General features: G+C 34.8%; 2 protein-coding genes and 3 non-coding genes across 6 annotated transcripts; 4 read left to right on the top strand and 1 right to left on the bottom strand.

Moving 5' to 3' along the window:
* The first annotated feature begins 28,790 nt into the window (after positions 1–28,790).
* Positions 28,791–28,880, top strand: LOC141702754 (small nucleolar RNA snoR27). The gene has a single exon (XR_012567249.1). It is a non-coding gene; the product is annotated as a small nucleolar RNA snoR27 (small nucleolar RNA).
* A 49-nt stretch (positions 28,881–28,929) lies between these two features.
* LOC141702753 (small nucleolar RNA snoR26) lies at positions 28,930–29,027 on the top strand. Its single transcript, XR_012567248.1, has one exon. It is a non-coding gene; the product is annotated as a small nucleolar RNA snoR26 (small nucleolar RNA).
* Positions 29,028–29,115: 88 nt separating this feature from the next.
* On the top strand, positions 29,116–29,242 carry LOC141702752 (small nucleolar RNA snoR86). The gene has a single exon (XR_012567247.1). It is a non-coding gene; the product is annotated as a small nucleolar RNA snoR86 (small nucleolar RNA).
* Positions 29,243–35,646: 6,404 nt separating this feature from the next.
* LOC141702748 (protein FAR1-RELATED SEQUENCE 5-like) lies at positions 35,647–36,435 on the top strand. The gene has a single exon (XM_074506373.1). It carries the CDS (start codon positions 35,647–35,649, stop codon positions 36,433–36,435), a length of 789 nt encoding a protein of 262 aa, XP_074362474.1.
* A 10,603-nt stretch (positions 36,436–47,038) lies between these two features.
* LOC141702749 (vacuolar fusion protein MON1 homolog) lies at positions 47,039–61,047 on the bottom strand. Of its 2 annotated transcripts, XM_074506376.1 has the most exons (15): positions 60,241–61,047; positions 57,131–57,210; positions 56,946–57,017; positions 56,812–56,851; positions 56,194–56,295; positions 55,465–55,586; positions 53,307–53,439; positions 53,130–53,221; positions 52,238–52,319; positions 52,006–52,070; positions 51,538–51,831; positions 51,367–51,458; positions 48,865–48,929; positions 48,045–48,136; positions 47,039–47,401 (listed from the first exon to the last, which is right to left on the bottom strand). In XM_074506376.1, coding segments are annotated over exons 1-15 (2,019 nt in total). In that variant the 5' UTR covers positions 60,928–61,047; the 3' UTR covers positions 47,039–47,400. The 2 variants fall into 2 exon arrangements, with proteins under 2 accessions (XP_074362477.1, XP_074362476.1); XM_074506375.1 differs by lacking the exon at positions 47,039–47,401 and having other exon boundaries at positions 47,796–48,136.
* Between the last annotated feature and the right edge of the window lie 11,042 nt (positions 61,048–72,089).

The raw sequence follows: 72,089 nt of genomic DNA, 5'->3' as shown, positions 1-72,089 counted from the left end.
TTTGGACTTAATTACTTTCTCCCCTTTTTGGCATCAGCAGGTAAGAGAAGAGAGATAAGCAATTCCACTGAGGCTTGGATTTCATTAAGTTGAGATTGCTGAGAAGCTTGATTTTTCAAAATATCATTAATCTAAGATTGTTGTTTCTCTTGAGTCCTCAATATAAGTAACTCTGTCAAAGGTAGGTTGGAAGAATTTTTTCTTGTCAAGTTTCTGAACTTGTTCTTACTGATCAATTCTTCCTGAACTTGTTCTTACTTGATCAATTCTTCCTGAACTTTATGTATCTCGGCATGAGTAGTTGAATGAAGACCTTGTAGATGTTTAGTACTCAATACAGTGACTCGAAGCTGTGTTTTGAAATCATCAGTAATTAACATCTCATCAGCTTTTGTCAAGTGCTCAGCAAGATTCTTTGCAGATGGAATACAGGTAACTGCGTTCCATTCCTTAGTCCACTCCTGTCCTGCAGGAGTTTCACTCCACGGCACTGGTGCTTCTCTTGTACCAAACTTCTTAACTAGTTCAGATTTAGGAACAGTTTGTTGAGGTGCATGTCCTGAAGGACCTGCTTCATCAGCATCTGCAGTTAGAGCAGCATCACCAGTATTATCAGCATTTGTAGCATCAGAACTTACAGAATCAGCATCTTCTGATAAACAACAGTATGAGAAACAATTGAGGCTTCAACATCATCCTCTAAGTGCTGATCTGGTTCCAAGTTCTGATCAACAGCCATATCCTGATACTCACCTATATTCTGATCATCATCATCTAGATGCAGAGAAGGGTAGTAGATAATTCTGGAGTTTGAGTTGCATCAGTAACATATGTTGTGGATGGATTAATTGTGTTGGAGCTTCTAAGTAAAGTACCTCAGGCACAACTAGGTTCTAAATATCAATTTCAGCACTTGTGCCTGGATCAACATGAGATACAGTCTTTTGAACAGGAGACACGGATGGTGTGTTTTCCATTTCAGTAGCAGCTTCCTGAGGTGGAGTTAATGGAAAGTCATTCTTCTAAGCCTTTTGAGAAGCTTAGATCCCCCAATTCCAGAATCCTTCTGAGAAGGAACTTTCTCAGCTTCTTTGACAACAGGTTCTGATGTAGAAACTTGTTCCTCACTATCAGACTCATCTCTCAAAATAATCTCCTCTTCTGAGGTGTTTGAGGAACAGTCTTTGTCCTCTATGGCTTGGAAGATGAAGGCTTCACAGTAGGTGTTGAGGATGAAGGTTGAACTGTCTGTGAAGTTGAGAGATATGATTTGAGATATGTTCTGAGGGATGGTTGAGGTATAGATGGATGAGTGGTATGTTCTGATGGTTGCTGTGGTGTTTGAGAGGTGGTGGTAGGTTGGACATCAGGATAAACAGATCTATAGGTTTGAGGATCAGCATTTACCAAGATCTGTTTTACAGACTGAGGAATCTGTAAAGGTCTAACCACCTTTTTCTTAGTGTCAGCATTTACCAGGTCATAAAGGCTCATTTTGCAATTTTGAATGGTGGAGTTAAGGTACTGGCTAGTTGAGGGGGATCAGTACAGCAAAAGTTATATATAAGCTGACAGAATCTAGCAAAATAAACTACATTTTATCTTCTGTCATCCTATCCCCTATGAAACCTATCACAGCACTTGCAAAATCAAAATGAGTTTGGTTAATGATAGCATACCCGATGTGCTGACTCATTATAGGAATGGCATCAAAGTTGGAGCACTTATTCCCAAAAGCTTTAGTGATGCAGTCGAAGAAGAAGCTCCATTCCTTTCTGATATGAGCCTGTTTCAATTGCCCAAGCTTAGCCAAACTGCTCATACCCCAAACTGGCCATTAACTCTTGAAGAGCTGATTCCTCCGGGGTTGAAAAAGTACATCCTTCTGGTAAATGTAGGGCCTTATGAATTGTACCAGGAGTTACCACATGTGTAGAATCATCCACTTCGAAAACAATACTGGGAGTACCATGTGTACCACCATTATCAAAGTGCCCAGTCCGCCAAAACGTCAGAACTTGTTCGCTTGAAAAGACTGAAGGCTGGGTCAATGTATACCCAATTTCACTTTGTGCAAGAAGATCTTGCACAAAATGTAACTCAGACGGAGCTTCAGCATGATCGAGAATTGCAGCATAGTTATTTGGAACGAACTTAGCTCCATCAATGATCAAATCCTTAGGTGCCATGAAAAAAATCGAAAATTAAGAGTTGCCTGTTAGGTGTTTGAGAAAATGTCTGTATGAAAAACCAACGTCAGGAGATGAAAGAGAGTAAAAGCAAAGAAAGAGAGATAAAGTGTAAAAGTAAATAAAAGATTGGAAAATCTTTCTCTGTACTTATTATACTTGGAAAAAAAATATAACCGTTGGACACCTGTCAGACATGCAGTAATAATGAATAGTTAATGGGCACGGGAAAACAGTAATCATTACTTACCCACTTGCAGTTTTTCAAGGAAAAAACTGTTCCACTTACCCAGTAATTCCATTAATCGAGGTAAATCAGTTTTAATTCAAAATGAAATGTTCTCATATTCAATTATTTTTCAATGCAACACCAATATTCTGAGAAGAAATTCAAGTATGAGAATAACCAAAATTAAATCAAGTAATAAGTACTGATATTGTAAGATCAGAACTTAATTAAATCAAAATTAAATGGTCATCAGAATATGGATATATCAGGATTTATCAGTTCATTTAAATTACAAACATCTCAGAGACAAAAACTTGCAAAAAGTAGAGATTCCATTAATATATTAAGAGAATACATTCATGAAATGTAAATTACATCAGAACTTTACAATATTGTCCTAAGCTTCTAAACCTAACATCAACAGCCTTTGTCCTAGCTCAAGAAGCAGGGCAAGGCTGACGATGAAGAAAACAGGAAGGAAGAGAAAATAAATTATTTCTTCTTCTACTCTCTACAAAAAGAATAGCGAGTCTGATGATTCGCTCTTACTGGCGGAGAACTTCCAGCCTTTCTTCCTCCAATCGCTCCAGATGGCGATGGTAGTCCATGTAAAAGAACAGGAGGTGGGTGAGAACCTCTGGGGAACCGAGTCCAAATTCATCAGGAATGGCAGGTGACGTGCCATTCCTGCTGCCAGGCTTCACAGCTCATCTCCATGTTGAATGTTTCATAGTTCAAAAACATGTTGTAGTTGACCATGGTTTTTGTGGTATGAAGAAAATGAAGGTGACTTTGTGAGAAAAGAATTAATGTGTAGGTTGTTGTGAAGTGTTTGTTTATATAGGCAAGAGAATGCCAGGAGACGCAAGGAAATTTAATACTGACAGGTAGAATTAATTCTACCTCGTCTCCCTAGACTGGGAAGACGAAAAACAGTCATTGGAAGTGTAAGACAGGGTTTAATGCGCACAAGTAACAAGTAAAAATTATTGTGCATGTACATGTTGTACTAACCCTAATTAGATTGATGTTAATATTCTACCCAAACATATTCTGATTTAAAATGAGACGTTTTTAGATTTATCCACAAATAAGTCAAGTAAAGGATCAGAATTTAATATCAGAACTTAGACTTATATCAGAACTTAACAGTTATCAGAACATGATTCTTAACTCGAAAAATAAATGCCTATTTTTGTAATTCTTCACACAAATTCTGATATTGATTCTTCAGAACTTAATTCACAGAACGTTCAACAGAATTGTCCTCAGAATTTATGCAAGTGACACATAAACTGTTCATCTAAAATAACATAGATCACCACAGTAATTTTCATCATTCATATAGAGTGTTTAGTGTGTGCATTAAATATGTTAGATATTTGATAATGTCATGGCTAATATGTTTATGTTTAGCTTTCAATCTTACGTGAACAGGATAAATCAGTACTTAACTGTTGATCAGTACTTATACTGGAAGTCAGGACTTAAGGATATCAGTACTTATATTATCAGGAGATAATCATCAGAAGATAGATATCAGAACTTAAGTGCTGAAGGACAATCAGATAAGGACAGTAGCTGATTAAAGGAAAGAAGATCGAGATAAACATAAGAAGAGATATGCATGAAGAAGGAATTCCGTGAAGAATGGAATACTTGGAAGAAAAGATATCTGATTGATATATTTTAGGAAGCAGAATTATATTCCATATCAATTAGCGATTATCTTGTAACTGTGTAGTATATAAACACAGACATAGGGTTTACACTATAAGTGTTATCATTATTAGAAAAGATTATTCATTGTAACCCTTGCAGCTCTCGTGATATTTGTTCATCACTGAGAGGTAACAGTTCCATACTGTAACAGAGTTTATTGTTTCAATAAAGTTTGTTTTCTGTTACTTAAGTTCTTAAAGTTCGATTTGAGTGTACTATACACTGTATTCACCCCCTCTACAGTGTGTGTGTGACCTAACAATTGGTATCAGAGCCTATCTGTTAACATACATACAGTTAAAGATCCAAACACAATCATGTCGGACACAGAAACTCCAACTAAGCCTACCACAACTGAGGAACCACCAAAGACACAAATTCAGAGTCGGTATGAGACCATCAGAGTCCCCATACTGAGACCATCTGAATATCCCATATGGAAGGTAAGGATGACCATGTTCCTGGAAGCAACAGATCCAGAATACCTGATAGAATCAAGGAAGGTCCTCACAAACCAACCAAACTCGCTGTTGCAGTTGCAGGTGAAGCAGCAAAGACCGTACCAAAGGAGAAGAGTGATTATACTACTGAGGACATAGCATCAATTGCTAAGGATGCTAAGGTACGACACTTACTGCATAGTGCCATTGATAATGTAATGTCAAACAGGGTAATCAACTGCAAGACTGCTAAGGAGATATGGGATGCTCTGGAAACAAGGTGTCAGGGAACTGACACAATTAAGAAGAACAGGAAGACAATACTCACTCAAGAGTATGAACACTTTGACTCAAAGACTAATGAGTCATTGAATGATTTATATGATAGATTTGTCAAACTTTTGAATGATTTGTCATTGGTTGATAAAGAGTATGATCTTGAAGATTCAAACCTTAAGTTCCTGTTAGCTCTTCCTGAATGCTGGGATTTGAAGGCAACGACAATAAGAGACAACTACAATCTTGATGAAACAACTCTTGACGAAATCTATGGAATGCTCAAGACTCATGAGCTGGAGATGGAACAAAGAAGCAAGAGGAAAGGAGGAAAGTCAAGGACAGTTGCTCTTAAGGCTGAAGAAGAATTCCCCAAAGCAGCTTCCTCAAAGAAAGACAAGGGTAAAGCTCTTTTCATAAAGTCTGATACTGAGTCATCAAGTTCTGAGAGTGATGATGACTCAGATTCTGAAAGCTTGCCTGAGACTGATGCTGATGAGGAGATGATGAAGCTGTGTGCTCTTATGGTGAAAGGAATCACAAAGATTGCATACAGGAAGTTCAGGAAGGGAAAGAAGTTTTCCAGGAAAAGCATAAGTTCTGATAAGAAGAATTTCAGAAGATCTGAAGGCAGAGGAGGAAAGTCTGACAGAGGAGATTACACCAATGTTAAATGCTATAACTGTGGTGAGAAAGGCCACATATCTCCTGACTGCAAGAAGGTAAAGGGTGACAAAGGCAAGGCTCTTGTCACAAAGCAGAAAAGCTGGACAGACACCTCAGACTCTGAAAGTGAGGAGAACTATGCATTGATGGCAAATGCTGATAAAGAAAGTGCTGAGAGCAGTTCTGAAGCTGCTGAAACAAAGGTACCTCAGACTACTTATGCTTTTCATACTGATGATATTAATGAGTTGAGAAGATATCTTAAAACCATGTTTGTTAGCTATAGAGATCAAACTTTAACATGTGAAAGATTAACTTCTGAAAATCTTGCATTTAAGAAAAGGAATGATTTCTTAGAAAAAGAGTTAGTCATGTTCCATCAAACTCAGAAGGATAGAGATGATGCTTTTTATGTTAGGAATGAAGTGCTAAAATTAAATGAATCTCTAAAAACTGAGTTAGAAAAGGAAAGAGAGATTATCAGGACTTGGACTAACTCTGGCAAAACAACTCAAAATTTGCTAAGTAGTGGAAACTGGAAAGAGGGCTTAGGTTATGGAGAAGATAAGAATGATAAAGGAACTGAAGAAATTAAGCCTGTTGTTAAGCAAAAGCCAAAGTTTAAACCTGTTAAGTTTGTAACTGTAAAGTCTGAAAATGAGAAATCAGAAGTTAAAGAGGAATTAACTTCTGACAAACTAAAACAGGAAAAGACAGCTGAAGTGAACATAGGCTTAATGACAAAGAAGCAGCTTAAGCATAAGCTGAAAGATGTCAAGAATGCAAACAAGGTAAAATCACCTAGGAAAAATAGGAATGGAAAGGAAGGTGTGAATAAAAGCAATGATTATAAACCTGTTCCTGATGCTCCTAGGAAAACATGTCATAACTGTGGAAGTTCTAACCATCTGGCTTCTTTTTGCAGGAAGAATAAGAATATTAACTCCTTACCTTCAAAATCAGGAGTTAAGAGTCAGTCTGTTAGATACAAACCACAAAATCCTTGTTTTCATTGTGGTAGTTTATGGCATTCCATTTATACTTGTAAGGAATATCATAGTTTGTACTATGATTATTATCAAATAAAACCTTCTTTGAAGAAAGTTTCCATTGTTCCTTCTAGTGTAAATTCTGATTCAAAGTCTGATAGTGTAAGTTCTGATAAGAAAAATGTTAACATAAACTCTGATGCTAAATCCGCTGCAAATGTTAACAAACTTAATAAGGCCAAAGGATCCAAGCAAGTCTGGGTCCTTAAAACTAATAATTAGTGGTCTTTGTGATTGCAGGGCAACAGGAAAAATATTCTAGTTCTGGACAGTGGATGTTCAGGACATATGACTGGAAATAAGGCCCTGCTATCAGACTTTGTGGAGAAAGCTGGCCCAAGTGTTTCTTATGGAGATGGCAACATTGGAAAAACATTGGGATATGGCAATATCAATCTTGGAAATGTCATAATTAAACAAGTAGCTCTGGTCTCAGGACTTAAACACAACCTACTGAGTATAAGTCAAATCTGTGACAGAGGTTATCATGTTGATTTCTTTGAAGAACACTGTGAAATTGTGAGTAAATCTAAAGGCAAAGTTATTCTGAAAGGATACAGACGTGGTAACATTTATGAAGCTAAGCTTTCAACAAGTACTGATGGTTCTGTAAATCTGTCTTTTAAGTAGAGCATCAATTGAAGAAAGCTGGGAATTGGCATAAGAAACTCTCTCATTTAAATTTCAACAATATAAATGAACTGGTCAAGAAAGATCTTGTGAGGAGATTGCCAAACACAGTATTTGCTCCTGGATGGTCTTTTGTGATTCATGTCAGAAAGCCAAACAAAGAAATCTTCATTCAAGAGCAAGACTGAATCATCAATTCTTGAGCCTTATCATCTTATACATATTGATCTATTTGGTCCAGTTAAATATCATGTCTATTGCAAAGAAGAAGTATGCGTTGGTCATTAGTGGATGAGTTTCACCAGATACACATGGGTGTATTTCTTGCACACAAAAAGTGAAACTGCATATATCTTGATGATCATGTCAAACAGCTGGATTAAAATGGTCAAAAATCGTGAAATTTTAAGGAGTTGATAATGGCACTGAGTTCAAGAATTTGATAATGAAGAGTTCTGCAAAAGCCATGGAATAAAGCAGGAATTTTCTGCTCCGGGAACTTCACAGCAAAATGGAGTTGTGAAAGGAAGAATAGAAACTCTCATTGAAGCTGCACGTACAATGCTTGAAGAAGCAAAGCTTCCAACCTATTTTAGGCTGAAGCTGTGCAGACTGCTTGTTTTACTCAAAATGCAACACTCATTAACAAGCATGGAAAAACACATATGAGATGGTGAAGAAAAAGTGGCCAAATCTGAAATATTTTCATGTATTTGGATGCAAGTGTTTTTGTTCTCAAGACTCACTCCTGACCAGTATCAAAGTTTAATCTAAAAGCTGATGAAGGATCTTTGTTGGATATCCACTTTCCACAAAAGCCTTCAGAGTCTATAATTTGAGAAACAAAAGTGGTCATGGAATCTATCAATGTCTCTTTTGATGACAAGAAGATCACTGGTCTTAAAGATTTCATTGACCAATGATCAGCTGAGATTTGAAAATGAAGACTCATATTCTGATACTGAAAATCCTGACAGTCTAAGTCCTGATACTGCACACTCTGATGGATTAAACTCTGATGTTATTGAAACTGTGGTGACTACGTTAAAGGAAGATGCACCTATGCAGGGGGAGCATACTCAAGATCCTACCACATCTCAAGAAACATCAGAACGTGCATCTGGCTCTTCAAGTTCTGATTCGTCCAGTTCTGATAAGCCAAGTTCTGATAGTGCTGAAAATCTAAATACTGAAAAATCCAACTCAGAGAGCATAGTTTCAGGGGGAGTATCAGAAAATGAAAATGAAGATAGCATGGATCATGGGGGGAGCATCCAGTTCTAGAGAAAACCTTCCATCTGCAAGGAAGTGGACAAAATCACATACACCTGATTTGATAATTGGAAATCCTGATGCAGGTGTCAGAACTAGAACGGGTACTTCAAATGAGTGTCTTTACAATTTTTTTCTCTCTCAGACTGAGCCAAAAAAAGTGGAAGAAGCTCTTCAAGATGCTGATTGGGTGCAAGCAATGCAGGAAGAGTTGAATGAATTTGAAAGAAACAAAGTCTGGACCCTAGTGCCAAGACCAAAGAATAGATCTGTTGTTGGTACAAAGTGGGTATTCAGAAACAAAACTGACAGTAATGGCATAATTATAAGGAATAAGGCAAGGTTGGTTGCAAAAGGATATTCTCAACAGGAGGGAATTGATTATGATGAAACATTTGCACCAGTTGCTAGGTTAGAAGCCATAAGGATATTTTTGGCTTATGTTGCTCACAAAAAGTTTACTGTCTTTCAAATGGATGTGAAAAGTGCTTTTCTCAATGGAGAATTGGAGGAAGAGGTATATGTTGAACAACCTCCAGGTTTTGTAGATACCAAACATCCAGATTATGTCTACAGGCTTGATAAAGCACTTTATGGACTTAAGCAAGCTCCTAGAGCATGGTATGAGACTTTAGCTCAGTTTCTTCTGGAAAGTGGATTCAACAGAGGGACAATAGACAAAACACTGTTCTACCTCAACCATGGAAAGGACTTACTTCTGGTCCAGATTTATGTTGATGATATCATTTTTGGATCTACAAATGACAAACTTTGCAAGAAGTTTGCCAAACTAATGCAGTCAAGATATCAGATGAGTATGATGGGGGAACTTAGCTATTTTCTGGGCCTTCAAGTCAAGAAGAATGAGGAAGGCACTTTTATTTGTCAAACCAAGTACACCAGAAACTTGCTAAAGAAATTTGGAATGCAAGATTGTTCAAGTGCATCCACTCCAATGGCCACTGCGACAAAACTGGATAAGAATACCGGTAAATCAGTAGATATTACTGACTACAGAGGTATGATTGGCTCTCTACTCTATCTAACTGCTAGAAGACCTGATATCATGTATGCTACCTGTCTTTGTGCAAGATTTCAAGCAGATCCAAGAGAACCTCACTTAACAGCTGTAAAAAGAATCTTTAAGTATCTTAAAGGAACAGCTACTCTGGGATTATGGTATCCTAGAGAATCAGATTTTAAACTAATAGGTTACTCAAATGCAGATTTTGCAGGTTGCAAAATTGACAGGAAAAGCACAAGTGGAAGCTGCCAATTTCTTGGAGACAGATTGGTTTCTTGGTACAGCAAGAAACAAAAGCCAATTTCCACATCAACTGCAGAAGCAGAGTATATTGCTGCAGGAAGCTGTTGTGCACAGATTCTTTGGATGAAGAATCAGTTACTGGATTATGGGTTAACATATTTCAAAATCCCTATTTACTGTGATAATCAAAGTGCTATTGCTATGACAGGTAATCCAGTTCAACACTCAATGATAAAGCACATCAGCATCAGGTACCACTTCATCAGGGAACATGTGGATGAAGGTACAGTAGAATTGCATTTTGTTCCCACAGATCAACAATTGGCAGATATCTTCACAAAACCATTATGTGAAGCTACTTTTACAAGATTGGTAAATGAACTTGGAATGGTTTCAGGTTCTTTCTCTAAATCTGCTTAGACTTGTTCTGTGTTATCAGACTTTATGCTCAGTATTTACAGAATTAATCTCATTGTATATTCTGTGCTAATTGATAAATGTCTTTAAGTACTGACTGTTGTCTGATATATGTTTCTAAACTCTGATAAGTGATATGTTTGTTCTAGTACCTATTCAATCCTATGAGGATAACTGTGCTAGATAACTGACCTATTAGTCTTCAATAAACAAATGATTCCATGTAAGAAGTAATTATTTCGGTGGAAATCTTATGACACTAGCAAATTCTGATAATTGAGCTTAGTTAAGTTTACTTTGTATATCTTATTACTAAGTCACAAATTAGAATAAGGCTACTCATCTGTTAAGTTCTGATACTAGTAAAACTGCTGAATATACTAAGTGCTGATAAACCTCTCTTATCAAAAGCAAAAGCAAAAAGATCAAAGAATAAAATCAGGTACTCCTTTGAGATCTAGAGTAAAAATGTGGAAGGGACGACCCAAGTGCATTGCTGGTATTAAGTAAATATGCATTAGAAAAGCAAAATATTTTCTTGGTGACTTTTCACACTCTATGATTACTGGAGAAATACTCTGAAAATAGCATAAATTCTGATAAACAGTCGTGACTCACTTACACTGAGAAGCCACTGTAAAATAGAATTGCAAAAGATGCATAAAATTAGCACAAAACAGTTGAGATGGACTCAAGCATGAACTCATTCATCAGTAGGTTTCAGGACAATGACAGATCTTTAGCAAAAATTTTGGTTATGCCTTATTTCTAAGATGTACTGAAGTGAATCAGACTTTACTCTTTGTCTGTTTTTAGCTTAATGCACACACTAATCACTCCATCTGAATGATGAAAATTTATGTGGTGGTCTATGTTATTTTAGATAAACAGTCATTGTGTCATTATTGCACAAATTCTGAGGATAAGTTCTAAGTTACACGTTCTGATGATTAAGTTCTGACGTCCATAACTCAGAACTTGTATGAGGATTTACTAAGATGGGCATTCCTTTTTCGAGTTAAGAAATTATGTTCTGATGACTGTTAAGTTCTGGTATAGGTCTAAGTTCTTATTTCTCAGTCTAATCCTTTACTTGGCTTATATGTGAATAAAATTTGATAACAGTCTCAGTTCGACCTAGAATATGTTGAAGTGGAAGATTAATAGTCACTATGATTAGGATTAATGGTATTCGTACTTGAACAGTCCACTGTTTCTTGTGTCTTGTGCGGTCTAGACCATGATTCCTCTTTACAATGACTGTTATTCTTTTTCAAAGTCTAGGGCGACGAGGTAGAATTAATTCTACCTGTCAGCATTAAATATCTTTGCGTCTCTTGGCATTCTCTTGCCTATATAAGCAACCACTTCACATCAGTCTTTCCATCACATTCTTCTCACACACTTATCCTCCTTTTTCTGTCAAAAACACAATGGTTCGATACAACATGTTTTTGAACTACCAAACCTTCAATATGGAGCTAAGTTCTGCCGAGTGGCAGCAGGAGTGGCATGTAACAGCCATTCCTGAGGAGATCTGGGATTTTGTCCCACAGGAGGTGCTGACTCACCTTCTATTCTTCTATATGGATTACCATCGCCATCTGGAGCGATTGGAGGAGGAAAGGCGGGAAGCTATCCGTCAGCAAGAGCGAATCATCCGACTCGCCATCTTGTTTGTCGAAGATAGGAAGAGGAAGATGACTTAATCTTGTCTTCTTCCTGTTCTTCTTCATCCTCAGCTTTGTCAGGCTTCTTAGCTAGGACTAAAGCTGTTGATGTTAGGATTAGGAGCTTAGGGAAAATCTTGTATAAGTATTGATGTAATTTCCATTTCATAAATGTATTGTCTTGATATATTATGAAAGTTATTTTTACTTCAAGATTTTGTCTCTGAGTTATTTCATCTTGTGTTGATAAATCCTGATTGATGTTCTGATGACCATATATATTTTGTTTTATATTAAGTTCTGATTCATTTTCAGCACTTACTCATCTAATTTATCTTGGTCATTTTCATGTGATGTATTTTCAGAATATCAATGATGCAGTGAAAAATAATTCAATCAGTACTAATGGTTTAAATTTTGAATTAAAACTGTTTCTCTTGATTAATGGAACGATTTTTCCTTGAAACTAGGCAATTGGGTAAGTAATGATTCCTGTTTTCTCGAGCCCAGTAACTGACCGTTATTACTGCATGTCTGACAGGTGTCCAACGGTAACATTTTTTGTTCAGAGTATAAGTACAACAGAGAGAAGATTTCTTTAATCTTTTATTTTCTTTATACTTTATCTCTCTCCTTACTTTTACTCTCTTTCTCCTTCTTTCTCACGTTGGTTTTTCATACAGACATTATCTCAAACACCCAACAGGCATACTTGAATCTCAATATTTTTTCACATGGCACCAAAGGATTTAATCATTGATGGAGCACAGTTTGTTCCAAACAACTATGCTGCAATTCTTGATCATGCTGAAGCTCCATCTGAATTGCACTTTGTGCAAGATCTTCTTGCACATAGTGAGGTTGGGTACGCCTTAACTCAGCCTGAATTATTTTCAAGTCAACAAGTTCTGAGGTTCTGGAGGACTGGAGTTTTTGATGATGGTGGTAAACGAGGAACTCCCAGTATTATCTTCCAAGTGGGTGATTCATCCTATGTAGTCACTCCTGGTACAGTACGAAGAGCATTACATCTTCCAGAAGATTGTACTTTCTCTATACCAGAGGAATCAGAACTTCGGGAGTTAATGACTGATTTGGGATATGAAAAGAGTCTGATAAAACTAGGACAATTGAAACGGGCTCATATCAGAAGAGAATGGAGTTTCTTCTTCGATTGCATCACCAAGGCTTTTGGCAACAAGTGTTCAAACTTTGATGCTATCCCAATCATGAGTCAGCACATCGGGTATTCACTTATCAATCAAACTCACTTTGATTTTGCACCTGCTTTAATTGGTTTTATTGGGGATAGGATGACAGAGGATAGAACTGTTGTTTACTTTGCTCGATTCTGTCAACTTATTTATACGTATTGTACTGATGAACCCCAGTTAGTCAGCACTCAAACCCCACCTTTTAAGGTTGCAAAAAGGTACTTTAACGACCTGATAAATGCTGACACAAAGAAATCAATGGTGAGACCATTACAGATTCCTCAGTCTGTGAAACAGATTCTAGTAAATGTTGATCCTGCTACTTACAAATTTGTTTACTCCAATGTTCAACCAACTCACCATAACCAAAATTCATCATTTTCAGTCCCTACCACTCAGGGTATATCTCAGCCTACCCTCAGAACTTATCTCAAATCCTATCTCTCCACTTCACAGACTGCTCAACCTTCTTCTTCAGCACCTACTGTGAAGCCTACATCCTCTAAGCCAAAGAGAACAAAGACTGTTCTTCAAACACCTCAAAAGAGGAGGAGGATTACTTTGAGAGATGAATCAGATTCTGAGGACCAGATTCCTTCTTCAGAATCTGTGGTAAATGAAGCTGAGAAAGCAACTTCTTAGAAGGATTCTGAAATTGGGGGATCTAGGCTTCTCAAGAGGCTTAGACGAATGATAGTTCCTGAAACTCCCAAGGAATCCAAATCAACAAGGAAGTACAAGAAATAGAGGGCACAAAGGCCAGTTTCAGATGATGAGGAGGAAGCAACTAAGGAAGGGGATCAGGAATCTCTGATCTCACAAGACAAGGAATTTGCTCCAGTCACTTCTTCTCCATCAACTCCATCTCAGGAAACTGTATCTGACAAGGCTAACTCACCATCTGTGTCTCTTGTTGATCCAGGCACAAGTGCTAAAATTGATATTCAGAACCTGGTTGTGCCTGAAATACCTTTCTTAGAAGCTCCAACAGCAAATAATCCTTCCACAACACCTGTTACTGATGATGTTCAAACTCCAGAGTTATCAACAACACCTTCTCTGCATCAAGATGCTGATGATCAGATTTTAGGTGAGCATCAGGATATGGCTGTTGATCAGAACTTAGTATCAGATCAGCAATTAGAGGATGTTGAAGCCTCCATTGCTACTCACACTGTTGTCTTATCAGAAGATACTGATTCTTTAAGTTCTGATGCTGCAAATGTTGGAGATACTGGTGAAGCTGCTCCAACTGTAGATGCTGATGAAGCAGGTCCTTCAGGACATACTCCTCCACCGACTCTTCCTAAGTCTGAACTGGTAAAGGAGTTTGTTATCAGGGATGCACCAGTGCCTTGGAGTGAAACTCCTGCAGGTTAGGAGTGGACTAAGGAATGGAACTCAGTTTCATGTGTTCCAAATGCTTTACATCTTGCTGAGCACTTGACTAAAGCTGATGAAATGTTAAATTCTGATGATTTTAAAACCCAGCTTAGAGTCACTGCATTGAGTACTAAACATCTACAAGGTCTTCATTCAACTACTCATGCAGAGCTACACAAGATTCAGGAGAACTTTATCAAACAGGAACAAGTTTGGAAAATTGATAAGAAAAAGTTCTTTCAACCTACCATTGACAGGATTGCTTATATTGAGAAAACTCAAGAGAAACAACAAGCTCAGATTGATCAAATTCTGACAAATCAAGCTTCTCAGCAATCGCAACTTACTGAAATTCAGACCTCAGTGGAACTACTTATCTCTCTTTTACTACCTGCTGATGCCAAAAAGGGGGAGAAGGTAATTAAGTCCAAATGCAAAACCAACAAGACACTGCAAGGAAAGGATGATGGAAAAGATGACCAAGGAAACTCTGGAATGGGTAGCGGTCATAGTCAAGGTAGAAGGTTTATATCAAGACAAGCTAGTCACAGAACAAGTTCTGATACTGGGAAAAGAATAAGTTCTGCTGCTGGTAAAAGGATAAGTTCTGATGAACTTCTAGATCTTGATGAGGAAATGTCAAGACAGTTATTTCTTCAAGAAAATCCAGGAATGGACTTGGAAAGTTTAAAGGAAGAAGAAGCCAGACTTAAATCAGAGAAAATCACATCTAAATCTGAAGCTTCTGGTAAAAAGTCACTTCCAAAACTTAAAGGCATTGTGATCAAAGAAAGGACACATACTGAAGCAACATTGGCTAGATCACAACCACAGATAGATCCAAGATCCAAGGGTAAAGAAAAGGTTGGTGAACCTATCAAGGGTTATGTACCTCCTGAGGAAAAAGAAATTGCTGATGAAAAAGATGATCTTGCTCTGACTTCAAGAAAAGTTCTTAAAACAACCTCTGACATGGCTCAAGTTGTTCAGAGTCAAGAAATTGTAAGTTCTGATATTCAGAAGAAGCAAGTAACCTCTGACAGAGCTCAAGTTAACTTGATATCAGAAAATAGATCAAAGACACTCCTACCAGGATTCACTAAAGCAAAACAGACTCAATCTTTGAAGACTACTGCAAGTGGTTTTGAAGCAAGAGTAGTTACTGGAAAGGAAGCTAGAGATAAAACTGGATTGGGAAGTGCTGATGAAAGAAGAGTACACAACACTACCAATGATCCAACTTCCTTGAGTGAACCAGGTATTGGAGCAACTCCTGAGAGATTGAATCAACTGGAATCTGTACAGATGGTTTACCATACCTACTTGAAAGAATATATCATGTTGTATTTCATGACAGATGGTAGGGTTTATCATATAAGACAAAATGCCATTCCTTTGAAGTATTTTGAAGAATTGGAGCATGTACTTTTCTTACTTCAAGTGGATGACAGAATAACAGAGACTGCTGCAAACTACTTAAAAGAACAGATTCAGAGACAGAAAAGGCTTTATTCTGTTAAGTCTGACAGCATATATGTTCCAAAGTACAGAGATCACAATGGTGATATTGTTGATATGAAGCCTAATACTGCACAGATCAAAACGTATCTTGGTATTAAGGGACTTGAATTCAATCTTGAGTCTGACAAAGCTTATGTCATAAGACTAGATCAGGAGTTGAGAAAAGCAAAGATTAATGATCTCAGAGCTGCAATCTTTCAAACTGGTGAAGATACTGCAGAGCTTAAAGATGTTAAAAGGAGAATGATTGATGAACTAAGATATGCTGAGAAATATTTGTTGAAGAACTATCTCAGAACAACTCCTGACATCAGAGAGATCAGAAAATGAAGAAGCCAAGTCGAAGATCTACAACTGCTTAAATTCTGATATTTATACAGATTGAAGTTGTTATCAGAAGTTGAAATTGGTAAAAACTTTAAGGACTGTAAGTTGTAGCTATCTAGTCTATTTCTCATGCATTTGTACTTAATGTTTTTGACATCATCAAATATCTGTTAAACTTGTATATTTTGTTAATTTGCAAGTTGGGGGAGATTGTTAGATATATTTGATAATGTCATGGCTAATATGTTTTATGTTTAGCTTTCAGAATCTTACGTGAACAGTATAAATCAGTACTTAACTGTTGATCAGTACTTATACTGGAAGTCAGGACTTAAGGATATCAGTACTTATATTATCAGGAGATAATCATCAGAAGATAGATATCAGAACTTAAGTGCTGAAGGACAATCAGATAAGGACAGTAGCTGATTAAAGGAAAGAAGATCGAGATAAACATAAGAAGAGATATGCATGAAGAAGGAATTCTGTGAAGAATGGAATACTTGGAAGAAAAGATATCTGATTGATATATTTTAGGAAGCAGAATTATATTTCATATCAATTAGCGATTATCTTGTAACTGTGTAGTATATAAACACAGACATAGGGTTTACACTACAAGTGTTATCATTATTAGAAAAGATTATTCATTGTAACCCTTACAGCTCTCGTGATATTTGTTCATCACTGAGAGGTAACAGTTCCATACTGTAACAGAGTTTATTGTTTCAATAAAGTTTGTTTTCTGTTACTTAAGTTCTTAAAGTTCGATTTGAGTGTACTATACACTGTATTCACCCCCTCTACAGTGTGTGTGTGACCTAACATATATTAATTTTGACCAAACGTTACCTTCCTTTGGGCCGATAAAATTTGTATAAAATTAAATATTCTATCGTCACAATAATATTTTTAAATTAATTAATCTACACAAAATAGGTCACTTTGGTGACATATTGCTTCAATCAATTATCTCAAAAATATTCGACCACTTAAATAAATAAGTTAATATTAATTTTCCAATAACATTCTTAAAGGTCACAAAATATATAATTATATTCTTTATTATGTAGTAAATTAAGTGCACATGTACTCGCAATACAATTAATGACATCCAAATAGAATTTAATAATGATATGTCCTCCAAACGATAATCCAGAACATTATTAGCAAATGTCCGAACATGTTAATAACTTAACATAAAATTAGGCTTGGACTATTATTCAAGTACCACAAAACAACAAGGTCATCTTAATTTAAGTCTGAATCCTACTAAAATTTATACGGCTACGGATGAATCCATCATGGACCAGAAGAAGATAAATCACGCGCATGCGTGAAACATAAACATAAAAAATTTAATCAAGGTCACAGAATCAGTTATACGAAATCGCACGTGTCGTCTTATAACAAATAAAAAACTGGTATTCTTGACAACTAAAATATGAAGATGCTCCGATACAAATTGATAGAATCTAATATTTTATACACACATAATTCTCTAAAATAAAGACAAGAATCGTAGTCTAATTATCGAGATTAAACCGAAAGCAGAAGGGTGCCTGAATTCATAAGGAGATAATCGTAATAATATATATATATATGTAATATGTATAGTGTCATTGATTATTGTTTTCCTCGTACTACTTAGGATTTCTCAAATGGGTAGAAAATAAGTTGTGTAACGTACTTCATATATCAGGTGTTAGAAAATTAGGATTTTAGAGCTTAATTTAATTATGTTCTTGATGTTAATCCTAAAATCTAATGATTGGAAATTGTTCAATGATATTTGAACTTAAATTTTCATGTATGGTTTTAAGAATTTTCTTAATGAAATCCATATGAAATGAGAGTTGAAAGTAGCTTGGAAAAACTTGGAAAAAATTTGAGAATGTTTGTCCCACATTGAAATAAATAAAGGAGGGTGTGTGCTTTATATGGTATTACCCACATGAGTAGTATACAACTACTAAGGTGTGTGATGGTCCATTGTGTTGTTATGTGCTTCACGCGCACGCACACACACGCGCGCCCCGCCCCGCCACGCACCGCACCGGACCGGACCGGACCGGGTCGGGTCGAAGGGCGATTTGGGCGAATGTCTCGGCGTCTCGCGTACGCGAGGCGACCTGGGCGAGGATTTTATTTATTTGAGAATTATTTTAATTCGAATTTATTTATCGGTGACGGGATTATTGGGCTGGGTACTGAAATAGGCTAAGTCACTTTGTTAGTGGGCTTAGTCTAAATATATTGAACCTGCAAATAATCTGATCTATAACAAGTTCTGATATCAGAATCAGAACTTAAGAACTGATGAATAAAATCAGAACTTAACAAGTTCTGATATCAGAATCAGAACTTAAGTACTGATGAATCAAATCAGAACTTAACTTAAGTTCTGATAATAATATGGGTGTTAATGTGAAAAGCTGTTACAAATAATTTAAATTCAAAAGCTGATCAGTTTTGATTTTTTTTTTATTAATGAATTCAAAATCTGATCAGTTTTGATTTTTCATTAATGAAGCAGTTTAATTCAGACATTAAGTGTGTGGACAGTTTCATTTTTCCTCTCCTATAAATAGAGGCTAAAGTGAATGAATAAGTAAGAACACACTACATTCTCTTCTCTTCTCTTCAACCTCTCTGCATTTCTCTCCCACAAGTCCTGAAGTGCTGATTTTTTCCGGCGACTGAGGTGCTGGTCGAAGTGGAGCTTTTGTTGCTGCTGTTAACATAAACTTCGAGCTGTTTTATCCTGGTGGAGATATTGTGCGCATCCCAAACGCAGCAGGTAGGGGCAATATTCTCTTCAAGAGCAGCCAGGACTTCGAGTAAGGCCTGGTGACTCAGCTGTGATCATTTTTCTTGGCATTTTGTATCTGTAAACCTGTATTTCATTCACTGTTAAAAGCTATGGTTTCGGGTACATCTTTCTTTCTCTCTACGTTATTTCAGTTACTAATTTTGTTTACCTGCATGTTTTGTTTTGTTAACTGTGGTCTTGGCCTAAACTTGTTAAATTCTTTATACACTTGCTTCTATGTTGCTATATTTGTTAGTGAGTTTTACAACATTCTTGAAGAGAATATTAGTTATATAGAATTTAGCATAATGGTTAATGAAAATGAGGTTATCGTTGGTGGTGGTAGCAGTTCGGGTGCAAACCATGCTGGGGCCATTGATTGGACCATCTATAGTTTCCCACAAGCTGTTGAACTAACCGGTTTATCGGAGAAATTCAACGGTGGCATTGGCTTTTCTCGTTGGCAGAAAAGGATGAAGTTGTGGTTGACTATAAAGGGTCTGTGGCCGGTTGTGGAATATGAGAAACCAGTAGTGGATCAAGAGAAGGCTGACACAGTTAAGGCTTTTGCGAAGTGGGCTGAGAAGGATGGAGTGGCTAGGGCGGCCATTCTGGCGGCACTAACAAACACTTTGTTTGATGTCTATTCTTCTGATGCCTACTCTGCAAAACTCTTATGGGAGAAGCTGGACCAGACACATAATACTGACTCACAAGGTCTAGAAAAGTATTCTGTGGCAAGGTTCCTCGAGTTCAAGCTGGTGGACAATAAGTCTATGACTGAGCAGGTGCATGAATTCGAGATGATAGTGCATGCTTTGAAGGAGTCTGGAATGAATCTCCCGGAGAAGTTCAAGGTGATGAGTGTGATTGAAAAACTCCCGAAGTCTTGGGAAGAGTTCTCTCTCTCCCTGAAAAGACAGAAAGGAGAGATCACCTGGACCAACCTTATGCTGGACATCTCGGTGCAAGAACAACACAAGTCCAAACAGGGACATGTGATGCTAACTGAACACGGTACCTCGAAGGTAAACATAGCAACTGTAGGACAAAAGAGGAAGGCTTTTGCTAAGAAAGCTAATAGTAATAAACCTAAGAGTGACAAGGACAAGGCCAAGAAACCCAAGGCAAACAAACCATGCTGGTCTTGTGGGCAGGTTGGGCACTGGAGTAAGGACTGCCCTACGAAGAAAGCGAAGAAAACCGAGGTAGCGCAAGCAAATGTTGTGCTTGGAACCGTAAGTGGGCCTGTAGTGAACATGGTTGTTGGTGAGGCTACGGCTTCTGAAACCGACGTTGACCGGTATGTATCCTATAACCCTGTGATATTTTCTATCTATCTGTCAAATGAATGGTTGATAGATACTGGAGCTAATGTACATATTTGTGCTGATATTAGTTTATTTGTATCTTATCAACAGAGTCATAGCCTGACTGTGAAGATGGGGAATGCTAGTGTTGCTCAAGTACATGGAGTTGGAAACGTGGATCTGAAGTTCCCTTCAGGACGTATTCTATCTCTGACGAGAGTGCATCATGTTCCCAACATGCGTAGAAATATAATAAGTGGAAGCTGTTTAGTTTCTAGTGGTTTTGAAATTTCGTTCAAGTGTAATAAAGTAGTTCTTATTCACACTGGTACATTCTTTGGCAAGGGTTACTTGTCAAATGGTTTATTTGTTATTAATGCGGATCCCGTTTTGGGAAATTTGAATAATAATGTTATTCCTACTGTTAACTGTATTGAGTCCTCAAATATATGGCATGCTAGACTAGGTCATTTAAACTTTGGTGCTCTTAAGAACATGATGAACTTAGAGTTGATTCCAAAATATACCATAGAAAAGAATTCTAAATGTCAAGTATGTGTGTCTGCTAAACAGATAAGGAAACCTTTTCATAACGTTGTTAGGGATTCAGACTTGTTAGATTTAGTACACACTGATATTTGTGAATTTGGTGGTGTGTTGACCAAGGACCAGTTTAGATACTTCATTACTTTTATAGATGATAGTAGTAGATACTGTTATGTTTATTTACTTAGACATAAGGATGAAGCACTTAGTAAATTCATTATATATAAAACTGAAGTAGAAAAACAAACTAGTAAGTTACTTAAAAGGTTGAGATCTGATAGAGGTGGTGAGTATACGAGTAATGCTTTTAATGAATTTTGTGCAAACAATGGTATAGTTCATGAAGTTACTCCACCATACACACCTGAGTCTAACGGGGTTGCTGAGCGAAAGAACAGAACATTTAAAGATATGATTAATAGTATGCTTATTAACTCTGGGTTGCCTAAATACTTGTGGGGAGAGGCTCTAAATACGGCTTGCCATATTTTGAATAGAGTCCCTCTGAAACACATGGATAAAACACCCTTAGAGTTATGGAAAGGCAGGATGACTAGTCTTAAGTATCTTCATGTGTGGGGGTGCCTTGCTAAGGTACTTGTTCCTGAACACAAGAGAAAGAAACTAGGTCCAAAGACTGTTGACTGTATCTTTCTGGGCTATCTTGAGACCACTACAGCTATGAGATTTTTAGTGTTAAAATCTGACATAGATGGTATAGTGGCAAACACGATAGTTGAATTTCGAGATGCGACATTCTTTGAGGATGTCTACCCTATGAAGACTGGAATACCTGAAACGACTTCTGAGGAAGATCCTACTCACACATCAAGTTCTATTCCTGATCATGTGGAAAAGATGACAAATGTGGGGGCGGAACCTAGTAGTAGCTCTATTCCTAAGGAACTAGAGGAACCAAGGAGGAGTAAGCGTGCAAAGGTAGTCAAGGATTTTGGAGGTGATTTCATCACTTACAATATCGAGGATGAACCTTTAACTTTCCTGCAAGCTATGGATTCTTCCGAGTCAAGGCACTGGAAGGGCGCTGTCAAGAGTGAAATTGACTCTATTGTTTCTAATGGAACATGGGAGTTGGTTGATCTCCCTCCTGGGTGTTCTACTATTGGGTGCAAATGGGTCTTTAAAAGGAAGTTGAACCCTGACGGCTCAATAGATAAGTACAAAGCTAGACTGGTAGCTAAGGGTTTTAAGCAAAAGGAAGGAATTGATTATTTTGATACATACGCTCCGATTGCAAGAATGGTAACAATCCGAATGCTTATAGCATTGGCTTCAGTCCATGGTCTTATCATCCATCAGATGGATGTAAAGACGGCTTTTCTTCATGGTGAACTTGAAGAAGAGATTTATATGGATCAGCCTGATGGATTTGTTGCATCAGGCAATGAAAGGAAAGTATGTAAGTTGATCAAGTCCATCTATGGCTTGAAACAAGCTCCCAGAGATTGGCATAAAAAGTTTGATGAAACTATATTGCCTTTCAGTTATAAGATTAATGAAAGTGATAAGTGTGTCTACACTAAAGTTAAAGGTAATGAGTGTATTATTTTGTGCCTATATGTGGATGACATTTTATTGTTTGGAACCAATATTGAGATTATTAACGAGACTAAAGAATTCTTGAAAAGACATTTTGAAATGAAGGATATGGGTGAGGCAAGTGTGATTCTTGGAATCAAACTGGTTCAGTCCACTGAAGGAATAACCTTGACTCAATCTCATTATATAGAGAAATCTATACTTGAGAAATATGGTTATTCACAGTGTAGAATCGCTAGTACACCTTATGATTCGAAAGTTTCCCTTGTCAAGAATACTTCAGGAGTGCCTGTGTCTCAGTTAAGGTATTCTCAGATTATTGGGAGCTTGCAGTATCTTGCTAACTGCACTAGACCAGATATTTCATATTCTGTGTCTAAATTGGCTAGATATACAAGCTGTCCAAACAGAACTCATTGGGATGCTCTTGATAGAGTACTTAGATATCTAAAAGGCACAATGTACCTTAGTTTACACTACAGGAGATTTCCTGGTGTGCTTGAAGGGTACAGTGATGCGAGTTGGATAGCTAAGAAGTCTGGTTCCAATGGAGTGACTGGATACGTGTTCACCTTGGCTGGTGGAGCAATATCCTGGAAGTCAAGCAGACAGACTATTGTTACTCGGTCTACTTTTGAGGCTGAGTTGTGTGCACTTGGTGCCACAGGGACGGAGGCTGAATGGTTACACGGACTTATGTCTGCAATACCTGTAGTAAGCAGACCGCTTCCTGCTATTGCTATTCACTGTGATAGTCGAACAACTATCGACAAAATTAGCAGTAAAAAGCATAATGCTAAAACTAAGAGACACATCCAAGTTAGACTCAAGTCTATAAGGGGTTTAGTGACTGATAGGATCATAGCTATAGAGTTCATAGGAACTCAGAATAATATAGCTGATCCTCTTACTAAAGGACTGGAACCTGCAGTGGTCCTTAAGTCAAGGTTGGGGATGGGACTGTCAACCCATCATAATTCATCAACAGTGGGAACCCAATACACATGAGAGGAGATCCCTCGAAGTGTATTCAATGGGTAATAACAAGCTGTAAGGATGAGTTGGTAGTACCTTTGCTACATAGATGATACTATAGTATCTGAGTCTATCCCCTGTAAACCTAGAAGGTACTGACACTGCCAGAAAAGCAAGAGTGTTAAAACTCTGAATGAGATCAAGTCATTTGACGAGATAAAGGCAGTATATCTCTGGAGATGCCCAGCTAAGCGAATGTAATTGTGTGGTCGCAATTAGAGGATAGGGTTAATCCTTGAAGCATTCGACGAACAGGATCGAGACATGACCATTAATGTCTCAAAGTCGTAGATTGGCACCATAACCTTTGACTTGTCGTCGTCTATGGAATATGGTTATACTAAACGGATTAAGATTCAAGGTGAAACATTCCATCTGAGTCCGATAGCCATTGAAGTAGAGGAATTAGGAGGGTTCAAACCCGGAAGGGTGCCGACTCTGAAAAACAAGTCATGAAGGGAAATTTATCGCATTTCTGTATGGATTTGTGGGGGATTGTTAGAAAATTAGGATTTTAGAGCTTAATTTAATTATGTTCTTGATGTTAATCCTAAAATCTAATGATTGGAAATTGTTCAATGATATTTGAACTTAAATTTTCATGTATGGTTTTAAGAATTTTCTTAATGAAATCCATATGAAATGAGAGTGGAAAGTAGCTTGGAAAAGCTTGGAAAAAATTTGAGAATGTTTGTCCCACATTGAAATAAATAAAGGAGGGTGTGTGCTTTATATGGTATTACCCACATGAGTAGTATACAACTACTAAGGTGTGTGATGGTCCATTGTGTTGTTATGTGCTTCACGCGCACACACACACGCGCGCGCCCCGCCACGCACCGCACCGCATCGGGTCGGGTCGGGTCGGGTCGAAGGGCGATTTGGGCGAATGTCTCGGCGTCTCGCGTACGCGAGGCGACCTGGGCGAGGATTTTATTTATTTGAGAATTATTTTAATTCGAATTTATTTATCGGTGACGGGATTATTGGGCTGGGTACTGAAATAGGCTAAGTCACTTTGTTAGTGGGCTTAGTCTAAATATATTGAACCTGCAAATAATCTGATCTGTAACAAGTTCTGATATCAGAATCAGAACTTAAGAACTGATGAATAAAATCAGAACTTAACAAGTTCTGATATCAGAATCAGAACTTAAGTACTGATGAATCAAATCAGAACTTAACTTAAGTTCTGATAATAATGTGGGTGTTAATGTGAAAAGCTGTTACAAATAATTTAAATTCAAAAGCTGATCAGTTTTGATTTTTTTTATTAATGAATTCAAAATCTGATCAGTTTTGATTTTTTCATTAATGAAGCAGTTTAATTCAGACATTAAGTGTGTGGACAGTTTCATTTTTCCTCTCCTAGAAATAGAGGCTAAACTGAATGAATAAGTAAGAACACACTACATTCTCTTCTCTTCTCTTCAACCTCTCTGCATTTCTCTCCCACAAGTCCTGAAGTGCTGATTTTTTCCGGCGACTGAGGTGCTGGTCGAAGTGGAGCTTTTGTTGCTACTGTTAACATAAACTCCGAGCTGTTTTATCCTGGTGGAGATATTGTGTGCATCCCAAACGCAGCAGGTAGGGGCAATATTCTCTTCAAGAGCAGCCAGGACTTCGAGCAAGGCCTGGTGACTCAGCTGTGATCATTTTTCTTGGCATTTTGTATCTGTGAACCTGTATTCCATTCACTGTTAAAAGCTATGGTTTCGGGTACATCTTTCTTTCTCTCTACGTTATTTCAGTTACTGATTTTGTTTACCTGCATGTTTTGTTTTGTTAACTGTGGTCTTGGCCTAAACTTGTTAAATTCTTTATACACTTGCTTCTATGTTGCTATATTTGTTAGTGAGTTTTACAACATCGGGGACTATAACCCTTTTAAAATACCACCTAATTAAATCTCCAATTATAATTTAATTGGTCCTGGTATTAAGTATCCACTTTTTTAGGTTCATACAAAAAATTAAAATCTAATTATATTTCTTATTTGATCACTTAATTTAACCCAATATAATAAATAGCAAATATAATTGATATATTTATATGTCGCCCATAAAATAATAATAATTGTTAAAATAAAAATAATAGAATGTACTCGTATTTTAAATTACCGTTAAAATATTATTGAAATACTCATTTAAATTAAAAGCCTTAAAATCTAATTTATGACATGGATTTAGTAAATTGGTGGACTTGGCGAGTGCTCTAAGTGCTTCCTTGACTCGTCTCATGGTCATGGACTTTGGTTTCTTCTCCGTTGGTTGAAATGGGCCATACATGTCCCACACATAATTTGGTTGCGTAATTCCACAGAATGCTTGCATTGGTTTGATTTGGTTGGTGTCTGTGGTTGGACTGCAGGCTTGACCCTACTACCCTTAGCCAGCCCAGACCCGACTCTTGTTCTGATTCGTTTGTTGTTAATAAAGTTACTACCTTTTTTTAATAAAAAACACAACAAACAAAGAGGTAGCACAAGCCCACCAATTGCTTGTTTAGCACACTAATTAATTAATTATAAGTATGTGCAGTACACTCATCATTCTCCCCGCCCTTTGTTCTTATTATTTCACTTCACATCTCTCTCACTTGTTGCATACTTGCATTGCATTATGCATGCTACGTTGTTTTCACAATAAAAGCTCCAAATCATATCTGGATAAAGATGTCACTCTGTTTCTTTGGTGCTTAAAATTCTTCTTCACCTATCTTCACCTTGCATTCACATTTTGTACTACAAAACGCATTCCACAATTTTACATTGTTTTCACTTTCCAAAAATCGAATTTTCTGTTTTCTTACAATAAGTTTAAGTATACCGTATCCTGGTGATAAAAAAAAACGGAAAAAAGTATACCGTATCATTCTTTAAGTGTTGCACCAAGTATAGATATTAAACCACATTAAGTTATTTTTTATTGAATATGTTAATTTAAAATTATTTAAATTAAATGCATACAACACTTTTTATATAATATTAGGTATAATTAAAACTCGATATATTAATATTTGATAAATTAATAGCCTCGATTAATTGATATTTTTTTGTAGTCCCGACTTGGGCCCTTTAATATAAATTAATAATTAACTAAATTTATAAGATAATGATTTTATTAAAATATATAAGTTACCTATAATAGATAAATTAATAATTTGATCTTACATAAAAATATATATTTATTCTAAAAGTTACTTTTATAATAAGACTCTAATGTAATTTGATTTATTTTGGAATTGATTTGTCATGTATTTGTCATGTATTTTTTAGTTAAAGGTTGATCGCGCTATTCATCTAAACGCTGTCATATTTAAAAAATTATGTCACTGCTTTATTTTTACCAAGATAATTAATAATTTTGCATCAATTTCATCCCAATAATCAATAATTTTTTTGGCATGTATATAAATGTGTATGTAAATATATGAAAAAAATTTAAAATTTATATATATTGATAAATTAATTGATCAATAATATATTAATAAATTATCAACTTATCAAACAACTTTTTCCACAAATATACGAGTTGTACAAAATATTTTGAAAATAATGTGTAATTATATACTCCCTCCATCCCAGCCATTTGTATATAAATGGTTTGGGTACAGATGACAAAAAACATATTAAAATAAGATTATTTTTGGTAAGTTAGTGAGATGAGAGAGTAAATATATAATTTAGTGAGAAAATTTATAAAGTTGGGTAAAGTGGTGACCAATCAATATTTAATGAATAAAGTGAGTGTAGTGAGAGAAAGTAATGGATATGGTTGATTTTTATATTATTAATTTTTTATTATTTATGATAAATTTTGAAATGTACATAATTTAATGAGATATCAAAAAAGAAAAGTGTATAGAAAAGAATGGGAGAAGAGAATATGCAACATTTGAAATCTAATATTCCCTTAATCTCTTTTTAATAGTCCACTTTGCAAATTTAACACGAGAGTATAATGTTTTTGTTCTTGTTTAACTTAGATTATAATTTTGTTTTGCATAAGTAACTTAGATTATATTAATTACACATATTTCAAAAGATAAGTGTATATGGCTTTTATTGTGTGGAGAACCATATCTTATATGGAGAACCGTGGGGAATAGTGATTTAATAATAGATACTCATTACAAATTGTAAATTTTATTTCAAAAAATATAAATTTCGATACTAATTTAGAATAATAATTATATTTGATTATAATAAAAAATTTAACAATTAAAAGTCGATATAATTACTTGTTTTAAATTTGTACATTGGAATATTTTTTAATAAGTGTGATTCTACTATGATTCTAGTATATAACCAATTTAAAACTTTTCATTAATTTCAATAATTTTTTAAATAAAAAAATTGTTTAACTTCGATTTTTAAATTGATAATTAATTTTTTTAATTATATATGATAAAAACAAAATAAAATATATATTTTATATTTTTTAAATAATGATTATCCGTAATTAAGTGCTACTCCATATTTATATACACACAAAAAGTCATTAAATAGCGTTAAATTTCTATGCAATGATGATATTTATGAGAAGGGTCTTGTAACTTAATGTATTCAATATTGAAATTATAAAAATTTTATGAGATAGAAAACATGACAAATATTTTGAGAAATATTTTTTTACATAGTGGAATATTAAAATAAGATGGAAGGAGTATACAACTTCCACAAACCTCCTTGCACCTTCATGTACACATTTTACCTTAGTTTTGAAAATAAAATTATAAATATAAATATTTTTGATAAATTTCCATTTATCAATTAATTAATATGTTGATTAATAAATAGTTTTTTAAAATCCGGAGTATATTAATTTACCGAGATTTACCTCTCAAAATTCGATAAGAAAATTCTAAATAAACAAGTATCACACAATTTTCAAGATGCACACACAAATAAAAAAATAATTTGGAATTTTTTTAGGCAAACCCGGGAAAACAGGTAGAATACAAAATCTGGCAACAAAAAAAAAAGAATACTCCGAAGTTTGGTGGAAGGAGAGTATGTAAAGTGGACTCCACTTGCAGCCCACAGGAAAAGCCCAGCCCAGCCCAAAAGCACTATAGAGGTATTAGGGTTTGGCTATAAATCCACCGCACCTCTTTCATAATATCCCTGTCAATGTAAATAGCTTCCTTCTTCTTCAACTACTCACCCTGATTGTTTATATACGATCTACATGTATTTGCTTATATTTATTTATAAATCTTAATTTAATTAGATGTGTTGTTTTATTATCAGATCGATCGATGATGATTTGAAAAAACTGCGTTATCTATCTGTAATTTCCGATAAGGAATTGAAGATAATCCTTTATTTCTTGAGATCTCGTTTATTTTATTTGTTTATTGAAATTATATTAAAGTGAAAGCACAGCAGTAGCAGAAGCTATGAGGAATATAAATGCTTTTTGTTATCCTTGCACTTTGAGGTTAAACTGTGAAGAATATTACGGGCAAAAGTTGTTTCTGAGCTTCTGTTTGCTTGCTTGTGTTTAATTGTTTTGGTAATTACTACTGTTGTGTGTTAATAATAATATTATTATGAAACGAAGAAGCCAATTTGCAGAGCAAGTGCGTGAAATTATAAATGACGATAACTTGCATTGAAGGTTGGCAATATTAACAGACGATTCTCCGTGCCTTTCAAAGCTTTATTTCATTTTGATTGCGGCCTCGAACAAATCGCTACATTTTTTCCTCTTTTTTTCATAGTTCCGGATTTTCGAAACTTTAATAATGTTTAGTTATCGGTTTTCTTATTTTTTATTAATTATCGTATAAGTTTTTGACAAATAAGATAAGATGATTTATTGGCTATTTTTTTGAAAAATTAACCGATTTTATAAGAAATACAAGGATATAGAAATAGAAAACATGTTTTTGTTAATGTATATGATAATCAAATATAGAAATTGGCCGATTTTTTAAAAATTGCTGATAAATCACTTAAAAATCGGCCAAAAATATTTGTCCAATTTAACCGATTTTCGATAAATCGCTGATTAATCATACTACTTTTTAAAAATCGTTCAATAAATCATAAATCGGTATTTCAATCGAATAGTTTTAATTTTTGAAATGTGTAACACTGTTAAATAAAATTATACAGTGTTTTATTAATGTATATGCTAATATCAATATAATATGAAAGAATGATTTTCATAACTAAATAGTGGCCGATGTTACTAAACAATGCCTGTTTTAACTTGCACTCGCAGTATCAATAATTATTCGCCGGGGACAAAGTTCTGCATGATGAAGTTGTTAAGTGGCATGAGCTGGATAACAACAGCATTAGGATATGTACGAAAGACTTGCCATTTACATGTGTATGGTATTTTCAAAGCTGTCTAGAACATTAATGTGGAATTTACCTCCTACGACATTTGCACATTTGGATGCTACTACTGTATTATCAAGAGGATTAGCCGCCAAAGATATCTATCCAGCAGTAGATCCTTTAGATTCAACGTCAACTATGCTCCAACCCCGGATTCGGATTGTTGGTGAGGACCATTATGAAACTGCCCAAAGAGTTGAGCAAACTTTACAACGTTACAAAGAATTTCAGGACATTATAGCTATTCCTAATCCCTCGTGCTTTTCTTGGTATTAAGCGTAGATATCATGTTGACGCTTTCGCTACTAACACAAAAGCACACATAAGAACACGAGGGACGAAATTAGGAGTTTTGTTTGGGGGATTGAATCAAATTTCATGTTTTTCTAAAATAATTTTGCTGAATTTTATAAATTGGTGGCTATCTAGGCTCACTTCCAGCTCCCCTGAATTACACACACTGTTTCTGATACTTACTCTTTATTTCCTAGTTTATTTGTTCAGTTTGATTTTTGCATATAATTAAGATGGATTGATCATATAGCTATATTTATTTTTAATTTCATTTTCTGAATACAAATTTGATATTTATATTTTTATTCAAAAAAAATTAAAAATAATAATTAAGATAACTATGTAGAGTCAATGCATCTTATTATGTGTAAAACTTAAATTGGACAAATGAATTGGGACCGAGGCAATATAAAATCATATAAGCTTAGTTTATTGCTATTATTAAAATAATAAACAAAGAACTTTTTTATAAAAGGGACAAAAGGACTGGTTTATTGCTTTTATTAAAAAATTAAACAAGGAACTTTTTTCAAAAAGGGATAGAAGGACGGAGCTATAATAAATGAAGTGGTACTGGTACATTGACCACATAATAATAATTATTATTTTTAAAATTTTCTTTTTATAAATAAGAGTTTAAATTATATATTTTTAATCAGAAAAAGAAAAATTTTAAAAATTATTATTTTAACTACACATTAAAGCACTTAAAAGTGAAACATAGTGAATATACAAAATAAGTAAATGTTTTTGTTACAGAGAGTTTGAGAAATTTTAAAATAAGTAATTTATGATTTAAAATTAAAAATTGACTTAAAAGTGTAAGTGTTTGGTTCATTATATTTGTAAGTCAGATTTTTTTAAACTTAAATGAACCAAAATAAATAAATTTTAAATATTATTATCTTAATTCATGACTTTTAAATTAACATAATATTTAAAAACATCTATATTATATTATAATAGACGAAATATTAAAAGTTTGGTAGTCGGTCGGTACTTGTTGAATTTACTTAATTATCCTTATTTAATTGTTCTGATTTTAATTATTGAGTCGATCAATTTTAATTATAATTGATATTGAACTCAACTTTCTCTATTACTTTACCAATTTCAATTCTATTTTATATCGAACTCTATATCATTATAATTTATATTAAATTCAACTTCTACCAATTTAAATTTTAATTCATATCAATATTTATATCATTCTAATTTGTTACTTCAGACTAAATTAAATTTAAACAAACTAAATATAGTTCTTAAGATTTGGTTGATATATAATATGACTCGGACTAAGATAAAATAAGAATGCTATCAATCCTCTTACAAAAATTATACTACTTACAAAAATTATACTACTGAACTTGGATAAACAAAATTACATATTTTATTTATTCAGGATAAAAAAAAATACAATATACAATTGATTCAGACCAACACAAAACTAAAATAAAAATACAAAAAACATATACACTAATTATTCAATCTAAAATAAAATTATCTTATTGATACGAAATTTAAAAAAAATCAAAATTAAACTAAAAATAATTAGTTTAATTTGGTCAGTGTATTGGGCATCGAGCTAAAATAAAATAATGTAAATCACTAATCTGAGATAAATCAAATTAATATTAGACCAAGTATAATTCGTATCATATTCATGTGAAATAAAAAATAAAATTTTATTTGAAACATATATTTTTCTAAATACACTTAGAATTTTCAACAAAACAATATCGTTTAATCAGTAATATTGACATTTTAAAATATTTTTTATAGAGTTATAGTTAATCGATTAAGTAATCACCATGCCAAATAATAGTTTTTTAAGGTACCAACATAATGGAGACATTGTATTTTTACCCTCAAAATAATAATATATTTATTATTATAATATTTTCACTTACCAATGTTATCACTTTAAATAAGTTTAAATGTTCTAAAAGGTTATGAATATATACGTTTACTTATATAATTATCATGAAGTCATATCATTTAAAGTTTTAAATGAAAAAAAATAAAAAATGAATTTAAATATTTTTTTAAAAAAATTACGTAATATTAAAAAATCTGTGCAGTCCGTGCATCGCGCGAGTTTTAAGCTAGTATATTTAAAAACTAAAATTAATGAAAAAGTGGAAAATCAAAATAAGTTGAGAAAAATTAAGTCTTTACTAACATTTAACTTATCGGTTTATAAGTTATGAATTCAACTTACAAGTTGAATCGACAAACAGTTTAAGATAAATAATTACGGGCTTATAAGATAGGGTTTTGGTCCACAATCCGGGTGGTTGTAGTAACCCCCTTCCGCATTAAGGCATTGCGGCAGTACTATCAGCAATGTTTCATTGCACCAAGCGCAATGAAACAATGCTGCAGATACTGTCTCATTGTTTCATTGCAACAGTACTACCGCATTTTTTAATTGCAACCCCGCAATGAAACAATGAAGCAGTTATTTAATTTTTTAAATAACAAAAAATTATATTTTAATGATTTAATTTGCTTCCGATAATAACGGAGTTAAAAAGTATATAATTAATTTTAACAACCACTTGTTTCTATATTTACTAATTTTATTACTACTTCCCATTTATATTACCAATTGTATAATGAGTTAAGAATTTAAAATTTAATTAGATATATATAATCGGAAAAATAATTAAAATATTAGTTTTAATGAAAAACATAAAAAACCGCAGATGATAATTGAAATGTATGAATGTAGTATTGCTATGATTGTTTATTGATCGAAGGTGTCGTCATTATAAGAGCTATTTATAGGCTGGAAATCTGAATTTTAAAATCCAAAAATTAAATTTAGGCACAAAAAAATAATTGCGGAAGCTGAGGGGTGAGACTGTTGACTAGTCTGCCCCAATGATACAATGCGGCAAGTACAACTGCATCATTGCTTCAAAGAGGCAAGCCTTACTGCAGTAATGAGCCAATGCGGTGGGCCGATCAAACTTTTGACCAATCAATTTTTATTAATATTGGCACAAAAATTGATATTGATTTAATATTTGCACAAAAATTAAGTATGAATTCACAAAAAAGTAAAAAATTAATAATATAAATTTTATTATTAAAATTGATAATTTAATTTTTTAAATAAAATAACTCATATGATAATTTTTAAAAACATAAAACTCCCAAAATTTGGTAATAATAAAAATTCAAAAATACTATTCTAAAAAAATTTAAAAATAACTGCAGCATTGCTTCAAAGTGGCAAGCTTTACTGCAGTAATGAGCCAATGCGGTGGGCCGGTCAATTTTTTTTATTAATATTGGCACAAAAAATGATATTGATTTAATATTTGCACAAAAATTAAGTATGAATTCACAAAAAAGTATAAAATTAATAATATAAATTTTATTATTAAATTGATAATTTGATTTTTTTAACGAAAATAACTCATATGATAATTTTAAAAAACATAAAACTCCCAAAATTTCGTAATAATAAAAATTCAAAAATACTATTCTAAAAAATAATTAAAAATAACTGCAACATTGCTTCAAAGCGGCAAGCCTTACTGCAGTAATGAGCCAATGCGGTGGGCCGGTCAAACTTTTGACTAGTCAATTTTTATTAATTTTGGCACAAAAATTGATATTGATTTAATATTTGCACAAAAATTAAGTATAAATTCACAAAAAAGTATAAAATTAATAATATAAATTTTATTATTAAAATTGATAATTTAATTTTTTAACTAAAATAACTCATATGATAATTTTTAAAAACATAAAACTCCCAAAATTCCGTAATAATAAAAATTCAAAAATACTATTCTAAAAAATAATTAAAACTAACTGCAGCATTGCTTCAAAGTGGCAAGCCTTACCGCAGTAATGAGCCAATGCGGTGGGCCGGTCAATTTTTTTATTAATATTGGCACAAAAAATGATATTGATTTAATATTTGCACAAAAATTAAGTATGAATTCACAAAAAAAGTATAAAATTAATAATATAAATTTTATTATTAAAATTGATAATTTGATTTTTTAACTAAAATAACTCATATGATAATTTTAAAAAACATAAAACACCCAAAATTTCGTAATAATAAAAATTCAAAAATACTATTCTAAAAAATAATTAAAAAAAACTGCAACATTGCTTCAAAGCGGCAAGCCTTACTGCAGCAATGAGCCAATGTGGTGGGTGAGTCAAACATTTGACCAGTCAATTTTATTAATATTGACACAAAAATTAAGTTTGAATTCACAAAAAAATATAAAATTAATAATATGAATTTTATTATTAAAATTGATAATTTGATTTTTTTAACTAAAATAACTCATATGATAATTTTTAAAAACATAAAACTCACAAAATTTTGTAATAATAAAAATTCAGAAATACTATTTGAAAAAAATAATTAAAAATAACTTTTTCATTTTTAAAAATATTACAAATTCATTTTTAATTATAGTACTCCCGCATTGATTCATTGTTGGAGGCCGCAATGCGTGATTGTAGGAGGAACTCTGCCATATGAATCCAAAATCTGGTTGGTGGTTATATTTAATGGGTCACTCCAGCAATGTTTCATTGCTGGAGACAGTTTGTTTGATTCAACATTTACTTTTTTATTACTCATTTTAAAATTTACAATTTACTTTCAACAATTTCAAATTTAATTTCAATTTACTCATTCTTGAAGGTGATCTCAAAATGTTAGTTTTCGATTGTTGATGGCTTCTTTTTTATTTAAAGCTTGTAGTTCCTCTTTTAGTGAAAATGATAATTACGATTATTATACCCCCGTTAGATGAAACCCCGTAGCTCGTCGTAAGTTATTTGTTGATGAAGATATTGTAAATCTTGATAGTGATGATAATATGAATAATGTTGGTGGTGATAATATTGATGTTGATAATGTTAGTGTTCATAATGTTTATAATGTTGGTGGTGATAATGTTCATTTTGATAATGTTGGTGGTGATAATGTTGGCGGTCATAATGTTGATGATAACGTTGGTGGTGATAATTTTGACGGTGAAAATGTTGATGACGTAAAAGATGAGAAAAATGTTGAGAAAAAGAATCATGAATTTAAGAATAGTAACGATGTTGTGCCTTATGTCGGCAAGATTTTCGATACATTGGATGCGGAAGAATTTTATAGGAATTATGGTCGAAAAGAGGGATTCGAGATAATAATTAGGAATACTCATAAGTGAACAAACACAAATGAACCATCATACCGTTTGTTTATTTGTCGAAAAGGTGGAAAGGTAGGAGCGACGCCGTTGGATTTTGGTAAAGGAAAACGAGTTAGAGAGGTAATTCCACGAACGAATTGTGGTGCTCGAATGTGTGTCGTTCACAAAGTGAAGATGGACAAATGGCAAATTAGTTCGGTGGATTTAGAACACAATCATAAATTGGTGTCGCCGGAAAAAGTTTAATTTTTTCAAAGATCACTCAACATAGATCCTATGACGCGATCATTTATTGAGTTGTTTAACAAATCGGGAATTGAGACGAGCAAAGTAATGAAGTTTCTTAGCGAGACAAAGGGGGGTGTTGAAAATCTTGGTTTTTCTAATCAAGACGTACGTAATGTCATACGTGATATTCGGCACCGAGTGTTTGATTCGGGTGATGCAGAGTGTGGATTACTTTCGCTACGAGAACTACAAGAAAATAGTTTTGTTAATTTCTTTTATTGGGTGGATGTAGATGATGAGAATCGTGTACGGGGTTTGGCGTGGGTTGATCCTCGGTCCATGAACGCGTACAAGAATTTTGGTGATGTGGTTACGTTTGATTCAACTTACCGGATGAATAGGTATTGTATGCCTTTCATACCTATTATGGGCGTAAACCACCATTATCAAAATATACTATTTGGATTTGCACTTGTAATGGATGAGACTGAGGCATCGTATAAGTGGGTTTTGAGGACATGGTTGGAAGCCGTCGACAATAAACCGCCTCGAACAATTATTACTGATCAAGACATTGCATTGGGAAATGCCATTGCCGAGGCCATGCCTATGCCACAAACAAAGCATACATATTGTACATGGCATATACGTAGTAAGTTTCCCGAGAAGTTGTCTTATATGTACACAAATTATCCGGAGTTCAAGACAGAGTTTAATGCATGTGTGTACAAGTCGTTGACACATACAGAATTTGAAGGTAGATGGGGGCAATTAGTCGAGAAGCACGATCTTGAGGATCATGCTTGGTTAAATGACATGTATGCTATTAGAACTTAATGGATTGGTGCTTACACGAAGCAACATTTCTCCGCCGGCATGACTACAACTTCAAGAAGCGAGTCTACAATTTTTTTTTAATGAATATTTGCAATCATCTACCGGTTTGAAGGAATTCATTGAGAACTCCCAAAAGACTTTGGAGACACAATATCTGAAGGAGGTTAAAGCCGATTATGACAGCGAACAATTGGAAAGGAGATTAGTTTCACACTCATCCTTGGAAATACATGCATCTGAAATCTACACGAAAGAAATGTTCAAACGTTTTCAAAAGGAGCTTATGAAAAGTACATGTTACATCGTGAACAGTGTCAAAAATAATGGAACTTATATGTCGAAACTGTATTTGGTTGAGAAGGCTACCCTGCCGGAGAATTGCAGAAGAAAATATCGAGTGACGGTTTTCATGTACGAAAAAATTGAATGCTCGTGTAAGAAGTTTGAACATTCCGGGATGATTTGCAAACACATAATCCGTTATCTTGACAAAAAATAAAAAATCAAGATACCAGAAAGTCTCATCATGGGTAGGTGGACAATGAACGGCAACAAAATTGCGGGGCCTCTTCCATATGCTCCTCCCGGTATTGGTAATGATGGTGCGTCACAACCATTAAGGTATGGTGCATTGTGCAAATCTTTTCAAGATTTAGCTGCTTCCGGTAGTTGTTCTGTTTCACGGTATAAATACTTAATGGGTGTGATTGATAGAGAGAAGAGACACTTGAAATATATTTTTGCGGATGAAGAGCGTAGAGAAAGAACCCATGAGGCGAAAACTCAAGAGGACTACCAACATGATCCAATATTCGATCCTCCAACGTCGAAAACTAAAGGAAGGAAAAAAACAAAAAGATTTAAAAGTGGAATTGAGACGGAAACTTCAAAGATCAAGATCAAGCCTCGCAAGTGCAATTATTGTGGGGAGATCGGAGGAGAACATGATGCAAGAAACTGTCCCCTAAGGAAGGAGCATGATCGAAGAAATTTTTAGGTTTTAACCTAACAATTGTTGACAAGTAGTACATTAGTTCTTTTAACTTTTCTATTTAAGTTACATAATATTAACGTTATTAAATTTACACATAATGTTGCATATTAATGTTATTTTTTAACAAAACCAAGTTTAGTAATATTAATATTGTTTAAAATATTTTCAACACCAAAACTCTTATTATCCAACTTAAAATATTGTAAGAGAATAGGGACAGAGCACCTAGCAATGAGACATTGCTAGAGGTCACACTGCAACAATGACTCATTGCGGGGACTCTGCTCCACTCAAAAGTCACTGCCTCTTTTTGTTAACAAAAGTGAGTTTAGTAATATTAATATTTTTAAAATATTTTTCAACACCAAAACTCTTAAAATAATTAAAATATGCAGTATTAATGTAAAAATTTGAAAAAAGTGATTTAATCAACAAAGTCAACTAGACATTCAAATAGTCAATGTGAACTAGTAACAGAGTACCTAGCAATAAGACATTGCTAGAGGTACTTGCTGCAGCAATGAGTCATTGCTGGAGCTCTATTTCACCCAAAACTCACTGTCCCTTTTTGTTAACAAAACTTGGTTTTTAGTAATATTAATATTTTTTTAAATATTTTTCAACACCAAAAGTCTTAAAATAACTAAAAAATGCAGTATTAATGGTAAAATTTGAAAAAATTGATTTAATAAACAAAGTCAACTAGACCTTAAAATAGTCAACATGACCTAGTGCAATGCCTCATTGTTGGGTATGGTCACTGCAACAATGATTCATTGCGGGGTGACTAAACTGTAAAATGTGTAAAATATAATATCTCCTGCAATGATTCAATGATGAGGTCTGTGACCAGTTTTCTGCAGAAAACTGACAAACAAACTAGTGATTGCCAGTTTTCTGCAGAAAACTGCAGAAAACTGGTCACAGACATTTATACTGCTAACATCAACATTGCGGGTGATTTATATAGTTTAAGAAAAAAACGGCATGGTTCCATTTATTTTTATAACTTACCAACCTGTTTCAACTAAATTTAAATCAACCAACCAACAACCAATCAAAGCAACCACAATCATGATCTAAATTAAACTCAACCAATCAACATCAAATCTAAACGCAACATCAATCCAATAAAAACAATCATAATCAATAACAAAGAAAACACCGCAACAAATCCAAAATATAAACTATAGTCCCCTGTTCCTCTGCTGGATCCCATAGTCACTTATCCGTCTAGCGAGCCCTTTTGAAAGCTCCCAAGCTATGCGATACCGGAATGTCCAAATACCCAATACAGGCTCCCAAACAGCATCTCTCAACGATATGCCATTAAGTATATCATCCATGTACTTGCACACGTACACACCACAATCATGGGTATTGGACTGCATCGGTCGTTCCTGTACGAAATGAATCTTCATCTTATGTCCATCAAATCTGGAAGGATCCAAGTAATGCAACATAGCTGGCACTATGCACTCCTAGAAAGGTTTGGTTTTATATAATTAGTAACCAACAATGACAAGTGTATGTAAATTGACTAGTAAAGTAATTACGAAGAACATAGAATACCATGTCATATATATATCGAGATGAAATACTCTTAAGACTATCCCCCCATTCAGCTAGAGGATCAATTAAAAGGAGCTTCTGTTGTTTAATGTCCAGAATGAACAAAAACCAGTGAGCATCATTGCAGCAAAGGTAAAAAACAAAGTCACAATCCAATAATGATGGCCCAATGCGCTGGAATGCATATGAATCATATAAACTATGCAGACCGGCCAACTGCACATCTGAGAGTTCAGCTTCGGGATGGGCCTGCAACATTGAAACAATTATAAATGATCAAATGAACTACAAAGTCAAAGAATTATCAATTATCATTAACTTAGTAACGCATGAACTAAAAAGAATAACCGATAAGGCTCCCATGTTAGCCAACTCATCTCAAATCGGTCAAAATCCCCTCGGTACTGACCTATATGCAAAGTAGTAAGGGAACATATGAAACTGGATAGTTCAAAAGCATGCAAATGTTTGGTCGAAGGAGAGTTCAAATAGTAAATATGCAAAAAAGAACAGTACCTGTATGTGGTGAGGGTTCTCCCTCCGATTAGGGTTTCGGCTCAGCCCATGCCAAAGCCCTCGGCCAAACAAGCTCCACCCCAGGTGCAATCTTAGGAGCACCAGGTAATAACCTCTCGTGTGCCCACAACATCAGTAGCATCGTGCATCCATTAAGTGCTGTTGCACTCTTATGAGCAGCCTTGGTCAAACCTCTAAACAAATAGCTCAATACAGCAGCTCCCCATGCATACGATTTAATCCGAGGTGAATCCTGGATGAGCTGTAAGTACCTGCGACAAAGGAAATACAGAGTAAGTAAGAATACAGGGCAAAATATGGGCATGATATGCAAAAACAATGTGACATTAATGTCAAATTAGAACTAAGATGCTATAAACTACAATTTAAGAACTAAAATGCACCAATTACAAGAATTATAGTGTCAAATTGAAAATAAATGAGAATACAGGGCTTCATATGCAAAATCAAGAAAAAAGGACAAGTGAAGGACTAAGATGCTATAAACTATAATTTAAAAACTGAAATGCAACAAATACAAGTAAATACCTCGGATGCACGGTATATCGACTCGATGAAGGAAACAACATGCCCCCAATGATGTATAAAAGATAAGCTCGTGTGTAAACCACAAGATCCTGTTCTCGCCCCACTCTGGTAGCTCCGCATATTGTTCCCTTAATTTGTAAAGCTTGACCCCGTCCCTATACATATCTTTACGCCCCACCTCATCCAATCTTGCATCCTGCCATTCCCTCATCCAATACGCCTTCGGAGCGTCAAGCTCCCTATGAGTAACTGGACGACCCTTAACAGGGAGGCCCATAATCATGTATACATCCTCGAGGGTGATGGTCAACTCACCAAATGGAAAGTGAAAGGTGTTAGTCTCTGGCCTCCACCTGCAATTGCATTCATACATAAACATCACAAACATTGCCAATGACGATTCAAATAAATGAGAAAATTGATTACAAATTAGTACCTTTCCACTAAGGCCGTTATCAAACGAATATCGTTATGAGGAACTGAACGATTGTTCGTGAAAGCCGAGAAACCCCATTGGCTCAGCAACTCACGCTAGGGATCCGAAAGTATCCACTATTGATGATTAGCTGTGTATTGCCGTACATCCAGCTTATCCCGCACACCTCCCACCCATATGGCAGTACTAATATGATCATCCTGCATCATCAAGAGTGATCTAACAATAGGCCCGCATTCATTCTCCATAGTAACTGCAAAGTGCACAATAAAAAATACTATATAATCCCAACTTAAACACGGAACATTTATAGAACCGTTATTTTCTATTTTAAGTCCTACTGAAAATTTGGCATGACTCATTCGTTTATAAGCTAGCCACAACCAATCAATCAATCAACAAGCATTCCATCCACTGTATAATCACTATAACATATCTCAACTTACTATGCCAAACTATTACTAGTACATTTCGAACCATTAATTAGCACAAACGAGTCAAATTACTACTAACCATTAAAACTTTTAAAAACCAAAATAAAGCATATACAAGGCATAAGATTAATCTATACAAGGCTTTTTCTGCTCGTATCATATTTAGCAACCAAATTCACAACAACGCAATCCAAATAATTCGAATTATATACATACATAAACAAATAATTCAAACAATTTGTACAATTCGTTATAATCACAGAAAATGAAACATAAACTTCTGAAACAATCATCAATATTGCAAAATGAAACTTCAAAGACTATGCATAAAAAAATTAGACAAAGACTATACATGTACATCCCCTGTACACTTTGTTAAATAAACAAATAAACACAGATCTTTGAAATTTAGCATCTGGAATTGCATAGCAGATCATTGCTTTCAGTAGTTTCAATTGAAGTGCCATTCCACACTCTGATAATTAAATGCTAACAACATATACACTTCCGGGATTAATGTGTTTATCAGCAGAGTATGCTGGATAACATATAAACCATCCTTAATTATATATATGCCTTAAAAATCCAAGATCAAATAATTATTGTTTGCAATATTAACAAGTTAAACCAAGTTATTTTATATCATAATTAATCATAATAGGACTGATGATAACCAACAGACATCAACCATAGATTTAGAAAAGGGACAGGAGGCGGCCGGTTCCGCCAAGAATATCGAGTAATCAACACCAAAACAGACACCTAGGACTCATTGCGGAAGCATCAATGAGTCATTGCGGTAGTATGTAACTATGTGTATGTATACGTGTGTGTAGATGATGAGAATCATACCTGAGTAGCTGAATCGCCGGAGTAGATGTTGAAATCGCTCGAAATCGCCTGAAATCGCCCGCTGTCGCTGAATTAAGTTTTTGTTATTATGAAATTAGGGATTTCAGGAAGAAACGCGTTAAACCCGGGTATCGTCTGCCGCAATGACTCATTGTGGAAGTTGCAATAGATCATTGCGGAAGGGGTTGTTCTGTAATTTCACGAATTTTAAGTAATAGTTTGTTAAAATAAAGAATTTATTAATAGAAATATATAAATACAAAATAAAAATATAACAACCAAATAATAAATATATTAAATATTTTTACATCAATTAAATTTTTTATATATTTATTATCTATTATTTTACAATTATATAAAAATAAAACTAAATTATTTGCAGCAATGAAGCATTGCATTAGGTGCATTGAGTCAAAGCTGAAATACTCCCGCAATGTAACGTTGCGTAGCCCGCATTGAAGCAAAACGGTATACTCCCGCAATATAACAATGCGGCATGTGGTTATTAGAACCACCTGTGGCTGTGGAAGGGCACCCTATAAGATATAAGTAATTTAAAACCTATAAGTAACTTCTAAACTCTTATACAAACATGCCCAAAGACGGCGACTTCACAACATTGTACTTAGCTGACATTGTTCTCCAAAAATTTAAAACATATAATTGTGTAGTACTAAAATGTCAACCTCTCATCCCTCACACATATCAAAGAATTTCTTAGTAAATACTCTTGACCTCCGTAGGCTCCTCAGACCCTCTTCCTGCAAGCGCAAGTACACAATTTCTGAATACACACAATTTGGTTTTCGTCTACATAATTTCGTTAAAGGCACTAAAATCTCCCTGTATATTCTTTACAATTTTAATAAAATTCAAACTACACTCTCAATTCCGTTTTCCTCTTCTACATCTAAATTCCTTCAAATATCTTCATACATTATGTATCCGTTTGAAAAATCTTAAAATAAGTAACTTATGACTTAAAATGAATAAGAGATTTATAAGTGATAATTAGATGGATACTTATAAGTTAAATAAGTGTTTGGTTAAATGTCATAATTTTTTTACTTAATTGAGCTAAAATAAATAAATTTTAAATATAATTATCTTAATTCGTAAATTTTAAATTAGAAAGACATATAAAAACATAAAAATTAAAAATAAAGTTAATAAAAAAGTAAAAAATCAAAATAAGCTGAGAAATAGTACGTCGTTGCTAACATTCAACTTATCAGCTTATACGTTGTAAATTCGACTTATAAGTTGGGTTAACAAATACTCGTCAATAAGTACTTACGGGCTTATAAGCGAATAAGTAACTTATTCTCTGCGGCCAAACATACCCTATAATTCCATCCAACTCTCAATTTTTCTTGGGGATTTGTATAACATATCCCAAATTAGTATGTTACTTTACAGATGTATCCTGTTTTGTTTAATAATTATTAAAATATCTCAAGATTAAATTCTAACTCTTATATAACTCATATACATATAATTAATTTATATATTTGTATATTTATCTACTTAAATTGACTAAAATATCCCCAATATTTTACAGATAAGTTAATAAATTAGGGATTAGTTTTAAGTAACCACGTAACATGACCCGCCAAATTTTTTTATGTTAGGTGTCTACTCCCGCCTTTACTAGTTATTTTTTTATCAGGTCTACACTCCCGCGTAATACACATCCCCCTACCTCCTCTCAGTATTTTCTCATTATTTGTGTTCTCTCATAATTATGGAGAAAGAGAAGATTTAAGAGATTATATCATCCAATTCTATGAGGTAATATTTTTTGATTATTTATTTGTTATTCTCTTTTCTAAAATTTAACAGTTCTAATTTATTTTAATAATACAATTTCCTTTTTTTAATTATAACAGAGCTTCAAGATCAACCTTGATCTGTAACCCACAAATTAGGTGTGTAACACCTAAAAAGTTGATTTGTCAACCATCTACCAAAGTATACACTCCAAGAAAAAGTCAACGTTTGATTGAAAAAGCTAACATACTAAAGCAAAATATTTCAAAGATGGTGTTGGATTTTGAAAGTCATGTGGAAAAGTCAAGTCTAATGTGTGAAACCCGTGTTGCGAGTAATCAAGATTTTATAAGTATGGATGTTGATGGCCTAGATCCGAATTTCTGGAATTTGGTCTCTGAAAAAGTTGATAATGTTGAAGAAGCATTCAGTGTGATTCAAAAACCAATTACACAACTTGAGAATTTTGGAGAAGATGATTGCCATCCTGAAGATCAACCATGGAGCCAACCACTTATGTATAGTGAGGGTGAAGATGATAGAGAGTGGGATGAGTTTCTTTATCATTTTAGCATGAAAAACAGAAGTGATGATGAAGATAATGAGAAAGAAGTTGAAAGTTATTTTCCTACTTTCACAAAGCAAAATGTTATAGTTAATGACAATGTGCCATCTGAGAACTTTTCTAATATTCCAAAAGTAATGTTAGTATTGGGCCATTATTGAATGATAGTGAATTTGATAATTTTTTTCTGCTGATTTGGTGGATCCGGAGTTGTTTTCAGAACCAAAAAATGATGAACAAGTTGTTTATGATAAAATTGAAGTAGGTTTGCAATTTTTGGACAAGACTGATTTTCAAAAACTTCTCAGAAAATATTGTTTATCTAATAGGATAGTATGCAAGTTTCATAAAAGTGACAATATTAGGATCAAAGCTGTATGTCAAAATTTTGGACAACCAATTATGTGTCCCTGGTTTATATACGCACGGAAGATCCCTGGTGAGCCAACTTGGAGTATAAGAAAATGCGACCTACATCACACTTGTGTTGGCGATCCTAATGGAAAGAATTCAAGTGCAAATCATGAGTTTGTGGTTGAGTATTTGATTGAAAATATGAAGAAATCACATAGCAAAATTATACCCAAACTTGATGAGATTGCTGATGAGTTCGGGGCTAGTCACAACACCTTAATTCCCTATCATGTTGCATAGAAGGCTAGAAACAATGTTCTGGATAAAATTAATGACAGTTATGATGAAAGTTTCAAACTAGTACCAAGCTTATGTCAAATGATTACAAGAACCAATCCAAAGTCAATTGCAACCTACACATACAACAGGTACATTTTTTAGTTTATGGTATTCTCTGTTTTTAACTTATGATAATTAATACATATTTTATTAAGTTAGTACATAAAGTAATATATATTAGCATTAAAACTACAAAACAATACATATTTAAGTGTTTAATATTGTTTTAGTTTTAAAATTAGTAGATACTTTTTCTCTTTCAGAGAAATTAACTTCATATATTAGTACAATATTGTTGTAGTTTTTAAATTTTACTACATGTTTTTTTTCATGCAAATTAAAATATTTGTAAGTGTTAATATTTCACCACACAGGTTTTGTTTCAGGTTTATAACTACATTTTGATATTTCTTGTTAGCTAACCTCTGTAATACATGATTTTGCATTAATTTTTGAATTGATCACAGACATATGTTTAAGAACTTCAAATCACATTTTAAAGGTTCTAAACTTCACACTATGTTCTGGAATGCTGCTAGAGCTTATAAAGCTAAACACTTTGAGGTGATGTTCTTCATTACTATTTTTTTTTATAAATTCTAATAATTTTCATTAATTAAAGATTGCTAGATAAATAATTTTAATTATAGGCACACATGGATAGTATGATGGTGGAAACTGTTAATGCTTTTGAGTACTTGATGGGAGAGGATCTTAAAAGTTGGTGTAGGGCTTTCTTTGATCATAACAGCTCTTGTGAACACATAACAACTCTTGTGAACACTTGAGTAACAATTTCTCTGAAAGTTTTAATAATATGATTACGAAAATTAGGGAGAAACCTGTTTGTACATTAGTATTAATGTACAGTCAATTGGTCATGGGGTTGTTTTTCAAGAGAAGAACTGCATGCGTTGGTTGGGATTTTGGAGATTTGGTTCCTAGCGCCAAGAAATTACTAAAAATAATGTTCAAGAAAACAGGGGAGTACAAAGTAGCAGGAGCTTTTGTTGGCAAGGTTTATGAAGTTAAAAGCATTCACTCTTCAATTTTCACCGTTGACCTTGATAAAAAAAACATGTAGCTGTGTGCAGTGGCAGTTGAGAGGTTTTCCTTGTCAACATGCATTATGTGCTTTGCAACAGATCAGACTCAATTGGGTTGAGTAAGTGTTCAATTTAATAAATAAATAATAAAATAGTTGTTAGTACATGTCAATATTATTAATTTATTTTTGTGGATTCTCAGTTATTATGCTAGATATTATTCTGTGGATAATTATAAGATAACATATGCATCAGAGATGGTACCTTTGGAAGATACTGATGATTGGGAAAAAGAATTTATATTAAAGAGTTGCTATATTAAATTATATAAGTAATTTTTTAAGATAACTAATAATCATTATATTTGTTTGTGTAGCCTGGAGCAATTCTTGTCCCACCTTTGCTGATTAGAAAACAAGGTAGGCCTAGAAAGAATAGAAGAAAGGCTTATTATGAGACATTTTAGGAGAAAAAAACAAGGTGCTGCAACAAGTGTAAGCAACCTGGGCATAACAAAACTATGTGTAGTGGTGGTCCTATAGGCTCTAACTCAAAAAGAAAAAGGGTTGGAGTGGAAGTTGATAGGAATTAGTTTATTTGGATTGTTGATTTTTTTCCATAGTTATGTTAATTACTTTTGAAACTTTTGAATTTTTTTAATTGTTTTGACTGAATTTTTCAGTGGTATTGAGCATCTATATATTTACTTTTGTGAGGATGATGACTTTTAGTGTGAGACACAACTAAAACAAATAGTGTGACATTGTTAAAAAGTTTCATGGCAAGAATATGTTATATTTGAATTAATTAATTAAGTATTCTATATTTATATAATTTTACAAGAAGTAAAGTAGTAATATTTAAAAATATAAAATTTATGAAGTTAAGACTAAAGGTTGTATATGTCATACAAAAATGTTAAATAGTAAAATTAACCATGGTTAACATAAAATTGTTAAAAAATTTGAAAATAGGATATATTTATAAATAAAATCATAAACAGGACACATTTGTAAATCCATATTTAAAATGAGATATATTAATAAAAACCCCATTTTTCTTTTCAAATCTTCATAAATTATACTTCCATCCAACTAAAAGAACGTAGGAGTATAATTTTTTTTCCATCCGACCTTCATTTCATATCATATCACTCAACTAAAAGAACGGCTGGAACTCACAAGAATCTAGTGTCTAGTGTTGGTCAAAGTAAACAAAACCAACTACACCATCAAGTATGATTACTCTATTTTACATAAAAATAACAGTTTCTTCCACTTCTGCAGCCTAGACCTAGAGTGACCAAAAATATCAGTGTACATAGTTGGTGAACATAAACCTGTCAAATACTACCTCCATTCCAATATGGACAACACTATATTCTTCTATATCTAGATGAGTATGTCTCTATCTGAAATCAATATAGATGCAAGTTATTTGTCTTTGAAGTTTGAACAGCAATCAGAATTAGAAGATTACAAAGTATCCATTGCTTGAAATTCAAATTTTATCTTGATCCATACTCCACTAGCAGCATGTCTGCAGCTTCCAATAAATAAGACAAAGCTCAGCTATTTGTTGCACATTATAAACTGAAGTCAAAATACATGTACACACTTAATACATTGAATTTTTAATACAGGCACATCTGTATCCATCTTGAACTACTGAAGATCCAATTTTCTTGATTCTAAAACTAAGTCCGAGGGAGCAACAATTTTTGATTTGATCAGATCTAAATTTTAACAATGCTTGCTAAACTAAGACTATCCTAACAAATCATAACAAAAGCAATTAACCTGCTCAATTAGAACATCTCCAACAGGGGTGCTTGCAAGGGTGCCATGTGGCAAGCATTTTTGGCAAGTTTTGGCGGAGAGTGCCGCTATTGGAGATGCTATAGAACAGGATATTATTCAGGCTATCACAGTGGTACATTAACAATTCAGATACTTTTTATAAGCAAAATTGTAAGTTGGCCTCAACAAAGACTCATAAATATACCTAGATATGGATTACAGACTCAGCATACAGACATACAAATGAGGAATACATCTGATGATACATTCAATGAACTAATATGATTGATATATTAAGATTGGCATAATCTTGCCATGTTAGAACCTTATTCAAAAAACCAAAACTAGTATACATGAATAACATACTATTCTGGAAACATCACCATGAAAAGGGGCTTGCTCCCAACAAAAAAACTTCATTCTCCACATCTTTAACCCATTGGCAGACTCTGTTGCATGTCTTTATTGCCAGTGCCTGCAATTCAAATATAATAGGGTTAAGTACCACCCAATAAGAACTCAAAAGCTACTGGAGAGAAAAAAAGAAGTAATATCTGGTTTCCCAAGCATATTATTGAAGAACATAATTTATTAATAAAAATCAATATTTGATTTCATATATAGATTAATAGAAACACGTACTTTCTTTTTGTCGTAGAATTTAAGATTTGAAAGTGTGGTCCTCTGAGTAGTAAAAAAAACAAAGAGTTGCACATGCTAAGCCAGGTATGTTTCTTTTTTCTTCATTAATTTTAAACTAGAAATGTTTCAAGCACATCCTTCAATTGCATTATTGCCAAGATCAAACATGCTAAAGAATGTGTACAAAATCGTGGAATGTATGAAAGTGTGATGTTTTACCTAACTTATGTCCTACAGTAAAAGATATAGTATCTTCTAAAGTCAAATACCTCATTTTCATATTAAATTGATTTGATATTCAATAATGATAACGCATTGCAATTATTGTTAGTTGAGAGTTTAATAATTCAATTGACAAAAAGATATTAATGATGATTCAATTATCAATATCTGCAGGTGAAATGTTTAAAGACGTGTGGAAAGTTTTCACCTTGTAAACATACTTGCCTGTTATTTACTTTACCAGAGAGCAAACTTCATAAAAAGGTAGAGGTGCACATTGTAGGATTTAGTACTCTTTGCTAAAGAAAAGGTTACTGTACATTAGAGCAGGAAACATACCTTGTCTGCTAGAGGATCAAATGCTGCATAAAGTTCAAATTCCTGAGTAACCCAGCAGAGTAAAACTGCCACATACAAGAATCATAATATTAATTTTAATTATAAAAGAGGACTTGAACAAAAACACGGACAAGAATACAAAGAGAATTAATTAAGTTTAGTCCATTGGGTAAATCAGGATGTAAGTATCCCAAATACGCATTGATTACTCCGAAGTCCGTGCAAGGTTATCTGTATATTGCCATAAATTAATAAAGATTTTTCAAGAATCAAAATCTACAATCCTGCAGTTTGTCTTGATAGTATGCCCTACATAAACTAGGCTATATGAAGTTTTCAAGAATCATCCTGAGCAAAAATGGTTAAGATAGTTAATTGTTGGAATTAATTAAATTGAAAAACAAAGTGATAAACCATAAAGCTTGCAGTAAGTGATACCAACAATTAATTTTAAAAAATTGTGATGACTGAAAATTCTGGAAACATTACTTGCACATGTTTCCAAAATTCAGACAAGAAGCCTTCTTCCACCCCTAGTCTATTTTCTTCATGCAAAATTGAAAGTTTAATGTTTGGTTTACATAATATAACAAAAGGCTGCAAGGATAAAGTCCAAGGAAAAAAGCAAGCAAAACATGGTGCTTGCATCTAACAAGAGACACCCTAGGGTTTAGGTCTTCAAAGGCGGAGGTATAATGAACTAAAAAGTAATACAAGAAAAATACGATATAATCAAAATATACAGTTAATCAGTAGGGGAAACAGGTTCTAAAGGCCACAATAGACAAGTTTTCTAGCACGGTCTAAATTGATATTTAATGACCTATTTTTGTAATCTAATCGTACGGATGTGAAGCTTAGGTCGAGAAATCATAGTATAACGATTTCATGTAACTTTTTGTAAAGTATGGGTTTTATAGTAGTAGTAGCATTTGTTATGCAATGTTGATGGTAGAGATTAACTGTATATGTTTTGTTAAGAAAAGGATTTATCCAAGTCAGCAAGTCAATAGATATTTTGAAAATTTACACATATTTTAATGTGATATTCACATCCGTACAGTTAAATTTCTGGTAAGATGGATATTGACTAAATAAGGTGTATTTACAAATAGAAAAGTTTTCTAAGGTGGTCTTTAGAAACTCCGAGCCCGACTAGGGGAAATGCCAAAGCTACAGGATATTTTCTTATGATACTTATACTTGAAACTTGACGTATAAAGAACCTAAAAATATAAAGTTCAATATATGCAAGGTCGAACTAGTACCAATAAATCATTCTTAGCCTACATGATCATCAATTTTATTAGCAAAAGCACCTTGATCTTACCAAATCCCTAGACCTCTTGATGCCTATATTGGTACTTACGACACACTAGATAACCACTAATACAAAAGTGTAAAATTGACTCTTCACCTATACTGTGCGTCTGTGACCCATTGGAGAACATGCAGTTCTTTTAAAAAATAAATTGACAATTTCGCTGTTCTAGAATTTTAATCGGCAAAAAAGCTACTAACAGGTTTGTTACATAATCACATTTGTTACCATTAATTTTTTGTACACAACTCCTAAGCTTTAAGAAGCTCAAGTGATAATGATGGTTTTGCAATCACTGTTGACTCTTGACTCGGTCACTATAACTCCTGGTCATTAAGCCTTTAAATCATCAGAAAACGCCCTCTTTAAGTGTTGAATAACCCCTCAAACTTCAAGAATTAGACAGATGGAAGATAAAAACCGTCTTTTGTATTACAATTACTGAAGTTAAGAAAAAGAAGAAGAAAAGAGAGGAAAGAAAAAAAGCAGTCGGTGTTTATAACCATTATCTGACTTTATCCACTTTTCTTTCTTCTATTTGTAGTTAAATGAATTGCTAGCAAGTCCTCCACTAAAATTGTAAGTTATTGCCATATACCTAAATATATCTTAGTACAGTGGTGCCTTTCCTTAATCTAATGTCAAATTCAGTGCCAGCTGGTGAGATTAAGGGTGTCTTGGAAAAAGAAAAGTGATTAATATGCAGGTCATCAGGTGTACAAGGAAAGTCGGTTGGGGGTGTGAGTGTGTGTGATTCGCCTTGTTAATCCTACACGTGTCTTCATAATGCTAGGGGGATAATTATTCCTTTAGTCAAAGGCTCAAAATTATTACTGACATTATCTATAGAAAGAAAGAAGAAGCCTGGTCAAGAAATGTTCTCTAAGAATTTATATATTGTTAGGACTGTAACTCGCTTTTGGTAAAAGGGGAAAGTTGAAGCCTACAGCATCGAATTTCGTAGCTTCACAATGGCAAAGACTAGGAACCCCTGAGACAATGATATTATGTCTTGAGACTCTGTAGATGATTAAGACAAAGAATATGTCTCCGTAGTTAAGATTTCTAGGTACCCATCACTAATAATTTTGTCATAATAAACAATAGTGCAGTTAAAAACTAGCAGTTTATGCCTATAAGTACAAGTAAACTTAAGTTTATCTTGAATCTAAGCAATTTACCATAGTTATCGTCCCTTCTAAACTGGGTTTTGTGAGGACCGATTTCTCTATCATGCATAGAAGTATACAGCTTCTGATATGCTCTATATAATCTGCCAAAGAAACACAAGCGACAGCATTAACAAAGCTTTTAGAGAAAACTGGACACAGTGCAAGTAACTATGATGTTACCTTTTCTGTTGTTTAGGGGTGTTAATTGGTGATGAAAACTCAGACGATACATATTGATCTAGATATATACTGCGGTAAATGAAGTGCCAAAGCCCAGCAGGACCACCTAACAGTGCCTTACACCCATCTGCGGAGTCTGGTGGAGGTCTAGGTTGACCTAAATGAGATGACAAAGATCCGGAGCGAGGAGACGGATTAACAGGCAAATCTTCGACACGCATGCCACCATCCAACATCGACCTTTGAGCTTCATGAAGAACATTCGACTTAAGAAGGACCATTTCGATACGGATCCTACAAAAAATCAACAGACTTGGCTGTAATATATAAAGAATAAAAACAAATCAAGTCATGAACATGACATTGCCATCAAACATGGATAATATAGAAATAATTGTAAGAGGATGCATTGAACATTATTTGATTAATCAAATAATACAGTATATTGACAAAATAGTAAAAACACACCTCCAATCTTTTAGACGATGAAATGCATCTGGATTAGCAGTTAGCAACATCAAATATGTATCAGCCTGTTACAGAAAACGAAAAATCTTAGTCCTCGCAATATTCGGAAAACCATGACAGTTTCATACAGTAGTTATATCATCAATTTAGAAAATATTAATAAACTCGACGCAAAAATTAAAAAAAGCTTGCTGTGCATGAGAAGATGATCCTCAAATCTAGCCATACTCACATCAAGATAATATACATAAGTATATAAAAATGCCATTGGATTGTATCTTGGAAGACAGATTGGAGAGAAAGATTCAGATGTCCTGCAATAAGTCAAAAAAAATGTCAAGAATGGAATATTCTAACAAGTCATAAATTTTGGAAGGGATTTAAATATAATAATATTAAAATAATTAAGGCAAACATCAATTAATTAGAGATGTTAGGTCGGTCACTGCAGTACAGAGTAGACATGAAGATTTAGAGAAACTTCTAAGAATAATAATGTATTAAAGATGTAGAAAACTCGACATAACCAGAATAAAAACTAGAGGAAAATGATTTAATAGAAAAGCACAAGTACGAAAAGAGCAAGCAAAAAATCCTCTGAGCGGATAGTACATTATTTGGATGTTAAGAGAAATACATCTACTATAAGGTGGAAGCTATAAATAGGACACAATATAAATTGGTTCATTTTGTTACATATTTTTTTATATGCACTCAACTTTACTGTTAAAATACATTTAATATAGATATCATCTAATAAACTACAAACCAAATTCATAAGAAACTATAGGTTAAAGTAGACTTAATATGTAGCTCACTGATAATGTCATATTGTGCATTCCATAAATAACAGTATGAAACCACCAGAAGCATGCAAAATATTATCCGTACAGAACTAGCAATTACTTCTCACAGATATTTGTCGGTGGTTGATATGAAATGGACCATAAGGTCATAGATTGATTGCTTACCTGGCTAAATAAGTATAATCAAATATTAAAAATGACTATAGATTAAAAAGTAAAGATCCTTTTTCATAAAACTTAGGGTGTAAGTATGCCTTAAAAAGCTTCAAGGTAAATTTAACGAATTCTAGTAATGAGCACTGCATTAATATTACTTGCCTAAATGATTCAGATGACATCACAAAGTTGGCCAGCAAGAGCATATCATCAGGATGAAGAGATGCTTTCTGTGCACCAACCAGACTGATGACCTGCATTTCAAATTGAATTCAAAAGATGCTCTGACCCTCAGAACAGGATTAAATGATTAAATGGAGGTGTAGAGAAGGAAGAAACCTTGTGTTTACTCATTAATATTGCGAAGAGGACACCTGACTCAGCAACATCCTGCAATATGGCACCAGCGGCTTGCCTTGTTGCATAAGCAAGGGGAAGACATGAGTAGGCATGAAGAAAAGTGGCAGGGTTCCTGAATCAAGAATTGGTTGATCTTTAATGGCACAGAAGTTATTTAATCCCAAAAAACTGGAAGTCATAAAAATTTATATAAAGGAGAATAGCTAATTTCAATAACATCTGAATTTTATAAGTATTAATTGTACACAATTAATGTGTATACTGGCAACTCTGAACTTTAGTATAGTACAAAATTAATGCGGACAGGTTGGACCCCGTCAGACTTGACTTCAACATTAGCAGAGATTGTGATTGCCCGTGTCAGAGCAAAAGCCTACTAGACTGTATTGACAGAACAATTATAGACTTTCAAGTTGTTTGATATAAAATCAATTCTTTTAAAGTTACATTCCTTATCTCAACAAATTAGGTGGGGACCCTTTAAAACCTTAGTAGGATTAGAAAGTGCAAGTTTAATTAGGATATAACTTAAGGTTCTTAATTCGTATTCGTATTCATTTCCTACGACTTGTTGGTTTACACAGAAATATGTAATGACAATTACATATATTGTTCCTTCGGAAAATTAATTTCCTCTTTATTTCTTAATCATCCCTTACTCCTGCCTATTCCTAATCACCTTCCTTTGGGGAGTAGGAAATAGGAACGCCCAAAATCTCACCTATTTCCATCTCAGTTCCTAACATAAAAAATAATAAATAATATACATCAACTACGAATTGATTGCCATATAAAATAAATTTAGTGGTGGAAGAACAAAAGTAAGACAAATAATCTCTAACTAGCAGGATAATGGCCTATTAAAAGTACAAGGCCCTGTGGTGAGATACCGTCCTATTTCATCTTTATTGCAAGTAAGTTAAAGTGAAATTTTTGTTTTAGTATGTACTATTTCACATTATTCGCACATAAACTCCAGGATTTTGTCAATTGTTTTGACAAGTACTAATTCAGATTATTTTGAAGTCACAATAACTTGAACATATGTTGAACTACCATGGATATCATAGGCCTTGTACTGACCCCACAGCATCCTGCCTAGAAAGGCAAGGCAACCCCCTGTGTTCAGCCATGCCCAGGTCTGTTTTAACTTTTACCCCATACCATACATTATTTGACCCAACCAATTCGAGTTGGGTTAAAGTAACTCCTATTTCACTTCGTCACTTAGAGACGACTCTATTAGTGACTTCACCAAAAGCGTAGCTCCTCCCACTGACAACGTTTCCCTTCTCGGGTTTTCTCTCCCTCCCTTTGGTCGTTCTACTTTCTACTTATTTATTTGCTTATCTACTCTTTCTTTTTGCGTGTCTTTCGTTTTCTTTCTTTGAATTTAGGCAAGTGGCCAGATATTATTATGACTTACAATTTGATATTCAATAACTATCAGTGATCAGTGGGTAGTGGATACAGAAAATTGTGTGCAACAACTGTATATTAAAATATATATTTAGATAATTTAGCCATTGAATACGAAATTCTATATCCTATAATAGATGAGCATGCATGTATATATACATATATGGAATAGAGGAATATTATAAAAAAACAAGCTTTTATACTATTTTTGCGACACGCATAAATATAATGCACATCAAAGGATGAATATGTATGCAAATATATACATACAAGTGTCTCAGTACTCGTGCGAGGCACGGACCTGTATATTAATAAATATAAAAGTTACTTTTTATTGTAATGCAACTATACCGATGTAAACTACTCAGACAATGAATCCTGGCACATGTTAGGTTTCACACTTTCATTTTAAATTTAGTAGACAACAAATTTGCATCTAACAAACTTTTACTAATTTGTACCTATCAAGGTCTATCAAGGTTTTACAAATTTATAAAGCCAACTGCCAACTACCCAATAAAGAAAAACTTAAGTACAATTATAAGGTACCAGAAAACTAAGTCACAAAATGTAATGATATGGCACAAATTTGTACTACAAAATCAATTTCGTTTGTATATTAACCAATAGAATTCAAAATTATAACATGATGTAATATTTATCTGATGAATTTGTTTTTACATTCAATAGACTGCAGAAGTAGAGGAGAGAAACAAACCAACTAAACGAGTGGATGAGAGAAGAGAACACCGCATCTGTTCCCCCAAGCAAAGGCGTCATATCAAATTTCGGATTCTTCTCAAAGCATCTATTTATAGACTTTGTCAGAATAAGTATCATCTGTATTTGTAAGAATTGAGACAGTAAGAAACTACCATCTATCCCCTTCACAGAAGTGTAACTACAAACACATTCACTTTCTTGTATATTAAAAGCATCCTACTATTAAACTTATGCAACATAACAACAAATATACTCCTTTTCCCGAATAAAACACTTGACATGCTCTAAATTTATTGGTCCTGCTTTAGAACACCAAAATTGAACTTTAATTTTTTACATTTTAATTTTTTAGAGAGTGATAGAAAGAGATGAGCAATGTTATAAATTATCCAGGATACATAAAGGTTACGAATGAAATCGAGTCACTTAAAGCTGTCTCGTTAAAAGCAATTGTAATCTGAGCTCTTGGCTCAACAAATAATGTAACAAGTTATGTTTTCATTTTCTGGTACATAATTTTTACATTAAGAAAGGAGAAAAATGGGTAAAGTAGTGGGTCCAATTAATATTTACAAAGTACAAAAATTTCAAAGGGTGGGAGGAATTTGGTGGCTTTAATTACCTTCTTCAGTCATTAAAACTTTACTACTTTTAGAAATGTAAAGAATCCAAAGGGACAACCTAAATAGAAAATTTAAAGAATTGGGCGGGAAGGAGGGAGTACCTGGCCATAAAGAAGTTCCAGTTGTTCACTGAGGGATTCATGAGGCTCTTCTGTACAGCTTATGCAAACTAGATATATAGGTCCTTTAACACGAAAAACCACCTGAAATACAAGGATATTTAAACATATGAGCATTTATCTACCAATTCAAAAAAAAACATATAACCAGCCATATTTCTATCTTAATTTGCAGTATTTCCAAAGACAAAATAACATACATAATACATTTATAAATCATAAATTTTAATTAACATTAACAAGGTAATTTTTATTTGCAATTACCATTAATCTTTTCTTATAATCCATGTTAAATATAGATGGTAGTCACTGTTCCTCAAAGTAAACATGAAATGAAAGAACAAAAAAAACATAAACTGAGAGTTTTTTGGATATTAATCAAAGACTTAAGAATTAATATTAACCCACTACAACAGATATTAATATTAATACCAATAGTGCTGCATTTCCCAGTATCAGCTAAATGGAGAGCAAACAATTAGAAACATGTTCTGTTTATAGGAACTCACAGAACTTCATTCTGCTGAATTAATATATATATATATATATATATATATATAAATTCCACAGAAATCAAGTAAATGCAAGATATTAACTGACCTGGTGTTTTCCCGCCCTAACCAACTTCACACGATCTCCCCTGAAAAAAGACCAGTTTAGAAAACTGAACCTTCATTTCATCTACATAAAACTCAATAAATAATAATAAAAAAATTGTGAAGCGATTGAAGTACCCATTCTCCACGAAGGAAATGATGGCTTGCAAAGTTGCTGAAAATCCTGCTAGTCTGTGTTCATCTCCATATCTTCAAGTAATCAGCAGAAACAAATATATTAAGTCATTTAATCACGGAAAAAAATACAGAATCACAAAAAATTACTGATATTGTGCTAAATCTCTCGGCGGAAGATTCCAGACCTTGAATATATTGGTTTTCCAGAATGGCTTAAGATAAAGAAATGCTTCTTCCTTTTCCTCCATGAAACAGAAGCATCATCCTGCATTTCATTTTTTAAACAGTGACTAGAAGTTGTATCAGTTACAACGTGTTAAATAATCTTCACTAATCTTATTTATAGGATTAGTTATATGAAACACAAAAATGATGAAATTCCAAGTTCTAAATGCAAAAGGTCCGTCAATAAAATAGAGAAAATACGCGATCATGATTTTTGTTGGTGGAACATTCGTACTCAAATCTCGATATGCCGGCGTATTATCTTGATACGGTGGTGGCTAATAACATCTTGCCAATAGAATGTAGGGCTAAATGCACAGTAACTAATTATAGGGAATGCAAAAACTCCCCTAACTGAAGAGAATCAGGAAGATTCTAATATATTAGGAGTAAAAACAAAAGAAAAAAAAACAATTTCTGAATTAATGGAAGATACAAGGAATCTGGGGGAGTGAAGTGATGAACCCAAATCTTGCCTTTGCGGGGGGTGATAGTGATATCTATATTGAAGACTAGTAGATCACTGTTCCCCGCATATTTTAAGGTTTGCAGAAGTATTACTCTACATGTTCCACTAAAGAAGATTCAATTCTGGGCCATATCCAGTATTACATAATTAAGGAGGAAAAACGTCATATTTTTTGCAAGTAAAATAGAAACCTGAAAAGGTTTCCATTATAAACCTCCTTGGCCATATTCTGCTTCCACAGACAGTAAGGTCAATCCAATGAACCATATATAAGTTCTAACCGAGACAGATTTTGTAAATTCAGAACTTTATAGCCAAATACAGACTGCCATTAAGGATAGTTTTGTCAAAGAATTTGCAGCACCTTATTTGGTATAAACAAATGATACCAAGATGATCACATACGCTTCAAATTGGAGCTGGAATTTCCGAACTTACCTATTTGTCTATATAGTTTACAAGTCAAAACTGGCTTAAAAATAAAAATCAGCTTATATTGATCTGCTTCTGGAATTATAACTTCAAATAAAAAAAAATTATCACAAGTAACTTCTAGTATCCACAAAAAATTAACAAGACCACAAAATTAATTAAACAATTTAAACAGATAACTACTTGCAGGTAAAAAATTTACTTACAATTTGTAAAATAACTTTAAGTAACTTCATGTATTGTCAGTAAGCAACTAGGGATGTATTTTTATTTCCTAATTTATTGGTGCGTGATACATTGAAATATTAGTATCAATACAATCACTGAATATTAAAAATTGTAGCACAAAAACTTGTAACATCTAATTATACTAAAATAATATTATTAATATTTAGCAAAAAAATATTAGTAATTAGACCATAGAGGTTGTTATTAATGGTAATATCAAAAATATCATTAAAAAATGATTGGATGTGTTGCATTTTTTATAACTCTTTTCCAGGAAACAGAGACAAGTTCGATACGAAGAATACCATTATTTGTTTGTAAGAGTGAAGAATCAAAAAGATAATAATTAAGATATTCCCTTCTAGAGAGATCAGAAGAGGCATTTTTTTTTCTGGCAAAATGATGATACGGATTTAACAGAAAGATTCAGTCCAAACTTTACAAACGCTGGACTTTCTCACTGATGTTTCTGCAACTGGATCAAATTTTATAATCAAGTTGAAATTAAAAGACTATAAATGCGCTGACCAGTGAGCAATGATCAATAAGATTTCTAATTAGAAATTCTCATAAAGAATACCAACTTTTGTTTGGATAATTTGAGGAGAGATTTACCCTTAAATTACAGACTTACACAATTTTGCTTAATGGGTAGTGTGAAGTGAATAATATGGATGCAGGGAGGGTGTCAAATTAAATAATTAACAAGGGCATCAAACCTGATTTTTTTGCTCATAATACGATGCATGAAGGTTTATTATAGGTTTAAAAAGTGTCTGATGCTACAAAGCTTTTTAAGGTGATGAATACAAAGGGCATGGCACCTAATGTTCGAAGCTACACAATTACGATCGGGTATTTATGCAATCAAGAAAAGATGGATTGAGGTGTTGAGTACTTTGTGGGAAATGCTTGATCATGGTTGCGAACCAGATGCTTCAGTTTACACATGCTTCATTACCGGGTTTGGCAATGTAAAGAAGACCGGATAAAGTTTTTAGATTACTAAAGAAGATGAGAAAAAAGGCTCCTAACAAGATGGGCAGATTTATACTGCTTTAAAAAAAACTGATGACAAATTGCAAAATGCCAGATGATGCTATCAAATTTACAAGAATATGGTTTAGAGCAGTAATCAACCAACTATCCACACTTACAACATGATGATGAAGTCATCTTTCCAAACAAGACACTTTGACATGAGTTTTGCAGCTTGGGAAGAAGCAAACCAGAAGGGGGGTTGCTCTAATGATAATTCTTAATTTGTTCTCATTGGTCGGCTTACAAGGCAGGGAAGATCTGTTGAGGCTTGGAAATATTTGGAGGAAATGACAGAAAAGGGAATGCAAGCTCCCCAAATTGATTACAACAAGTCTACTAGCAATTTTTCTAGAGCCGGAAACCTAATACATCGGAGGAGTTGGCTCAAAAGATAAAGTTCTCAGGTAAGTTGGAAGTCAGCTACTTCTTTTAAAATGTGCAGAGAGGATTAAAGAGTAGGATGTTCTAATTGATGCAACTACGTTACTGGATTGACGCAACTAAGTTACTGGTTTAGGAAAATGAATTTAGTCTTTAGAATGCAGATTAAGAAATAGGAATCAAATTAAAGTTGTAGTTATGAACTAGCACATTAATTGCAGTATATAGACACATTTTAAATTTGGACCATTAGGTTTGCACTGGCGAAAATTCATACTTAAGTTCTTAATTCTATTGATACCAAAGACTACCGATAACCAAACTAATATTATAAATCAAAGTCCTAATTCACTCAAACAGCTGCATCACCAACCACAATGTACATTACACTTCCCCTTTAAACTAACACTACATTTCACACATAGAAAAAGATATATGTGTATATATATATTCTAAAAACAACCTTCTATAAATAAACCGCAACAATTAAAAAAACATTAAAGGTTGAAGAGAACTAACTTCATTAACATGGCGTTTCCCAGGAACCCACTCGGAATCCACACTACCGCCAAAAGACCCACTCCTATTAACCACCTCACCGCGATCAACCTCATCGCCACTAATCTCCTCAATACCTGAGCCACTTATCCCACTACTACTACTAGTCCCCTTTCCACCAGCATATCCACTACTACTCGGACTCCCTTGCCCTTCCACCTCAACTTCCACATCCGAATTATTCCTCCCCAACACTCCTCCCCCTCTCGACACCAAATTCCCAACCACTTCCTCTTCTACTTCACTCGAATCCGAACGTAATGTATCTACTTCTCCAGAATTCTCAGCTACTTCTTCGACTCGTGAATGTGAATCCGAAGGTAATATATCATTATTTCCGGGATTTTTAACTACTGCTACTTCTTCGAGTTGCGAATGAGAATCGGGAGGTAAAGTATCGATGTTTTCGAGATTTTCAACTACTGCTACTTGTTGAAGTTGCGAATGCGAATCGGAAGATAATGTATGGATGATTTGGGGATGAGGAGGGGGAATATGGGGTTTAAAGTGGTGGTGATTGAGTGAGATAGAGGTTAATTGACCTTCAATAGCGTCGAGAGATTGGTCAATTGAAGTGGTAGGGTTAGGGTTTTGGTCAATTGAGTCGTTATCTGATGAGGAGGAGTTGGCATCATCTTCTGGTAACATTGAAGTGGAGAGGATGTATAGAATATAAAGAGTGTATGTATGTATATGCGGAAATGGAGAATTGGTGTTACAGGAGGAGGTTTGTTGGGTTTGTTATGTTGGGGTAGTTGGTTGATCAAGGTGAAGTGGAGTGGCGTTGAAACATTCGGGTCAAAACTTATAATCGGTTCGGGTCGGGTCGGTTTCATTGTATGATGGGTCCTTTTCTGATTAATTTTTTTTTTTAAAAAAAAATATTAATTTATTTATATTTATTATGTCCAAGCTACAGATAATTGAAAACGGTGATTTCTTCTCTGGCAGGCGAACAAATAATACAAATATATATTGCCAACTTGTAACTGATTCTTGTAAAATTCTTACTTGTAATGGATGAATAATTGATGAAATATATGATGATATCGATGCAGTCTATATAGTATAGGTGTTGTTCTTGGTTTCTATTGAGTTGCTACATTTAATTGACTCAATCACTTGGTTTGTTTAATTAATGCCCGCAGTATTGCATAATTTAGTAGTGTAATGTGAGCCTCGTAACGGAAATGTGAAGTTGTTATACTGTGCAAGTAATTCGAGTCATTTGATCTTGTGAGTTGTTTTGAAAATTTTCATATTCGTTCGGGGTACAGTTTTTACAGTTCCAATTAATTGTTTTGATTAATATAACTCGGTAATGTGTTTTGTTTTTGCAATCAGGAAGTAGGATTTATCGAGATTATTTTAGGTATTTTTAGCCAAATGAGAGACATTCACTAATAATCGAAGACAAGAAGAGCGCACCGCCAAATATGGAACTCAGTGTGCAGTACCTTCGAGTATGTAGAGTTCATAAATCTCTGACTAGTACTAGTAATATGTGTTTGTGTGTGACTTTACCGTTTCTATTAGTTCAAATGTGGTTAAGGTTTCTTTAGATTGCTAAAAATGGAGTTTAACGCGTTTTAGTACCATATATGTAGGCTTGCAGTTTGTACTATTTAATCCTTGTCATTTTGTTATAGACTATCCTACATTGTACTCATTGATATGTTTTTTTGACATCAATTGTTTCTTTTTCGTACTATTAGAATGCCTCAAGTGAAGGTATGTAATGTTTATTCATGTTCTCCTTATTGTTTAAGGAATTGCTCAAGTGGATAATTATTTACCTAGATCTGAATTTAAAGGTTTGCATCAGCAATTAATCGCAATGAGCATTCTCAAAATGTATTTTTAAATGTTTTATGCGTTCAGCTACCTGGATAATGATCAATTAGCTAAAAAAACTACTTAGGAAAATGATTTTAAATTATGGATATGTGTAGTCATTCTACGAGTTTCTTCCTTCCCGTGTCCTTTAGATTTTTCATAAATAAATGCATTCAATTCATCAATTAGCTTTTTCATGTCCTTTTTATATGTTGTACTGCTGCATTCTACTGTATGCTGCTAGTAATGCTCAGATTCCTCTAGAGTCCTTGTTGTCTGAACACTCTCAGCAGCAGTAAGCTGTAACTTTTTAAGTTTCTAGGCCGAGTCATGTAATCTAACTCCATCTTCGGACTGGGAACTTTTTTAACTTGTACAGATGACTGATCATTTTCCAGATTTTCATTTGTCCTTAATAGGATTATTTGGAATTGATTTATCATGCCTTTTTGCTGCATTGTATCCATATCTGCATCATATTTAGTTGGCATTGTCTGTTGTTTAGATCCATGTGCCTGTCTCAAGGAGGGAATTCTTCAAAGAGTACCTGCAACAAATATGTTAGTGAAAATAATCCTCCATTGCTCCTTCCACGCTTGTCTTGCTTTAAACTTACTCTTGATCATGCATTCTTCACACATAGGTCGTCCTGAACGATTGGGCGCGTCCTGACGCTACGAACTCCACATATTGCTATATCTTTCAAGTATCTCTATTTGCTTTGTCTTGAATGAGAACAAGCTCAACCATCCCAAAGTGTGCATCTCCAGGAGGCAGGACGCGTCCTCCCCTTGTAAAATACACATATTCTCCTTGCTTGGCAACCTTATTACCTATACAGCTCATCCCATTATTTTTACTTATCAGGGCGCGTCCTGCGCCTTGGGCGCGTCCTGCGTCTTGGGCGCGTCCTCCTCCTTTCAATATCTTCCTGCTCATCTCTTTACATGACAACCCAAAGTACAGCCTACACAATCATGGACGCATCCTACATATACAGGGCGCGTCTTCGCTTCATACAATGTAGACCAAAACCTAATTATTCATCTTCTTGCCCCAATTCAATTCCAATTGACCCGTATTTGACCCGAGATGATCCAATACCAAATTTTGGCTATAACAACTACCCCCCGAATTCCATATGAAGTTGAAAACAAAATTGGAATTCTAATATCTACATCCAAGCAAAAATTTGTGTCATCCTCCACTCGTATGAGTATGCGTCCTCTACATCTTCCTCTATGAGGGCGGATTCTCAATTAAGGCCGCGTCTTCGGAATCTTATCCTCCTTATTGACCATGACGGCGCGCTCTCACTCTTTGCCGCGTTCACAATTGTTATTCACATTTCTTCCCGCCTTCACCTATGAATACCCCTTCTCTTCCTGATAACTTTAACCTTGGTTTGTCTAGAGAGGCTTACCACTTATGTACCATATCTCTAAGCTTACATGAGCTAACTCGGTGTAAGAAACAAGAGAATTTATACAAAAGTGTGCACTTCACATACTTTGGAAAAGCACAATCCATTAACAAAGGTTTGAGGGTTCTCTAACTTTTTCATCCCAATATTGGTCTCCCATGAGCGTGCCTTAAACTGAAAGGGTCATCATATGAGGGCGCGCACTAAGGAAAGCGCGACCAGAATAAAACACTAGCTCTCTGATCTTCAAGTAATAAATAATCTTTGACGCAAGGAGGACGTGCCTTGTTGGTGATAGTGATCCTTCCACCGATGACACAATACCATTCTATATTTGATTTCCTGCTTCTTTCCAAATCATGACTCCAAACCGCTGATCTCATCTTTTCGACAAATAGCGTGATTCATTTATTCAAATCAAAGTCAAAACTTTTACAATCTTCTTCAATCATCTATTTTTAGAGGGCGCGCCCTTTAAAGAGGTGACGTCTTCCTCAAATAATTAACATCATTAGAGGGCGCGTCCTCTTTACAAGGAGCGTTTTGCTCGATGAGAGGAGCGTCCACGTCGACAAGAGTATCATTCTTGGAGGGCGCGTCCTCTATGAGAGGAGCGTCCATCTCCACAAGGGGAATCACCCTTGGAAGGCGCGTCTTCTCTAAGAGGAGCGTCTACTTCGACAAGCTAACATCCTTGGAGGGCGCGTCCTCTCTAAGAGGAGCGGCTTATCTCGACAAGTTCTTCATCCTTGGAGGGCGCGTCATCTGTCAGAGACGCATCCTCCTCGACAAGGGTATTCATCCTTGGAGGGCGCGTCCTCTGTCAGAGACGCATCCACCTCGACAAGGGAAATCATCCTTGGAGGGCGCGTCCTCTGTCGGAGACGCATCCACCTCGACAAGGGAAATCATTCTTTAAGGGAGCTACCTCTGTAAGAGGTGCATCTATCTCGACAAGCTAACATCCTTGGAGGGCGCGTCCTCTCTAAGAGGAGCGGCTTATCTCGACAAGGTCTTCATCCTTGGAGGGCGTGTCCTCTCTAAGAGGAGTGGCTTATCTCGACAAGGTCTTCATCCTTGGAGGGCGCGTCCTCTCTAAGAGGAGCGTCTTATCTCGACAAGGGTATTCATCCTTGGAGGGCGCGTCTTCTGTCAGAGACGCATCCACCTTGACAAGGGAAATCATCCTTGGAGGGCGCGTCCTCTGTCGGAGACGCATCCACCTCGACAAGGGAAATCATTCTTTAAGGGAGCTACCTCTGTAAGAGGCGCGTCTACCTCGACAAGCTAACATCCTTGGAGGGCGCGTCCTTTGTAAGAGGAGCATCTACCTCGACAAGGGTCTTCTACAAAATCTTCATGTAACAAAACTAAATCAAAGATCAATATTTTTAGAAGGCTTTTATCTTCAACAAAGCTCAAGCGATGCAGAAACTATCTCTTGTTGAAACATCTCCCAACGAGGCATCTCACGAAGTGGCATCTGATAAAGGGCATCTCACTCTCAGAGACATTTTCTTAAAGTTGAGCGTTTCCTTAAACATGAGTATTTTTCCGACCTTAAGCATCTCTCTTATTTTTAGGAAAAGCCATGTACCTTACTCATGTGGCAATATGTAACACCACAGAACTAATGAGAGGTAACCTACCCCCCGAGCGTGCACCTTGTCAAAAGTACTTTGTAGCCTCATCTTCCTCATCTGAACTAATGCAACTCCCACATTCCCTTTTTGCTAAAGACAACCAGATGACCTTGGTAGTCATATCGAAAGAAGAAGCCTTAACATATGAGCCAAATATGCTCAGGGCGCGTCCTGAAAACTCACTCAGATTATTGAGGATGTGAGGGCGCGTTCGTTGAAACTAAACTCTCGACATACTAGGAAGATCATTGTACTTCATTCGCTTCTGTATAAATCATGTATGTAATATCGAGGAAGATCACATGGGTATTTCAATAAAGGCGCGCCTTGAGAGAGATAGCCTTGGAGAGTTTACTTATAACTGTTGAGGATATAACATTATATCCTTAGATGAAGGAGCTCATTCATGTCCTGGGGCCTCACCTTGACAATTAAGGGGCGCGTCCTAGGATTCATGGTACCTCTACTCTGATAGATTCTTTTCTCTTGAAGTTCCAATATTAAGATTCTCCTTGTGGTCAATAAAGTTCACCTCACCATCAATATTTTTTTTTGAGGGCGCGCCTTAAGGAAAGGGCGCGTCTTGAAAGATGAGGAATTAGTTCCAGTCGAGCCATTCTTCAAGTAGTGACTATAACTCATCTGATTATCATGACATCTTCATTGAAAACTTCCATAGACTTTTTCTTCTGAGGGCGCGCCCTGGGAGAGCAATTCTCCACTGAATGTTTCACATGCAGAGGGCGCGCCTTAATATATTGTGACGCAGCACTTGGTAACTCATGAGATTTTTTCCTGATAAGATTTCCTACCTACAATAAACACAATTAATATGGAACTTGAAATGTTACCTGGAGGACGCGTCCTAGAGGGACGGACGTGTCCAGTCGGTGAATTTTCCTGAAATTTGCTGAAAGTCATATGGGCCCCAAATATTTTAATCAAGGCGCGTCCTAAGAGTTTGTGGGGGATTTTCTCCATGCCAAATCTCTTTCCCAATCCTCTTCCTGCACAAGTCCCAAAAACAAGTAATGTAAAATACAACGAAACTAGTTGAGTGTTACCTTGATGGATCTTGTTAAAGGCGATGACTAGCTCATGATAGTAATGCCTTCTTCTTGGAGTGTTCTCCTCCCGATCGTCCTCAGATTTGCGCCTGATTAAGTCTTCTAAACCGAATAGTGTTCTTAAATCTTCTAAATCAAATAGAATTGTTCAGTCTTCTCGTTGGAGTAGGATTCTCCAATCTTCTAAATGGAATAGGATTCTCCAATCTTCTAATTAGAACATGATTCTCCCATCTTCTAGATAGAATAGAATTCTTCAATCTTCTAAATAGAATAGGATTCTTCAATCTTCTATACCAAATAGGTTTCTCCCAATCTTCTTAATGGAATGGGTTTCTTGCAATCTTCTAAGATAAATAGGATTTTTTGGTAAAAATTCGTAGCTGCTGTTTTCCTCTGTTTCCGGGCTGCTCAACTTGGATTGTCCTATCCATATCATCTCTGAATTAAAGAGAATTCAATAAGCTTCGCGTAGGCTGTAAGATCGTTCAAATCTGACTTACGGAACTCGAGATACGGCCCAAACAGTGTAAGCAAATCGCTTAACCCACCAAATCCGAATTTTTCATCCAATTTTGCTCCTTTGTGGCCATGGTTGTAAACTTCAACCCTCATGGCTGGAAATCATCATCCATGGATCTCCCTCGTGGCCGTGGATACTACATTCAAATCTCCTTCGACCCCCCTGGCCAAAAATATTTATTTTACGGATCTCCTTCGTGGCCGTTGTATGCAACTCCTCTGTGGCTATCCTTCAATTCTTGCGTCAAAGAACCTTCATCGTGACGAGACATCTCTTCCTCCTGAGATTATGATCTTGATGAGCACCCCTCCTTCTAGCGCCAATTTGTTGACGGAGGAATTTGGTATCAACAAAGTTTGAGGTTCTTCGCCGGAATCAAGATCTACGATGGTGGTCCCTCGCCTGAAAAGTGAGCGGAGTGTGGTGGTTGTGATAAATTGGGGGCTGAGATTGCTTAGGGTTGGTGGTGGCTCCTTATGGCTCTCGCTTCCGACCCCTCACAATTTGCCTACGTATCCCTATTTATAGGGAATCAAGCCCACGTAGTTCTTGGGGAATAAGAAATCTAATGGGCTTAGACTTCTTATTCCCAGGCCCGGTCCAGAATCCATCTTCCGCTAGCTTTAGGAATATCCAACTATGAGGCCCAACCGCGAAGGCCCAAGGCTCGTTTGTAATCGCAGGACTTCACGGATAATGCATCTCCCTGCGCAAGGATAACATTCCGCTACAGCTATCTCCCTTGAATTACGAACGCAGGTATAGCCACGGTTCACCCCAAATGCCAGACGCGTCCCTGTCCCCCGAATGAGGATAACCCACCAGATAGCAGGACAGGTGATCCCAAGCTCTTGGGTGCAAAGTGCAGGATGACTCCAAAGTTCTCCAATGAGGACACCCATTGAATACAAGAACAGAGTTCCCAAAGCACACACCAAAGTTAACCCCGCATCCCCAACGAGGACACCCGTTGAATACAGGAGGAGGCCTTCAATCATCAGGCATACCCCTGGAGGTCTTCAAGCTTTTCACGGACATCCCCCTCCTTGACCGTCTCAAGGAGGGAATTCTTCAAAGAGTACCTGCAACAAATATGTTAGTGAAAATAATCCTCCATTGCTCCTTCCACGCTTGTCTTGCTTTAAACTTACTCTTGATCATGCATTCTTCACACATAGGTCGTCCTGAACGATTGGGCGCGTCCTGACGCTACGAACTCCACATATTGCTATATCTTTCAAGTATCTCTATTTGCTTTGTCTTGAATGAGAACAAGCTCAACCATCCCAAAGTGTGCATCTCCAGGAGGCAGGACGCGTCCTCCCCTTGTAAAATACACATATTCTCCTTGCTTGGCAACCTTATTACCTATACAGCTCATCCCATTATTTTTACTTATCAGGGCGCGTCCTGCGCCTTGGGCGCGTCCTGCGTCTTGGGCGCGTCCTCCTCCTTTCAATATCTTCCTGCTCATCTCTTTACATGACAACCCAAAGTACAGCCTACACAATCATGGACGCATCCTACATATACAGGGCGCGTCTTCGCTTCATACAATGTAGACCAAAACCTAATTATTCATCTTCTTGCCCCAATTCAATTCCAATTGACCCGTATTTGACCCGAGATGATCCAATACCAAATTTTGGCTATAACAGTAGCCTTACGTAAATTCCCGGTTATAGGTACTCTTCTTTCTTAATAAGCTTAGCAAGGCTTCTACCATTTCAGCAGAGTCCCCTTGATTTTGATATGCTCTGATCTGAATTTTCCAAACTGTATGTCCTCCTTTTTTTTCCTTCCAAAAACCAGAGCACAAACTTTCAGCGTACTATTATTTTTTTGTCGTGTGTGCTGGCAGTCTGTTCATTTGTGACATCTGTAACATTGCAAAAGAACCACTTGGTTCAGGGTAATCTTCCAGGCTACTCGCATTGCGTACGTATAGTTGGCATAAGTTCAGTTACTCTGTTGTCCGATACATTCTGTGTTATGACAGCAGAGAAGAGTGGTGCATCTTTTTTGTATTTCTTTTTTGTTTTACTGTTTCTGGTCCTCAACGTAACCTCATTTGATCCGTGGCATTTTTTTCCTCACCTGCCTGGTTGCTCTTCTTTTCACAACCTTCGTTCCTTCTGCAAGAGAGCCTGTGCACTTTTTGTTTATATATTTTGTCAGAACTTATTATTTGTTTCTGTGTTGATGATGTCCCATAGTTGTGGTTGCTACAGCCAACCGATGTGCTAATCAGCAAGGACACCCACGCAACTTTGTAAGTACAGACATAATCTTAAATTTTTCAGCCAGAGGCTAAAGTTGATTTGCCTGTTATCTTCATAGGGCAGATTTCGCATCTCTCTGTATATTTATCTTCTCATATCCTTTCTCCTGCTACCTTATATATCTCCTGGCTATTTCTTCTAGAGTTTGGCTCCTTCACTTTGTATAGTTGTTTTATAGCGTCCTTAACATCACAATAGCTTCACTGCCGCTTGACCTGTGATTGGAGCTGAAATATTGGGTCTCTCCGGATTTGAAGGATCATGCTGGTCCTGCCGTTCTCTCCTATGTCGCCGTTGGGACCTCTAAACACGCATGCGAAAACCCTCCTTTCTTATTAAGCTTCAAGTGCAATTCTAGAGCCCTGATTGCTTGCAAGGACTTCAAATATACGTCATTTTCTAGTCTGTGGTTCTACATCTTTGATGTAACAATTGGATGCCTTCTCAGAATAAATCTTAGCATCACCAATGTCCTTTAAGCTGTAGTATTCAAGTTTCAAATAGACGGGCTACTATTTTACTTAAATAAAGAATGTTATTTAGCCATTGTTCTTCAAGTGCTACATAGAGGCTTCTACTTCATCATACAACTTTTCTTCTTAATTTTAGATATTTGATGGTGTTTCACCGAGTGGAGTATAATAATATATTGTAAACATAAAAGCACATTAGCCAAAACTTGTGCTTGATAGTATTTTCAGTTTGGTCAATATGATTATAACTGACCATAACAAATGTTCTGATCTATACTTGTGGTCACAGAGACAAAAGAAAGAATTGCTGCCAATTTATCGAACTTTGCATACGAACCTTACAAATACATTTTCTTACGCCATGTCAGAACCCCAATGTATGCAGTAGTTTACTTTGACAGACATTCCTGGCTTCTTTCTTTGCCTCATAGTAAAAGTAATTGTGATTTTAAGCAGCTTAATGTTTTGGAACTTTTCCTAGACTGCATAATGAAGCCCAGTGAGAAACTTATACAGTTTGATGTTGGCGGCATTTGCAATTCTTGTGGTGGTAAGTTACCGACTTCACCAGGTATATAATGTACTATACACACTACACTCATTTTATTTCCAATGTTGAAGAATATGATCTTAATAGCGAATATATTCATTCTCTATATATTTACAGATCCAGCAAATGCGGCAGTAATCACTCAATGCAACGGAATTCTGCTTATAATTAAGTGTTTATCAAGTCTCCTGTCAGAAATACTGCAAGGCGTTCAAATTTGGTTTTCATATATCTATAAACTTTGTGTATCTCTTTACATTAGTGGGTGTTAAGTCGTTACAAATTTAGGGTGGCTCCTTTGTTTACAATCTCGTTACAAAATCTCATAAAATACGTTACATCATAGAAATATTTTACAGGCCAGCTCCTTCTTCTTGTCTGGGTTCGCGGTCTCTTCACCAGCGTGCAAGTGCAAATTCAGATTGGAGTGGGAAGTGCTACTATGGCAAGTACCGGATTGTGGCCTAATACTAAAATACTAAAATTCCATATACTTTATTAATACATTGCACTTGAGCCTCCTGGAAAATATAAAAGTCTTGAGCCTTTTGCAAATAGTCAGTCAAGTACCTTTTGCAAATTGCGGAATGCCTTTTCTTATTGTTATTATATCAAACATCCATGTATTTAATTCAAACCAAATTATAAATTGCGTATATTAATCTTATACTTTTAGCCACCAAAAGAGACCAGAGCACTACACAATTATATTATTTTTGTTTCTTCTTGTAATTTCGGCGGCAGTTATGTATCTGGAACAAACTCTAGAAAAAAACTGTTTCCGCAATAATTACACGCAAAACCTGCTATCACCCATCATGTACAAGAAGGACCTCAGAAAGCTTGGCCATAACCCCGTGGACTTCAGAAAGACGTGTACCAATTTTCAAATTTTATATAATATCCTAGTTAATACTCCATCCGTTTCATTTTAATGTAGTTTGTTTTTTTTACATGTTTCAAAATATATTGATTCTATAGTTGAAATTATAATTTTTAAAATTTTATTTTTAGAATAAACTTTTATTAACAAAATGAAATTTTAGAAATCATAATTTTTACTAAACAGTCAATGTATCTTGAAATATGTGCAGAAAAGTCAAATGACAATTAAAATGAAATATAAGGAGTAAACTCTGAAGTACGTTATACCTGGATCACTATATTATATTCGCTTATAGCCAATATTATTCAAATATATATTATGTTTCTTGGTGCACAGTGTAGTAAAATTTCAAAGTCTTATCTGGTATTTTCTCGTTCCCAATTTTTCCGTCGTATTTGATTTTTAATGGTTAAATTGACACAACTTTGACCGTAAATAAAAACTCATTATTTCATTATTTTGAAAAATTGAAAAATGCATAATAAAGTAGATTAAACATACTACTAATGATATAATTTTTATAAATATTTTTAATATTATACTATGTGAAATTTTCAGTCAAAATTTGATGAATTTGACCGTAAAAAAAATCAAACATAATATATAAATTGGGACGAGAAAGTATTTTGCAAACAAATCTCCGAGTAAACATGTGTTGAGTAACATAGCTGTAGGCACTCAACATCTGAAACTTTTATCTGCTATCAGAATTCATGATGAGGGAAATCAACATACTGCCTTTCTGCTTATAATTAACAAAGACATTCTAATATATAATCATTCTATATGAGTTGGATCCTTAAATGGCTTGATGATTTAAATCATATTCATAGGTCACTATGCAATTGCTGCGCTCTACTATCTATGTGATGAATCGAACCAGGACGATGTTCTGAAACCAAAAGTGGTGAATATTGTTAAAAGGTATGCTGCATCTAGTTCAGTTCGTGTAAGCTTCAGCAATCTAGCTCAGGCATTTCTGGACAAGCATGTCCCATAAGCACAAATAACACATGCATAAAATTAGTTTGAAGCTTGCAAGTAGAGCCTGTTAAACGAGCCGGCCAGACGAGTCGTGCCGAGTTTCAGGAGGGGTGATTTGGTTATTTCTAAACCCGTGTACTGCA

Source organism: Apium graveolens, unplaced genomic scaffold, assembly GCF_009905375.1.
Source record: "Apium graveolens cultivar Ventura unplaced genomic scaffold, ASM990537v1 ctg5633, whole genome shotgun sequence".
NCBI classification, from domain to species: Eukaryota; Viridiplantae; Streptophyta; class Magnoliopsida; order Apiales; family Apiaceae; genus Apium; species Apium graveolens.
Note: the sequence above shows the minus strand (reverse complement) of the source record. Positions and strands in the feature narration are given on the sequence as shown.

What these genes read in the sequence shown, in the direction of transcription:
- LOC141702749 (XM_074506375.1), bottom strand. Translation starts at nt 60,927, where the DNA reads ATGTTACCAGAAGATGATGCCAACTCCTCCTCATCAGATAACGACTCA. An exon ending in TTAGGGCGGGAAAACACCAG is followed by an intron (nt 56,296 to 56,811) that starts GTCAGTTAATAT and finishes CTTGTATTTCAG; the next exon opens with GTGGTTTTTCGTGTTAAAGG. An exon ending in ACCCCTAAACAACAGAAAAG is followed by an intron (nt 51,459 to 51,537) that starts GTAACATCATAG and finishes TTTCTTTGGCAG; the next exon opens with ATTATATAGAGCATATCAGA.
- LOC141702748 (XM_074506373.1), top strand. Translation starts at nt 35,647, where the DNA reads ATGACGCGATCATTTATTGAGTTGTTTAACAAATCGGGAATTGAGACG.